Raw genomic sequence first — 71,784 nt, 5'->3', positions numbered from 1 at the left:
CCTTTGGTTCGTACCCTTATTTATTAAGTCCAGGGTGCTTTAATCTGCTGAGTGTAGAAAAATGTCTTGTCTTATGCCATCATGTCATCTCTGACCCATAGTGACTCCATGGACACATCTCTCCCAGAATGCTCCTCTTCCATCTACAATCATTCTGGTAGTTTATCCATAGGGTTTTCAGGGTAGAAATATGGAAGTGGTTTACCATTGTCTTTTTCCGCATAATAAACTTGAGTCTCTGCTCTCGACTCTCTCCCATGCTGCTGCTGCCCAGCACAGGTGAGTTTTGACTTGTAGCACATTGCCTTCTACTCAGTCAATCAATCAATCGTATTTATTGAGCGCTTACTGTGTGCAGAGCATGGAATGGGTATGCCTCTCCCTCCTGTAGCCAAAACTGGTAGAGACCTTGAAACTCTCCAGACACAAACCTGGGGGGGTACTGAACATTTGTTGTGTGCAGGGTACTGGCCTGAATGTCTACATCTACTGTGTGCAATGCACTGGATTCAGCAACTCCTGTGTCTACCAATATGTCTAGCAACTCTGTTATATTGTACTCTTCCAAGTGCTTAGTACAGCATTCTCCACACACTAAACACTCTAGAAATGCAATAATACTAACAAATAATAATAATAATAATAATAACAATTTTGATATTTATTAAGTGCTTACTATGTGCCAGGCACTATACTAAGAGCTGGGGTATCTGGATTCAAGCAAATTGGGTTTGACACAGTCCCTGTCTTACAACGAGCTTACAGTCTCAATCCCCATTTTACAGATTAGGTCACTGAGGTCAAGAGAAATAAAGTAACTTACCCAGGATCACACAGCAGACATGTGGCAGAGCCAAGATTAGAAACCATAACCTCCATACTCCCAGGTCCGTACTCTACTCACCATGCCATACTGCTTCTTATACCATTGACGGATGAACACTGTGTGCGAAGTGCTGTATTGGTAGACACTGTGTGCATAACAATAGGAGTAAATACGAGTTGGAGATGCAGTGTTCAGGAACCGAGGAGGGAGTTTATCAATACCCACTCTCTCCTCGACCCCCTCCAGTCTGGCTTCTATCCCCTACGTTCCACGGAAACTGCCCTCTCAAAGGTCACCAATGACCTCCTGCTTGCCAAATCCAACGGTTTATACTCTATCCTAATCGTCCTCGACCTCTCAGCTGCCTTAGACACTGTGGACCATCCCCTTCTCCTCAACACGCTATTCAACCTTGGCTTCACAGACTCCGTCCTCTCCTGGTTCTCCTCTTATCTCTCCGGTCATTCATCCAGTCATCCGGTCTCCGGTTTCTTTTGCAGGCTCCTCCTCCCCCTCCCATCCCCTTACTGTGGGGGTTGGGGGTTCCCCAAGGTTCAGTTCTGGGTCCCCTTCTGTTCTCGATCTACACTCACTCCCTTGGTGAACTCAGTTGCTCCCACGGCTTCAACTATCATTTCTACGCTGATGACACCCAGATCTACATCTCTGCCCCTGCTCTCTCCCCCTCCATCCAGGCTCACGTCTCCTCCTGCCTTCAGGATATCTCCATCTGGATGTCTGCCCGCCACCTAAAAATCAACATGTCCAAGACTGAACTCCTTGTCTTCCCTCCCAAACCCTGCCCTCTCCCTGACTTTCCCATCACTGTTGATGGCACTACCATCCTTCCCGTCTCACAAGCCCACAAACTTGGTGTCATCCTAGACTCCGCTCTCTCATTCCCCCCTCACATCCAAGCCATCACCAAAACCTGCCGGTCTCAGCTCCGCAACATTGCCAAGATCCGCCCTTTCCTCTCCATCCAAACTACTACTCTGCTCGTTCAAGCTCTCATCCTATCCCATCTGGACTACTGCATCATCCTCCTCTCTGATCTCCCATCCTCATGTCTCTCCCCACTTCAATCCATACTTCACTCTGCTGCCCGGATTGTCTTTGTCCAGAAATGCTCTGGGCATGTTACTCCCCTCCTCAAAAATCTCCAGTGGCTACCAATCAATCTATGCATCAGGCAGAAACTCCTCACCTTCGTCTTCAAGGCTCTCCATCATCTTGCCCCCTCCTACCTCACCTCCCTTCTCTCCTTCTACAACCCAGCCCACACCCTCCGCTCCTCTGCTGCTAATCTCCTCACTGTACCTCATTCTCACCTGTCCTGCTGTCGACCCCCCACCCACATCATCCCCCTGGCCTGGAATGCCCTCCCTCCCAACATCCACCAAGCTGGATCTCTTCCTCCCTTCAAGGCCCTACTGAGAGCTCACCTCCTCCAGGAGGCCTTCCCAGACTGAGCCCACTCCTTCCTCTCCTCCTCGTCCCCCTCCCCATTCCCCTTGTTTTGCCTCCTTCCCTTCCCCACAGCACCTGTATATATGTATATATGTTTGTACATATTTACTCTATTTATTTTACTTGTACATATCTATTCTATTTATTTTATTTTGTTAATATGTTTGGTTTTGTTCTCTGTCTCCCCATTCTAGACTGTGAGCCCACTGTTGGGTAGGGACTGTCTCTATATGTTGCCAACTTGTGCTTCCCAAGTGCTTAGTACAGTGCTCTGCACACTGTACGCATGCAATAAATATGATTGATTGATTCAGCTTGGGCACAGGAGACCCAGGAGCAGCAGTGGGCAAGTCACTGAACCACTGGGTTATTTGTGGCTATGGCAGACGAGGAACTTACATCTGTCCCTGCTTGCCCAGGTTCTCAGGAAGAAGCCTGCTCTGCTCAGCTGTTCTACCATGTCATCTCTCAGCAACAACTCATTCACTCAGCCATCCGAATTCCACCTCATGTGCCTCCCTGGGGCCCGGAGCCATCAGCTCGGGCTATCCGTGGTCCTGGCCCTGCTCTTAATCATGGCCCTGGGGGCTAACGCTTTGCTCCTGCTGACCATCCGGCTGGTGGAGTCTCTGCACCAGCCCATGTACTACCTCCTCAGCCTCCTCTCTCTCCTGGACCTTGTTCTCTGCCTCACTGTCATCCCCAAGGTCTTGGCCATCTTCTGGTTGGGCTGGTGGTCCATCAGCTTTGCAGGCTGCTTCTTGCAAATGCTCACTCTAAACACCTTCCTGACCATGGAGTCCTCTACTTTCTTGGTCATGGCCTATGACCGCTATGTGGCCATCTGCCACCCGCTGCGGTACCCATCCATTGTCACTGACCGCTTTGTGGCTAAGGCAGCCATCTTCATTGTGGCTCGCAACTTCCTGCTCCTGACACCTGTCCCCATCCTCTCTGCCCGGCTAAACTACTGTGGAAACACCACGATCAGGAACTGTTTGTGTGGCAACCTGTCTGTGTCGCAGCTCTCCTGTGGAAATATTACCCTGAATAAACTCTACCAGTTTGTGGTGGCCTGGACCCTGCTGGGCTCAGACCTGGTCCTCATCATCCTCTCCTACACTTTCATCCTGCATGCTGTGCTGCATCTGAAGGCTGAGGGCACAGCGGCCAAGGCCCTGAGCACCTGTGGGTCCCATCTCATCCTCATCCTCTTCTTCAGCACCATCCTGCTGGTTCTGGTCCTAACTAATGTGGTCAAGGAGAGAGTCCATGCCGACATCCCCGTCCTCCTCAATGTCCTGCACTACATCATTCCTGCTGCCCTGAACCCCATTGTCTATGGGGTGAGGACTAAGGAGATCAAGGAGGGGATCCACAGCGTCTTAAGGAAAGTGAGGGGCTGAAGGAGGAATGGCTATGACTGAACAGCCTTGGGACCAGGGAACACCTTCCTCAAAGCAAATACAGTAACCCAAACAGGCTTTGTGGGAGGTCAGGATATTAGAATCAGGTCCAGATCATCCATATTCTCTTAGCACCTGAGCACCACTCCTACCACCACTATGCTTACTAGTGGGGAGGTGATAGCTGTCCCTATAATTCAAGGATTGGTTTGTGTAATCACTTGAGATCATCCAGGTCTTGCAATCTACCACTACCGAGGGGTTAGAGAAAAGCAGCTGCAGTGTATCTTTGACACCCCACACCACCAGAGAGACAGCCATGCTGCCTACCTGGGAACTGACACAGCCTCTCCTCAGCTCCACTGAAGCTACTCAATCTCATCCTGCCTTCCACCATCAGAAAAGAGAGGAACACCAACAGAAGGGCACAAAATCTTAGAGAGACCTGGGACTGCTGAAGTGGTCCTTGTGGCTAAGGGTGTGTCTTGAACTCTGGTCCCCGATGAGCCTGAAATTCTGCTCCTCTAGTCACTGCAGCCTACTGACTATGTTTTTATTTTGTGTATTTGTCTGTGTTTAATGTTCTATCATTCTTGAACTATCTGCCTCCAAACCCTTCTCCGTACTTTTAGTCTTAGATTGTGAGCCCAAGGGATAGGGACCTGTGGATTCTATCCCAGGGTTTAATACAGTGCTCTGCACACAATCCAATCTTAATGAATACTGTTACTACTTCAGACTTCTACAAAATGTGATTCTCCCTTCTTCCTGAAGGACCCATTCTCCAGAGTTCCTTCTAAAGCAAACTAACTGCCCCTCCTTGAATCCTGAGCAGTGAGCTAGTTTACAAGACCTGGACATCTGACTTGATTACACAAACTAACCCTTGAATTACAGGGAAAGACATCACGTCCCTACTAGTAGGCATAGTGGATAAAGCAAGAGTCTGGGAGTCAGAAGGTCATGGGTACTTATTCCAGCTCTTCCATCTGTCTGCTGGGTGACCCTGGGAAAGTCACTTCACTTCTCTGTGGCTCAGGTGCTTCATGTGGGACAGGGATACAGTCCCAACTTGATTTTCGTGTAATCACCCCAGTGTTTAGTACAGTGTCTGGCACACAGTAAGCACTTTCCAAATATCACAGTTATTATCATTGTTAAGCTCTCGGGCCCTGAGACCCATCACTCCCCTGGCTTCCCTCCCTCCTACTGCTCTCAGCAGATCCCAGATGGGCTCCCTGGAATCAGGTCTGAGGCTGGCCCTTTTCAGAGGCTTTCATCATCATCATCATCATAATAATAATAATAATAATAATAATAATAATAATAATAAATGCAATAATAATAGTATTTTGAAATGCTTACCATGGGTCAGGCAATCTACTAAGTGCTAAAGGGGATACATGAAAATTGGGTTTCATTCATTCATTCATTCAATTGTATTTATTGAGCACTTACTCTGTGGATAGCACTGTTCTAAGCACTTGGAAAGTACAATGCAGCAAAAAAGAGAGACGATGGCTGCCTACAATGGGCTTACAGTCTTTTGGGGGGGGAAGACAGTTATCAAAACAGGCATCAATATAAATAAATAGAATTATAGATATATACATATATACATAAGTGCTGTGGGGCAGAGATTGGGGGTAGAGCGAAGGGAGCAAGTCAAGGTGATGTGGAAGGGAGTGGGAGCAGAGGAAAAGGGAGCTTAGTCTGGGAAGGCCTCTTGGAGGAGGTACACCTTCAATAAAGCTTTGATGGGGGGAAGAGGGTTTGACACAGTCCGTGTCCCATGTGGAGCTCTGTCCCGAGGTGACCCTTGGGTACCGGCCATCTCAAGGTCAAAAGGTATCTCGTGACCACCTGAGCCAGCAGGCGGAACTCGGAAGTGAGGGTGGGATACCGCCCCCACGACCAAATCTGCTAGATTGACAGCCCAACCTGGGAATACAGAAGGTGTCCCTCGCCCCCGTGCCAATCAAATTAGGTATGGAGGAGGCGGGGAGGGCAGAGATTAGATAGACTGAGGCCGGAAGCTGGAATGGCCTAGGGGCACAGGCAATAAATACCTGTCGCCTCTGGCCTTCGGGGTCAGAACACCAGGACACGCAGCAGCAGGAGCAGCCGCTGCAGCAGCAGCAGCAGCCCACGTGTCTCTCCCTGCCCATAAGGCCAGATGCCTGCTCTACAACCAGAACCAACACACTGAGGCAAGGGCCATGGGATGGGTGAGTGTCTCGTGGGTGGGACCCAGGTATCCCACTGCTGATGGGAATTATGAGTGGATTCCTCCCATGTAGGGAGAGCACATTGTGAGAGCTAGCCACCCACCACGTGCGCGAATAATGTAATGAATTCTTCCCATGTGGGAAAGTAAGTGGATTCTTCCCAAGTGGGAAGTTAATATGCAAACCCATTTAGAGTTAGCTTATCTCTCCGGCACTACCCCCTCCCCCGCCAGCCCCCCCCAACCCCCCCTTCTCCTTCCCCTATAGAAGCTCAGCAAAACACCTGTTTTGCAGAATTTCTGGGTGCAGCCTCCCTCCTGTACCCCACCATCCATGTTTCAGGAGATTAGGGGTCAGCTTCAGTCACAGTGAAAGGTTGGAGTGGCCCTGAATGACTCAGAAGGCAGAGCTGCATGGCTAATAAAGGCTATAGCCACTAGCCTCAGGGGCTCCTCCATCCAAGCCCGGGGGTCTAAAAAGCCAATGAAAAGCAGCTGTAGCTTCGTGGATAGAGCTTGGGCCTGGGAGTCAGAAGGACCTAGGTTTTAGCCCCAGCTCTGCCACCTATCTGCTGTGTGACCTTGGGCAAGGACACAAGTCACTTCACTTCTCTGGGCCTCATTTACCTCATCTGTAAAATGGGGATTAAGAATGTGAGCCCCATGTGGGACAGGGACTGTATCCAACGTGATTAACTTGTATTTAATCAATCAATCAATCAATCAATTGTATTTTTGAGTGCTTACTGTGTGCAGAGCACTGTACTAAGCACTTGGGAAGTACAAGTTGGTAACATATAGAGACAGTCCCTACCCAACAGTGGGCTCAAATGAATATATGGGGATTACATGAAGGAGCAGGATAATTCATTCATTCAGTCGTATTTATTGAGTGCTTACTGTGTGCAGAGCACTGTACTAAGCATTTGGGAAGTACAAGTTGGCAACATGTAGAGACGGTCCTTACCCAACAGCGGGCTCACAGTCTAGAAGGGGGAGACAGACAACAAAACAAAACATATGAACAAAATAAAATAGATAGAATATGTAAATATGTACAAGTAAAATAAATAGAGTAATAAATCTGTACAAACCTATATACAGGTGCCGTGGGGAGGGGAAGAAGGTAGGGTGGGGGGGTGGAGAGAAGGAGAGGAAAAAGGGGGCTCAGTCTGGGAAGGCCTCCTGAAGGAGGTGAGCTCTCAGTAGGGCTTTGAAGGGAGGAAGAGAACTAGCTTGGCAGATGTGCGGAAGGAGGGCATTCCAGGCCAGGGGGAGAACGTGGGCCAGGGGTCGATGGTGGGACAGGTGAGAACGAGGCACAGTGAGGAGGTTGGCATCAGAGGAATGGAGGGTGTGGGCTGGGCTGGAGAAGGAGAGAAGGGAGGTGAGATAGGAGGGGGCGGGGTGATGGAGAGCCTTGAAGCTGAGAGTGAGGAGTTTTTGCTTGATGCGTAAGTTGACTGGTAGCCACTGGAGTTTTTTGAGGAGGGGAGTAACATGCCCAGAGCGTTTCTGCACAAAGATGATCCGGACAGCCATATGAAATATAGACTGAAGTTGGGAGAGACAGGAGGATGGGAGATCAGAGAGGATGCTGATGCAGTAATCCAGTCGGGATAGGATGAGAGATTGAACCAGCAGGGTAGCAGTTTGGATGGAGAGGAAAGGGCGGATCTTGGCGATGTTGCAGAGGTGAGACCGGCAGTTTCTGGTGATGGATTGGATGTGAGGGGTGAACGAGAGAGTGGAGTGGAGGATGACACCAAGGTTGCGGGCTTGTGAGACGGGAGGGATGGTAGTGCTGTCAACAGTGATGGGAAAGTCAGGGAGAGGGCAGCGTTTGGGAGGGAAGACAAGGAGTTCAGTCTTGGACATGTTGAATTTTAGATGGCGGGGAGACATCCAGATGGAGATGTCCTGAAGGCAGGAAGAGATGTGAGCCTGGAGAGAGGGAGAGAGAGCAGGGGCAGAGATGTAGATTTGGGTGTCATCAGCATAGAGATGATAGTTGTAGCCATGGGAGTGAATAGGTTTACCAAGGGAGTGGGTATAGGTAGAGAACAGAAAGGGAATGGAGTGAGGCTGGCTGTTCATGGCAGTAATACAAAGGCAGGTATCAGCAGCCACAGAATAATAAATAAAACTCAAAAGGATGATGGAATCAGGGCAGTTACAAGCACAATGGAGAAAAGATAATAGAGTTACAACAAAGAATAGATAATCCTGTGACCACAAGGAAACACCAATATTGGCAATATTGAAAGAGGAGGAAAATGTTCCCCCTTTACTTCATGGGACTATCATCCTAAGGAAGTCATACTAGCTGACCCCACCATGACTCTTTAGCAAGGACTTTGCTGCTTCCTGACCAGGGGACAACCCAATTTATGCAGACACACTTCAGGAACTCCCCAGACCACCAGGCTGATATCAGAAGCATGTAAGCCCACCTTCAGGCAAGAACTGGGGAGGAGCAAAGAAGTGTTGGAGGGTATAAAAGGGGTCCAGGGGACAATTATCTTTCCTCTGTGGGTCAGAGTCCATTGATTCCTAGATCAGTATAAAGGCAAGAGAGTTAACTACATTGCTGTGGACCTCTTGACATGCCGTTTCTTTGGATTGGTAACCATATCAAAATGATGAAGAGGTTCTTTCCCTTTTTGGTGGGTGAGGGGTGGGCGGTTTTCATAAAGGAACCCTTGTACATTGTACATTTTGGAGAGGTGGGGTGGTTGTTGACAACTGATCTTTTTTCTTTCCATCATTCCTATTATTTATGTAAATTTTTTACATCTGCCTCCCCAGTAGATTGTAAGTTCTTTGTGGACAAGAAATGCATGTTTCACTTCTGTTATACATTCCCATACACTTAGTGCAGTGCAGTGCATTGTCCCGAGGTGACCCTTGGGTACCGGCCATCTCAAGGTCAAAAGCTATCTCGTGACCACCTGAGCCAGCAGGCGGAACTTGGAAGTGAGGGTGGGATACCGCCCCCACGACCAAATCTGCTAGATTGACAGCCCAACCTGGGAATACAGAAGGTGTCCCTCGCCCCCGTGCCAATCAAATTAGGTATGGAGGAGGCGGGGAGGGCAGAGATTGGATAGACTGAGGCCGGAAGCTGGAATGGCCTAGGGGCACAGGCAATAAATACCTATCGCCTCTGACCTTCGGGGTCAGAACACCAGGACACGCAACAGCAGGAGCAGCCGCTGCAGCAGGAGCAGCAGCCCACGTGTCTCTCCCTGCCCAGAAGGCCAGATGCCCGCTCTACAACCAGAACCAACACACTGAGGCAAGGGCCGCAGGATGGGTGAGTGTCTCGTGGGTGGGACCCAGGTATCCCGCTGCTGATGGGAATTATGAGTGGATTCCTCCCATGTAGGGAGAGCATATTGTGAGAGCTAGCCACCCACCACGTGCGCGAATAATGTAATGAATTCTTCCCATGTGGGAAAGTAAGTGGATTCTTCCCAAGTGGGAAGTGCACGTGGGTGAGAGTTAACCAACTCATCCACGTGCGATTAACGGATGATTGTGTTCCTCCCATGTAGGGAAGCTCTAATATTGCTAATTGATTATATTCCTCCCGAAAGGGAAGCTCAATCCATTGCGCCTAAACAACTACATAAATTAAATTCACCTCGCGGAATAAATTTTATATAAAACCTAGGCTTTCCGTCCCCGGCCTCTCTCTCTCTCGCCTCGCCGATCACTGAACGAACCCGTCCCCGGATGACGGGTGACAGAAATGGCGACGAGGGTGGGATCGGCGATAGGCGACAGAGAGCCGAGAGGGCTTTTTGAATTCCTCGCGGATCAGGGATGGAAAACCCCAAGATGGGACAGCCGCTGGGTGGGGAGCACTGGGAGGACCCGGCCAATTTGGTGAGGGAATTTTGTGATTGTCGGGAGGCTACCCAAATCAGGAAAAGGAAAGGAAAGACTGCCCTCCTCGGTCTCCTAGCAATGGTGCTGCAGCGCTGCAGGCCGCCTCCCAGGACCGCCGGCGGTGGCGGCAGGAGAGTGCCGCCCTAGAGGCAAAACTAAAGGAAAGTGAGATGAAGTGCCTCTTACTGCAGACAGTGGCCGAGGTAAAAATGCAGCAGGCGATCCTTTTAGAACAGAAATTGGCACCCCGGGTGGTTAAGGAGTTAAAAGCACAGAGGAAACTTCCCGTAACTGAGCAGGAGATCAAGTGGGTCATGTACTCAGAGCTGGGTGGGAAGAAGTCCTCTGGGGAGGAGAAGGGGGGTCTCGATCCTCTACCACAACTGGAACTAGCCTCTTCCCCTTGGGATTGGGAGGTGCCCCCGCAGAACCCTGAGGGGCAGCCCAAGCCCCTCTATCCTATTATCAAGGAAAAGCAGAATCCTGAGGGAAAGGTCACCACCCAAACTACTCACTTCACAGCCACTGAACTCAGGCAGCTCTCTAAGGAGTTTTCCCGGGACCCTGGGGAGCCGATGATAGGCTGGTTGGCCAGGGTATGGAAGGGAGCGGCAGCCCAGCTGGATCTCAGCCCAAATGAAAGCAGCCGCTTCGATTTGGGCCCAGGGGTGGATGTGACCCACACTCACACTCAAGGTCGTACCCTCTGGACCCTCGCGGTACACTGGGCTCGGACAGTCCCCCGAAGTGAACAGGAAAGGGCCAGAACCCTCCGCTGGACCGACCCAGCTACATTAAACCAGCATCTCCTGGTGCTTGGAATTGAATAACTCCTGGATGAGAGGGAGAAAACTCAGGAACCAAGCCCCTGGTCCCTCCCCGCCCAAGAGGGCCTACTTCGTGCAATAGTAATGGGTGCACCCCCAGGGCCGGAGTGCGGACTGGCACACCGTTTGAGGGATAGGGCTACCGGGGTACAAACTTGGAGCACTTTGGCCAACGTGGTCAACAGTGACTGGTCCCTATTCCAGTCCCCTAAGATGCCAATTACCCGGCATGTAGCAGCCATGATTAGGAAAGGCTGGGGTTCAGGAGGGCAAAGCCCGTTCCAACGAATAGTAAAAGGGATACCTGCCGACCCCCACAGCGGGTCGGCTCAGGAAGGTTGGGCCCAGGAGAACAGGTGATCATATGGAGGGAGTTAAGGGAGCGGGGATTTCCTATGGACGAGCTGGATGGGCTGCCCACAAGGTAGAAAGGAAGGTAGGCCAACGGCCCCAACCACCACGTAGCGGGGAAATTAGAAGGGGGATCCGGCGGGCCAGGCCGTTGGACGGCAGTCGCGGCCCTCTCGCAACCCGGGTGCCCCCCCCCCCCCCCACCCTCCGCCCCCCCGTCATATGACCGTCCCAGTAAATGATCATCGGAAAGTCTTACCGGTAGACACCAGGGCCCGGGTATCTATGATGAGGAAGGATTCTTGGCAAGGAGGCCAACCATCAATTATAGGAAATAATTCCATAATTGGGGTTACTGGGAAACGGGGGACCCTTCCCGTCACCCGAGCACCCAGCTACTCAAGAAATTTGCAAGCTAAAGCATGGGGGTAGGAAACTTAACCACTTTGCCTTCAGGGCGAGAGCTATCAGTTGGGAGATCAAAAGGGAATTCCTTTGAGGGAAGGCACCTCCCTCTAGCAAAGGGTTGCCTCCCTCCTAGTGAATGGCTGCCTTCCTCAGTCTAAGGCACTTCCCCATAGAAACTACAATGGCGGTCATTAGGAATGAATTGGGAGTGAACTTGCCATTGTTCTCCCAGCCTAGGAACAACTGGAGGAGTGGTGATTTAATCATTATATCTGAAATGCCACTGCCTTCAATTTCTCTAACTTAGTAAACGGTAAAAGCAGATCAAATACAAAAGTCATCTTGATATATTTGAAATGATAAATGAATCTGACTGGGCAAACCTGTGCAGCTAATCTCAATGAGGGCTGCCCACTAACTTTGGTAGAGGCTTGGAGATCCTCCAAGACCTAGACCCTTCTCTTTTGCAGACATCACGCCTGGGAGAGGGGGAATGAAGACACATCACCCTGTGAAACTGCTTGGCCTGCTCGTCACTTAATGTGTTAAATATTTGAACACACAAAGTCCAGATTTAATTGCTGCATATTACAAATTATATGTATTAGAACTGGGGTTTGTTCGTCTTTGCTTGTTAAATTGGTTCAGATGGTCTTTAATATAAAATCTACATTTTTCAGGGTTGACAATGCAAGTGCTGCATGCTGTCTCTGCTATAGCCTAGCTAATGGGCAAAAAGCAGCTGTATGTTATTCGGTATCATACATATGTACAGATCTGGATGTCTACTTTGTCTTTGCGATTGTTTCCTTTTAAGGGACTGAAAAGGTTTAGTCATCATATCCCAAGGATTTGGAAAGCAACAGAAGAATAATTGGGAAATTTGTTAAAATTGTTAGTAGTTTTTAAGAATGAGTTAAGAATAATTGTTTAATGTTATTAGGAAAAAGCTACTATTTCAAACTTTATCAATCATATCTGGCTATATGATGCTCCTGGGTACTTCTCTGCCTCACAATTCTATGGTCAGGATTGCCTGACTTCCAGACAGGCCCAGCAAAGGAATCATCACTGAACTGCCTCCCAGAGAGCCTGTCTTCAGTCTTAGCCATGGTGTGACATCATCAGGGAAGGGAACCTATTTCTACCAGGCGAACTGTTCCTGTTTCAACAAGACTGGTGCTTCTCGCCTCCTCATTCCAGTGACTCTGAACAACTGGACACGATGATCTCTGGCAGCGTACCATGCAGCTAATGAAGAGTCCCCACCACCAGAGGAGTTTTGTACTGGTTCTATGGACTCTTTAGACTTGAGGAGGGAAGCTCACTATCCCAGGGGTTGCTGCTACTTTTGCTCCTGGTGGTGGGCTTAGTGGGAGGATGGTGGTTACTAAGTTGCTGTTGCTTGGCCCTTTTCACACAGGTGTGACAAACACACAGTCACCCCCAGCTCTTGCCTCTGTGCGCTATCTTAAGACCATTGTGCTAGTAAGGGAAGGGGTTGTTATCTCTCCCAGTGTCACACTGCTCTATCTGTGGATAGCGGCCACTTCAACCATCCCTGGCCCCTTTCCTCAGTGCAGTGCCTCAAAACCATGGTGGGCCACCGACCACCTTCCATACCTCCATACCTCCTACTTGCACGCCTTGAAGGCGGGGTACCGCCTTTTGTTGCCCCTGGCCATGGGATAGGAAACGTCCTCTGCCCCAACCCATGGATCTGCTTTTCTGGTTTCCTGGGGCAAGCCAGGGAGGTTATCAGCCCATGCGGTCAGGGGAGGGACAACGCCAGAAGGCACGGCTTCCAGTGCAACCCCACCACCATGCGACCTGAAGGGGATGCCTGAAGAGGTGGGGTCAGGTGGGCACGGATGGCGAGGGCCAAGGGGTGGTATGTCCCGAGGTGACCCTCGGGTACCGGCCATCTCAAGGTCAAAAGCTATCTCGTGACCACCTGAGCCAGCAGGCGGAACTCAGAAGTGAGGGTGGGATACCGCCCCCACGACCAAATCTGCTAGATTGACAGCCCAACCTGGGAATACAGAAGGTGTCCCTCGCCCCCGTGCCAATCAAATTAGGTATGGAGGAGGGGGGGAGGGCAGAGATTGGATAGACTGAGGCTGGAAGCTGGAATGGCCTAGGGGCACAGGCAATAAATACCTGTCGCCTCTGACCTTCGGGGTCAGAACACCAGGACACACAACAGCAGCAGCAGCCGCTGCAGCAGCAGCAGCAGCCCACGTGTCTCTCCCTGCCCAGAAGGCCAGATGCCCGCTCTACAACCAGAACCAACACACTGAGGCAAGGGCCGTGGGATGGGTGAGTGTCTCGTGGGTGGGACCCAGGTATCCCACTGCTGATGGGAATTATGAGTGGATTCCTCCCATGTAGGGAGAGCATATTGTGAGAGCTAGCCACCCACCACGTGCGCGGGTAATGTAATGAATTCTTCCCATGTGGGAAAGTAAGTAGATTCTTCCCGAGTGGGAAGTGCACGTGGGTGAGAGTTAGCCAACTCACCCACGTGCGATTAACGGATGATTGTGTTCCTCCCGTGTAGGGAAGCTCTAATATTGCCAATTGATTATATTCCTCCCAAAAGGGAAGCTCAATCCATTGCGCCTAAACAACTACATAAATTCAATTCACCTCGCGGAATAAATTTCATATAAGACTTAGGCTTTCTGTCCCCGGCCTCTCTCTCTCTCTCGCCTCGCTGATCACTGAATGAACCCGTCCCCGGACGACGGGTGACAGTGCTCAATAAATACGATTGAATGAATGAATGAATTTTGGAAGAACAAATGATTCAACTTAGATTAGCATATTTTGGACACATAATCAGGAGGACTGATTCTCTGAAGACACTAATGCTAGGAAAAGTCCAGGGAAAATGTGGAAGAGGCAGAAGATAGCAGAAGAATAATTAGAGAGCTTGTGGATTATGGCAGAAGACAGGACGTTCTGCAGAAATTATATCCATGGAGTTGCTATGAATTGAAAATGACTTGACGGCACATAATGAACCCAGACTGAGGCCCCTTTTTATCAATCGTATTTATTGAGCGCTTACTGGGCTACATTTCCTTTTTTCAATGCCACTTGCATTATTTTTATGGTATCTGTTAGGTATTTGCTATGTATTAAGCACTGTTCTAAGCACTGAGGTAGGTACAAAGTAATCAAGTCAGCCACAGTCATTGTCCCGGGTGAAACTCAGTCTAAGTAGGAAGGAGAGAAGGCATTTAATTCCCATTCTACACCTGAGGAAATTGAGGTACAGAGAAGTGAAGCAATTTGCCCAAGGTCATATAGCAGGCAACTGATGGGGCTGGGATTAGAATCCAGCTCCTCTGGCTCCCAGGTCCATGCTCTTTCCATTAGACCACATTGCTACTGAAGCTCCTGATTCTGGAAATCTCTCAGAGTCTGCACATCAACTTTTTTGTGACTTTTCCCCAGATATTCCAAGGACAGACTCTCATCTGCTGGGTCACCAAGGTTTACCTCTCTCCAAATAAGCCAATCTTCTTGTAAGTCTGCTTCTCTCTGAATAGGCCAACCTACTTGTGCCTCATCTTGTCTCTCTCACCATCTACCTCTTGCTCACTCCGTATTTTCTTCCTGGAACTCCTGCCTCCTTCACATCCAGCAGACCACTGCTCTCCTAGCTTCTAAGCTTTTCTGAAAATACATTTCCTCCAGGAGACCTTCCCTGATTTATCTCTCATTTTCCCATCCAGTTCTACCCCCGATGGCCACTCTTTCACTTTCACATCCCCCACGCATTTTGTTGCTCACCACTTTGATGATGATGATGATGATGATAATGGCATTTATTAAGCACTTACTATGTGCAAAGCACTGTTCTAAGCACTGAAGAGGATACAGGGTGATCAGGTTGTCCCACGTGGGGCTCGCAGTCTTCATCCCCATTTTACAGATGAGGTAACCGAGGCCCAGAGAAGTTAAATGACTTGCCCAAAGTCACACAGCTGACAAGTGGCAGAGCCAGGATTTGAACCCATGACCTCTGACTCCAAAGCCCATGCTCTTTTCCACTGAGCCCACGTTGCCCCATAGCGCTTTGTACATATTATTATACTTCACTGTTTCCTCCTTCCTCAGTTTTATTTTCATTCATTCATTCAATTCATTCAATTGTATTTTTTGAGCACTTACTGTGTGCAGAGCACTGTACTAAGTGCTTGGGAAGTACAAGTTGGCAACACATAGTCCCTACCCGACAACAGGCTCACAGTCTAGAAGGGGGAGACAGACAACAAAACAAAACATGTGGACAGGTGGAGTTCACAACCTCCGTCCCCATTTTACAGTTGAGGGAACTGAGGCACAAAGAACTCAAGTGACTTGCCCAAGGTCACAGAGCAGACAAGTGGCAGAACCTGCATTAGGACCCACATCCTCTTGATTCCTTAAGCCCGGGGTCTTGCCACTAGGCCCTGCTGTTTCCCACTGTGATGGCCACCCCAGAAGCCCTGTCTGTGGTGGTGGTGGGGGGGGGGCGGGGGGTGGAGAGGGCAGTGAAGGAAGGATAGGATTGCCCACTGTTAGTCCTTCTCTACTGCATTCCCCTAAGTGCCCGGTACAGTGGACCACCCCCAGGACGGACTCCAGACTGAGCTCCGAGCACTGGGGGCAGAGCGGAGCCTACTCACCATGGGGTCCAGCGGGGGGCTCAATGGGGGCTGGGCGGGCAGAGGGTGGATTGGCTGGGAGCCGGTGGGGCAGGGGTGGGGGTGAAGGCTGCTGCTGCTGCTGGGGCAACTGCTGGAAATGCTGCTGTCACGCTCGCATCTCCGCATACTTGAGCTGCTCCATGTGGAAGGCCTGCCTGTCCGCCAGCAGCTGCTGCTACTGGTACTATTTTATCTGCCTTCCCTGCTGGACTGGAAAGAGCTCAGGCTGTGGGCAAGTCACTTGATTTATCTTTGCCTTTCTCATTTCGAAAATGAGAATTAGATTCCTATTATACCTCCCATTTTAGACTGAGAACCCCATGTGAAACAGATGCTGTATCTGGCCTGATTCTCTCACATCTACCCCAGCACTTAGTATGGTGCTTGTCTTACAGTAAGCCCTAAACAAATGCCACAAGTATTTATTATTTGTAATATTGTGTGTACTCACTCTATTGTACTCTCTCACGTGCTTAGTACAGTGTTCTCCCCCTCCCTCCAGGCTCGCATCTCCTCTTACCTTCAGGACATCTCCATCTGGATGTCCGCCTGCCACCTAAAGCTCAACATGTCGAAGACTGAGCTCCTTGTCTTCCCTCCCAAACCTTGTCCTCTCCCTGACTTTCCCATCTCTGTTGACGGCACTACCATCCTTCCCGTCTCACAAGCCCGCAACCTTGGTGTCATCCTCGACTCCGCTCTCTCATTCACCCCTCACATCCAAGCCGTCACCAAAACCTGCCGGTCTCAGCTCCGCAACATTGCCAAGATCCGCCCTTTCCTCTCCATCCAAACTGCTACCCTGCTCATTCAAGCTCTCATCCTATCCCGTCTGGACTACTGCACCAGCCTTCTCTCTGATCTCCCATCCTCGTGTCTCTCTCCACTTCAATCCATACTTCATGCTGCTGCCCAGATTATCTTTGTCCAGAAACGCTCTGGGCATATTACTCCCCTCCTCAAAAATCTCCAGTGGCTACCAATCAATCTGCGCATCAGGCAGAAACTCCACACCCTGGGCTTCAAGGCTCTCCATCACCTCGCCCCCTCCTACCTCACCTCCCTTCTCTCCTTCTACTGCCCAGCCCGCAACCTCCACTCCTCCACCGCTAATCTCCTCACTGTACCTCGTTCTCACCTGTCCCGCCGTCGACCCCCGGCCCACGTCATCCCCCGGGCCTGGAATGCCCTCCCTCTGCCCCTCCGCCAAGCTAGCTCTCTTCCTCCATTCAAGGCCCTGCTGAAAGCTCACCTCCTCCAGGAGGCCTTCCCAGACTGAGCCCCTTCCTTCCTCTCCCCCTCGTCCCCCTCTCCATCCCCCCATCTTACCTCCTTCCCTTCCCCACAGCACCTGTATATATGTATATATGGTTGTACATATTTATTACTCTATTTATTTATTTATTTATTTTACTTGTACATTTCTATTCTATTTATTTTATTTTGTTGGTATGTTTGGTTCTGTTCTCTGTCTCCCCCTTTTAGACTGTGAGCCCACTGTTGGGTAGGGACTGTCTCTATGTGTTGCCAATTTGTACTTCCCAAGCGCTTAGTACAGTGCTCTGCACATAGTAAGTGCTCAATAAATGCGATTGATTGATTGATTGATTGATTGTTCAGCACAGAACAATCAATCAATCAATCAATCGTATTTATTGAGCACTTACTGTGTGCATAGCACTGTACTAAGCACTTGGGAAGTACAAGTTGGCAACACATAGAGACGGTCCCTACCCAACAGTGGGCTCACAGTCTAGAAGGGGGAGACAGAGAACAAAACAAAACATATTAACAAAATAAAATAAATAGGATATGTACAAGTAAAATAAATAAATAGAGTATTAAATACATGCAAATATATACATATATACAGGTGCTGTGGGGAAGGGAAGGAGGTAAGGCGGGGCGATGTAGAGGGGGATGAGGGGGAGAGGAAGGAGGGGGCTCAGTCTGGGAAGTCCTCCTGGAGGAAGTGAGCTCTCAGTAGGGCCTTGAAGGGAGGAAGAGAGCTAGCTTGGCGGATGTGCAGAGGGAGGGCATTCCAGGCCAGGGGGAAGACGTGGGCTGGGGGTTGACGGCGAGACAGGTGAGAACAAGGCACAGTGAGGAGATTAATAGCAGAGGAGCAGAGGGTGTGGGCAGGGCTGTAGAAGGAGAGAAAGGAGGTGAGGTAGGAGGGGGCGAGGTGATGGAGAGCCTTGAAGCCCAGGGTGAGGAGTTTCTGCCTGATGTGTAGGTTGATTGTTAGCCACTGGAGATTTTTGAGGAGGGGAGTAATATGCCCAGAGCGTTTCTGGACAAAGACAATCCGGGCAGCGGCGTGAAGTATGGATTGAAGCAGGGAGAGACAAGAGGATGGGAGATCTGAGAGGAGGCTGATACAGTAGTCCAGACAGGATAGGATGAGAGCTTGAACAAGCAGGGTAGCAGTTTGGATGGAGAGGAAAGGGCGGATCTTGGCAATGTTGCAGATCTGAGACTGGCAGGTTTTGGTGACGTCTTGGATGTGAGGGGTGAACGAAAGAGCGGACTCGAGGATGTCACCAAGGTTGTGGGCTTGTGAGACAGGAAGGATGGTAGTGCCATTACTACTGCTTGACTGAATTGGGACTTGTTCCTAAGACAAGGGATTTTTACATTATTCAAGAAGTCAAGGCTCTTTCAAACTTTACAATAAATCTAAGTGTTATCTCTAGAACTTTCATTGTGCATAAATTTCTCCTCAAATAGTCACCCCAGTGATCTTAAATTATCCCAGAAAATTTGCCTGGTCTAGAGGTTTCTTCTTCCAGATGATTCTCCTGATCAAGTCCCTACACTCCAAGGGTGAGTCAACCTAACACCCAACCCTAATTAAGTCTGAAATAGTCCCTGCCCTGCATGGGGCTCACACTCCTAAGTGGGGCGGGGGATGGGAGGACAGGTCTTGAATCCTTACTTTAAGTTGAAGAAACTGAGGCACAGAGAAGTGATACTGATACTGCATCAGCCTTCTCTCTGATCTCCCATCCTCGTGTCTCTCCCCACTTCAATCCATACTTCATGCTGCTGCCCGGATTATCTTTGTCCAGAAACACTCTGGGCATATTACTCCCCTCCTCAAAAATCTCCAGTGGCTACCAATCAATCTGCGCATCAGGCAGATACTCCTCACCCTGGGCTTCAAGGCTGTCCATCACCTTGCCCCCTCCTACCTCACCTCCCTTCTCTCCTTCTATAGCCCAGCCTGCACCCTCCGCTCCTCTGCCACTAATCTCCTCACCTGACCTCGTTTTCGCCTGTCCCACCATCGGCCCCCGGCCCACGTCATCCCCCGGGCCTGGAATGCCCTCCCTCTGCCCATCCGCCAAGCTAGCTCTCTTCCTCCCTTCAAGGCCTTACTGAGATCTCACCTCCTCCAGGAGGCCTTCCCAGACTGATCCCCTTCCCTCCTCTCCCTCTCGTCCCCCTCTCCATCCCCCCCATCTTATCTCCTTCCCTTCCCCACAGCACCTGCATATATGTATATATGTTTGTACTTATTTATTACTCTATTTATTTATTTATTTATTTTACTTGTACACATCTATTCTATTTATTTTATTTTGTTAGTATGTTTGGTTTTGTTCTCTGTCTCCCCCTTTTAGACTGTGAGCCCACTGTTGGGCAGGGACTGTCTCTATAAGTTGGCAATTTGTACTTCCCAAGCACTTAGTACAGTGCTCTGCACACAGTAAGCGCTCAATAAATATGATTGATGATGATGATGATGATGATTTGCCCAAGGTGACACAACAAGCAATTGGTAGAGGAATTGGCAGAGCTGAGATTAGAACCCAAGTCCTCTGACTCCCAGGCCCGTGCTCTTTCTGCTAGGCCTTGCTGCTTCTCAGAGTGTCAAATCTGATTATCTGATATCCACAACACTTGGTATAGTGGTTGGCATATAGTAAGCACTTATGAAATATCATTATCACCATCATCATCATTGTTATTCTGATTTATCCTGTTATTTTAATCAATCAATCGTATTTATTGAGCGCTTACTGTGTGCAGAGCACTGTACTAAGCGCTTGGGAAGTACAAGTTGGCAACATATAGAGACAGTCCCTACCCAACAGTGGGCTCACAGTTAACCTGGCCTATCATTCAATTAATTGATTGCATCATTCTACTGCCTAACTGATCATATTAGGGAAACTAGGCATTGAGGTTAAAGGGTTCTATGGCCAATACTGGGTTACTCAAATAGTATATATGCGGAATACTTGAAGGAGTAGGAGAATGGAGTGAGGTAGGCAGGTCTTGGCAGTAATAAACAAAGGCAGGTATCAGGAGCCCCAAAATGGTAAATAAAACTTGAAAGGATGATGGAATCAGGGCAGTTACAAGCACAATGGAGAAAGGATAATAGTTACAACAAAGAATAGATAATCCTGTGACCACCAGGAAAACCCGATATTGGCAATATTAAAGGGGGATATTTTCCCCCTTTTCTTCTGGGGACAATCTTTCTAAGAAAGTCATATGAGCTGACTCCACCATGACCCTTTATCAAGGACTGTGCTGCTTCCTTACCAGGGGATAACCTAAAATATGCAGAAACACCTCAGGAACTCCCCAGACCACCAGACTAATGTTTGAAGTGAGGAAACCCACCTTCAGGGCAGAACTGGGGAGGGACAAAGGAGTGTTGGAGGGTGTGAAAGGGGCCCAGGGGACAATTACCTTTGTTCTGTAGATCAGAGTCCATTGATCCCTTGACCAGTATAAAGGCGATCCAGTTAACTACATTGTTGTGGACCTCTTGACATGCCATTTCATTGGACTGGTAATTATATGAGAAAAATGAGAAGGTTCTTTCCCTATTTTCCATCTCTCCCTACTTCAATCCATACTTCATGCTGCTGCTCAGATTATCTTTGTCCAGAAACTCTGAGCATGTTATTCCCCTCCTCAAAAATCTCCAGTGGCTACCAATCAACCTACACATCAGGCAGAAACTCCTCACCCTCAGCTTCAAGGCTGTCCATCACCTCGCCCCCACCTATCTCACCTCCCTTCTCTCCTTCTGCAGCCCAGCCCACACCCTCCGCTCCTCTGCCCCTAATCTCCTCACTGTACCTCGTTCTCGCCTGTCCCGCAGTCGACCCCCGGCCCACGTCATCCCCCTGGCCTGGAATGCCCTCCCTCCGCACATCCGCCAAGCTAGCTCTCTTCCTCCCTTCAAGGCCCTACTGAGAGCTCACCTCCTCCAGGAGGCCTTCCCAGACTGAGCCCCCTCCTTCCTCTACCCCCCTTCCCCCCTCTCCATCCTTCCCACCTTACCTCCTTCCCTTCCCCACAGCACCTGTATATATGCATATATGTTTGTACGTATTTATTACTCTATTTATTTATTTATTTTACTTGTATGTAGTCTATTTTATTTTGTTAATATGTTTTGTTTTGTTCTTTGTCTCCCCCTTCTAGACTGTGATCCCACTGTTGGGTAGGGAACTTCTCTATATGTTGCCAACTTGTACTTCCCAAGCGCTTAGTACAGTGCTCTGCACAAAGTAAGTGCTCAATAAATACAATTGAATGAATGAATGAGGGGTGGTTGTTTCTTACAGAAGTCCCTGTACATTGTGCATTTGGGAGGGGTGGCATTGTTGTTGATAACAGAGCCTTCTTCTTTCCATCATTCCCTATATTTGTGTAAATTTTGTACATCTGTTTCCCCAGTAGATTGTACTCTCTTTGTAGACAAGAAATGCATGTTTTACTTCTGTTGTACATTCCCCTGCACTTAGTGCAGTGCAATGCATGCAATAAGAATTTAATAAATACCATTACTACAGCTACTATTGCTACTGCTACTACTACTATTACTACTACAACTAGCTATTTTTGGAGCTAACCCCAAGATAATGGCCTTCCCTTATAAAGACCTTCCCCAGCTAAGAGAAGCAGTGTGGCTTAGTGGCAAGAGAATGGGCTTAGGTTCAGAGGGCGTTCAGAAGGTGTGGGCTCTAATCCCAGCTCCACCACTTGTCTGCTGTGTGACCTTGGGCAATCACTTAGCTTCTCTAGACCTCAGTTACCTCACCTGTAAAATGGGGTTTAAGACTGTGAGCCCCATGTGGGACAGCATGATTACCTTGTATGTACCCCAGTGCTTAGAACAGTGCTTGACACATAGTAAGTGCTTAACAAATACCATTAGTATTATTATTAGGCCTTCATTTCCTCTTCTCCCACTCCCTTCTGCATCACCCTGGCCCTTAGTAGTTGTGAGGCACTTAGTATGTGTCAAAGACTGTTCTATGCTCCTTTATTCATCCCTCCCTCAGCCCCACAGCACTTATATGTACATCTGTGATTTAAATTACGTACTTGGATTAATGTCTGTCTTCCCCTGTAGACTGTAAGCTCATTCATTCAATCATATTAATTGATCACTTACTGTGTGCAGAACACTGTACTAAACACTTGGGGAGAGTACAATACCTTCCCCCTTCTAGACTGTGAGCCTGTTGTTGGGTAGGGACCATCTCTATATGTTGCTGACTTGTACTTCCCAAGGGCTTGGTATGTGCTCTGCACATAGTAAATGCTCAATGAATATGATTGAACGAATGAATGAATACAAGAATAAACAGACATATTCCCTGCCCACAACAAGCTTACAGTCTAGAGGTGGGGAGACAGATATCAATACAAACAAATAAATTACAGATATATACATAAGTGCTGCGGGGCTGGGAGTGGGGAAGGGAAAAGGGAGCAAATCAGTGCAATGAAGAAGGGAGAAGATGAGGAAAAGTGCGGCTTAGTCTGGGAAGGCCTCTTGGAAGAGATGTTCCTTCAATAATGTTTCAATATAACAGACACATTACAATTACACAGTGAGCGCTCAATAGATACAAGTGATTGATAAGGTCTACACTTATATCAAGGATCCACTAAAGTGCTTAGTACAGTGTTCTGCACACAGTAAGCATTCAATAAATACGATTGAATGAGTAAAGGAAAATTATTTGCTATTTTACAGACTCCAAATCATTGTCTGTTTCGAAAAAGGAGGTAGGAGAAAATGGCAGATACCTGCAATAATGAAGCACTACATGGGCTGTTCAGGAAGCCGAACCAACTCCAGAGTGGGAATTTGGTGCAGGATCAGGATTAGAGAAAGGATGAAATGGAGGAAGATGAGAAGCTTCTGTCCTTGACTAGGCAGAATTGAGAGAAAAGGCCTCCTCTGAAAATGGATGGACAGAGAAAACTATGTTGTACTCCCAGCTGTGAAAAATGAGTTGAGGATGGAGCCTTGAGTAGAGAAATATTGCTTTTTGTACCTGGATTTTCTATTATGCTCCTTTTGGCTGTGGCTGATCTTGCTTAGAATTTGTGCAATTGATATTTTCTCAGTGCTCACTGCTGATTAATCCTTTTAGCTAATTTTCAAGCATACCTTTAGTTTGTGGAAAATACTTTATTTAATAATAAAGGAGATATCTATATGTCATGCTTTTGGTATCTATGTCCTTCTTTAGGGTAGGGGACAGAAACTTGGTAAGGCTGCAGACTTTTCTACCACAGTGCTGGGTTAGACAGCTGAATCCTAATTGATTTCATGAATGGTTTTAGGGTAAGTTTTCAAATTGGTCAGTAGTGACAGTAATAGACTTTCAATTTGGGGATCATCTTGGCAGGAAATAACTAATCAAATAAGGTGAAAGGTTTGTAGTGGTGAGTTACCACTTTGGATGTGTTCAGCGTGAGGAAATTCTATGGCACAGACTCAGGACTAAGAAAATGCTAACATCACAAATTTGATATGAGATGGCTGATCTACCACCTTCCTTCATGGGGGCTTTGCCAACATAGATTTTTTTCCAGACACCTCAGTTCCACAGAAAGTACTTTACTATGAGCAGTGCCTTCATTAAATACAAAAAATTAGCTACCAGGTGCCAGTCCCTAATTATATTATTAGCTTCCATTTATTAATAATATGGGAACCAGCAGGGAATGATCAGATGGACTTTCTTCCGGTTGTTCTGATCAGAATGACTGTTTCTTTGTGAAAACGCTGGTTACACGTTCACGGATCTGCTTGGTCCTCACCCCATAGATGATGGGGTTGAGGGCAGGTGGGATGACCACGTACAGTTTGGCCAGGAGGATGTGGATGTAGCCGGGGATTTTGTTGTGTCCAGAGCGGTGGGTGAGGAAGGAGAAGAGGGCTGGGATGAAGAAGGTCAGGATGACACAGACATGGGAGCCACAGGTGCTCAAGGCTCTGAGCTGGGCATTTCGGGAGGGGAGTCTGAAGACAGTGTACAGAATCCTGATGTAGGAGACGGCAATCAGCAGTATGTCCAAAAAAATAAGACAGATGATACATAAACCATAAATAATGTCAAGTTTGATACTTGCACATGCCAACCGGGCAATGCCCATGTGCTCACAATAGGTGTGGGGAATGATTTGGTGGCCACAGTAGGGTAACCTCAATACAAAAAACACCATCGGAATCACCAGAGAGAAATTCCTCAGGACAGCTAACCCTAGGATAACCCTAATGAATTTATTGGTGAGGATGGTGCAGTAGTGGAGAGGCTTACAGATGGCTACGTAGCGGTCATAGCCCATGACAACGAGCACCGTGCTCTCCATGCCAGTGAACATATGGATGGAGAACATCTGGGTGAGGCAGCCCCCAAAACCGATCTCCCGTAGGCGGAGCCAAAAGATGCCCAACATCTTGGGGATGGTGGCCGAGGACAAGCCCAGATCGACAGTGGCCAGCATGGTCAGGAAGTAGAACATGGGCTGGTGGAGGCTCTGCTCAGTTTTGATCATGAACAGGATGGTGCAGTTTCCCACGAGAGCGATCAGGTACACGGCACAGAAGGGGAAGCCCAGCCAGTTGTGTGCAGCTTCCAGCCCTGGTACCCCCAGCAGGAGGAAGGAGAAAGGGTGGGACTGGGTGTTGTTGTGATTGCTGTTGTCCATTGGGATTATGGGAAGAGGCCCCATCCTCCTTATTTCATATACCATGAGTTCTGGAGAGATCTAAAGAAAATACATTATTGCTTGCCTATCCAAGTAGAATCCATTTGCTTTTCCCAGGAATATTTTTCTTAGTTTCCCTTTAGGAAAGATGCTACATCAATTCAGAAACAAATCCTTCATAGAACTATAACAATAATGATGCTTGACTGAGAGTGGACCAGATAACATCATCTTTGTGGAATCTCCACTGTGTCACTCGATCATGATCCTTGCAGTGGTCCTGGGCCTGCAGATCAAATAGGATTTTCCAGTCAAGCAATCACTGGTATTAATTGAGCACTTACTGAGTGCAGAACACTGTACTAAACGCTTGGGAGAGTATGAAGTCCAAAGTCTAAGCTCAGAGTGCAGTCACTGAAAGAAATGATCTTCTCTCTGTCCCCCTTCTGGAACCCAGATTCCCTCCAGGATTGGACCAAGCCCTGGACAAAGCAGTGTGACTTAGTGGAAAGTGCACAGGCTTGGAAGTCAGAGGTCATGGGTTCTAATCCTGGCTCCACCACTTCTTAGCTGTGTGACTTTGGGCAAGTCACTTCACTTCTCTGTGCTTCAGTTACCTCATCTGTCAAATGGTGATTAGTACAGTGAACTCCACGTGAGACAATCTAATTACCTTGTATCTATCCCAGCATTTAGGACAGTGCTTGGCACATTCATTTATTCATTCATTCAATCATATTTATTGATTGCCTACTGTGTGCAGAGCACTGAACTAAGTGCTTGGGAAGTACAAATTGGCAACATATAGAGACAGTCCCTACCAACAGCGGGCTCACAGTCTAGAAGGGGGAGACAGACAATAAAACAAAACAAGCAGACAGGTGTCAATACCATCAGAATAAATAGAATTATAACTATATACACATCACTAATAAAATAGAGTAATAAATATGTACAAATACACTCAAGTGCTGTGCGGAGTGGGAGGAGGAGGAGAGGAAAAGTGGGGGCTCTGTCTGGGAAGGCCTCTTGGAGGAGGTGAGCTCTCAGTAGTGCTTTGAAGGGAGGAAGAGAGTTAGTTTGGCAGATGTATGGAGGGAGGGCATTCCAGGACAGAGGTAGGATGTGGGCCAGGGGTTGACAGTGAGACAAACAAGAATGAGGCACAGTGAGGAGGTTAGTGTCAGAGGAGCTGATTGTGCAGGCTGGGCTGTAGAACGAGAGAAGGGAGGTGAGGTAGGAAAGGGCGCGGGGATGTAGAGCTTTGAAGCCGAGAGTGAGGAGTTTTTGCTTGATTCGAAGGTTGATAGGCAACCAATGGAGATTTTTGAGGAGGGGAGTGACATGCCCAGAGCGTTTCTGTAGAAAGATAATCCGGACAGCAGAGTGAAGTATAGACTGAAGTGGAGAGAGAGAGGAGGATAGGAGATCAGAAAGGAGGTTGATGCAGTAATCCAGTTGGTATTGGACGAGAGATTGAACCAGCAGGGTAGCAGTTTGAATGGAGAGGAGAGGGCTGATCTTGGTGATGTTGTGGAGGTGAGACCAGCAGGTTTTGGTGATGGATTGGATGTGTGGGGTGAATGAGAGAGCAGAGTCAAGGATGACACCATTGTTGAGGGCTTGTGAGATGGGAAGGATGGTAGTGCCATCTATTGTTGATAGAGCACTGTACTAAGCACTTGGTAGATACAATAGAGGTTTGTAGAAATGATTCTTGTCCTCAAGGAGTTTACGATCTAGCAAGGGAGACACTCATCAGATTAAATTACCCGCAGGGGAATAATAATAATAATAATAGTATTTATTAAGCATTTACTATGTGCCAAGCACAGTTCTAAGTGCTGGAGTAGATACAAGAAGCAGAGTATAAGGATATTTGCCTAAACTGTGCGTGGTTTGGATGACTGTCAAAGTTCTTAGAAGGTAATAATAATAATAATAATAATAATAGTATTTGTTAAGCACTTACTATGTACCAAGCACTGTTTTAAGTGCTGGGATAGATACAAAGTAATCATGTTGTCCCACGTGGGGCTCACAGTCTTAATCCTCATTTTACAGATGAAATAACTAAAGCCCAGAGAAGTTAAGTGACTTGCCCAAAATCACACAGCTGACAAGTGGTGGAGCCGAGATTAGAACCCATGACTTCTGGCTTCCAAGCCCATGCTCTTTCCACTAAGCTATGCTGTTTCTCAAGGTACAGACCCAAAGCCTCGGTGATGTAGAAGGAGCAATGCAGAAAGGAGGGAGAATAGGGTGGGGAGATGAGAGGTTAATTCAGGAAGGCTTCCTGAAGGAGATACAGTTTTAAGAGAGATTTGAATATGGGAAGAGTGGCAGTCAGTCAAATACAAATCTTTTACCTCAGAACTTAGTACAGTGCCTGGCACATAGTAAGAGCATAACAAATACCATTTAAAAAATTAGCATATCATGTACTTACTATCTGGCCTTCAATAGGGCTTCAGAACACAATACAGATCAACAGACTTGACCTCTGTAGGATGAGAAATTCAGGGGACATATAGGAAGCAACATCAAAAAGACCTATATCTGCTATATTTATGGATCTTCCAAATGCATTTAACGTTATCTGCATCACTGAAGTCACTTATACGTAGCTAGACGGAGGTAAACTTATCAATAAAATTGTGAAATACATCAACTGGTATTAGGCAATGTTCAGAGCAGCATAGTTTCACCAACAGGTCATGGATGATAGCAGGTCACCTAAGTAACTCTTTAATGATGAACTGTAATGTGTCCATGGAAACAGGGTGGATTCAACAAGTATTTTGAAGATGAAGAATTATTAGTCTCAAACTCTAGAAGAAGCATAGTGTAGAGAAGCAGTTGGATGTAGTGGTGAGAGCACAGGCCTTGGAGTCAGAAGGTCATGGGTTCTAATCTCAGCTCTACCACTTGTCTTCTGTGCTATCTTGGGCAAGTCACTTCCCTTCCCTGGGCCTCGGTTACCTCAACTGTAAAATGGGGATTGAGACTGTGAGCCCCATGTGGGACAGGGACCGTGTCCAATCCAATTGGCTTGTACCCACCCCAGCACTTAGTACAGTGCCTGGCACAAAGATAGTGTATAACAAATACCATTATTATTATTAATAATAAACTTTGTGACATAGAGGTGGGAGATGACAGCTAGAGAATCTGAGGCCATCAGGTTTGGGGTCGTTCTCAATAAATAAAGGCTTGGGGAAGATCAGGATACAAAAAGGTAGATTAGAAATGTTTGACAGGTGCTGCCATTGGTAAAGAGAAGAATAGATAAATTGGATAGGAACTTACTACCAGTTCCATCATTTTCCAAGAAAGCATAATACTGCTTTTCTCTCCCAATGTCTCTTTATTAATGTATTTAACTGTTTATCCATCTATCATCTATATCTTTTTCTTTCTCCATCCTTTCCCCTATTTCTCTTTCTCTCTTAGTACATAAGCCCCATTAAAATATTATTCAAGATACTATTCTACGCTGAGCAGCATGGCTCAGTGGAAAGAGGCCGGGCTTGGGAGTCAGAGTTCATGGGTTCAAATCCTGTCAGCTGTGTGACTTTGGGGAAGTCACTTAACTTCTCTATGTCTCAGTTCCCTCATCTGTAAAATTGGGATTACCACTGTGAGCCCCACGTGGGACAACCTGATCACCTTGTAACCCCCCCAGAGCTTAGAACAGTGCTTTGCACATAGTAAGTGCTTAACAAATACCATCATCATTATTATTATTATTCTCCATAGCCAAATCAAAGGGCCAGAGATAGATGCGGTTGAAGCCCACAGGCCTGGTATAAAAGCTGTTGGGCAGTGCCCTGCACAAAGTAGATATTGATTACAAAAATGTCAATGACCAGCCTGCTGCCTATACAACAGCTGGAGCTTTGAGAATTGGAAGAGGTCAGATCTTTGATTCAAGTGTTTCCCTTTCTTCCTTTCTAATCTTGTCTCTTTTCCTCCCTAGATTCACTTGGATCCCAGAACATTGGAAACCCCAGTTACCAGGAGCACACTCACTACGCCCAAGATTTATGCCCCTTTTTCGAACTGATGCCTAAGCTCTCAGACTGAGCCATCCCACATACCCTGCTATCTCTATCCCTGAATGAATTCCCAGGCATCCCCCTTGCACTTAGATTTTCACCCTTTATTTATCCCACCCACAGACCCACAACACTTTTGTACATATCCATAATTTATTTATATTAAATAAATAATATTTATTTAGACTTCTATACTATAAGCTCCTTGTGGTCAGGGAACATGTCTACCAACTCTGCTATAACATACTGCCCCAAGTGCTTAGTAGATGCTCTGCACACAGAAACTGCTCAATAAATACAACTGATTGACTAATGAATGACAGACCCAGGAGTGTGACTACGAGGACCTTATTCACCAAGTGTGCATCACCACCAGTCAAAAACGTTGAGTATCTCTCCTCACAAGGGCTGGGAATCAGATCTAAATCATTGTAAAGGACCAGAATGATTGATGGTTGAAGAGGCAGTAATTCTTTGGGAGTCTGGATTGCCCTATGTAAGAGCATCCACATTACCTATATGCCCCTGTAACCGGAGCACACATGACCTCACACTGACATATTGACATTTTCTCTTCTGAGACACCTGGAGAAGACTCTCTGTGCTGCCTTGGAGGGTCGCACCATCCCCCATCCATCACAAAGGCTGAGCTGGAGATACCCCACCCTTGCCCCCCTGCACCCTCTCCTCATCGCTCTTCTTGGAGCTGTAGCCCAATGTTTCCTTTGTATGGCCAGGATGGAGTGTTGTGATGCTTGGCACCAGCAGAACTTCCTGCTTTCTTCTACCCTCAGCCAGTGTCTGTCTCTGCAGTTCACCCTTCTTGTTCCCTGCCCAGCCCAAGCAGACTCACGTGTCTCTGCTGCCACACCAGTAATCCTCTGGAAGGGATGAGGCTCTCCAGCCAAGGAACATCAGCCTGAATCTAATGCCTCTATGGCCCAGAGAAGGGAGGAATGTTTATTGCACCTGAGTCCCTTGGGGCCTGCCTCCCCTCAAGGCTCCCTGGAACCTGCAATAGCTGGGCAGAAGAGTCCCTGCATCCCTAACACCAATCCTCTGAATCTGTGAGCCATCTCTAAGTGGGATTGACCTCTTCTGACCTTTTCCCTTTCAACCTGCCTCCCCTGGATCCCTATGAGGAGAGCCTGGCTGTTCCCATAGACCCTGGTAAAAACTAAATCTTGACTCTTTGGCTGCTGGTGACCCCCAATCACCCTGCTCCTTCTGGGTTTATCTCTTTATCTCCTGGGTGCTTTGGTTCCTCATCCCTTTGCAGTTTAACCCTTTATATGGGTGGTCTTCTGAGTAACACACTGGCCTTCTGCGTCCTGGTTTTGTCTCCCATTAAGCCAGGCCCAATGCTGGGAAGGAAGAATACCAGAATATCAGATGCTTGTATCGTTCTGTGTAAGTATCACAGCATGTTGCATCTTTCCTGATGTTTCTGTTTCTAGTCCTTTCTCCCCATACTTGGACTGCGAGCCTCCTGGAAAACAGGGACCATTTCTAATTCCCACTTGTGTGTTCTTACCCACTGCTTAGTAAAGTACTTAGTAATCACTACTAGTAAGACAACTTCTACTACTACTACTACTACTACTACTACTACTACTACATCCAGTGGCCCTCCTGAGTGAGAGGGAATTGAATGCAAGTCAGATACTGATAACTAATTCCCACCACCCTCCATCCATTTACTTGTTTTAATGTGTCTATATCTATAATTCTATTTATTTATACTAACACCTGTTTACTCATTTTGATGTCTGTCTCTCACTTCTAGACTGTAAGCCTGGTCTGGGCAGGGATTGTCTCCCTTTACTGCAGAATTGTACTATCCAAGCTGTTTAGTACAGTGCTCTGCACACAGTAAGTGCTCAATTAATACAATTGAATGAATGAGTGAACCTAAGGACTTAGGCTATCAGGTTATTTATTTCACTTATGTATTCATGTTTTGCTTCCTTCTGTGTTTGCCAACTTAGAACTCCCCTCTCAGGGTTGCACCTGGAGAGTTTCCAGTACTCTACCAGTCTCGGCTATGGGAGAGACAGTCAAGTAAAGGCCTAACCATTCCACTGCTAGCTTGGGCAGTGGCTAGCAAGTGGAAGGCAATCTGCTACTAGTCAAAACTCACCCATGCTGGGCAGCAGCGGCATGGGAGAGAGTAAAGGCTGGAGACTCAAGGCTGGAGACTCGAGTTTACTGTGTGGAAGGCAGCAATGGTAAACCACTTACATATTTTTACCAAGAAAACTCTATGGATACATTACCGGAACAATTGCAGATGGAGAGCGGTGCATTGTGGGAAAGATGTGTCCTTGGTATCGCTAAGGGTCGGAAATGACTCGATGGCATAAGACAAGACAATTTAGAATTATATTTCCCTCTTGTTTCCACTACATGATATGATATCAGTGTCTGTCTGTCTCCCATAGTTGATTGTGAGCTCCGCAGAGACGGGGACCATACATTCTAGTTTCATTGTATGCTCCCAAATACGTGATATGTACACAGAAGATCCATCAGTCAACTCTGATGATAGTGGTGATAATGATGAGAGAGAAGGGGCGTGGCTTATTGGAAAAAGCTTGGGCCTGGGAGTCAGAGCTAATCCTGGCTCCATACTGTTATCAATATCATTATTATTATTGTTATCTTTTTTAAGTACTTACTGTGTGTAAAATACCATTCTAAGTGCTTGGTAGGTGCAAGTTAAGTTGGACAAGGTACGTGTCCCATATGGGGCTCAAAGTCTAAGTAGGAGAGAGAACGAATATTGAATCACCATTTTTTAGAGTTGAGGAAACTAAGGCAAAGAGACATTAAGTGACTTGCCCAAAGTCACACAGCAAGCCATTGATAGAGCTGGTTATTAGAAACCAGGTTGTCTGCCTCCTGCATGACTTCTGGCAAGTCACTCCCCTTCTTGCTTCAGTTTCCTCATCTGAAAAATGGATAATCAGTACCAGTTCTCCATCTCTTAAAATTGTGAGCCCCATGTGGGATAGATTCTGTGTTCAACTTGATTATCTTAGAACAGTTCTTGGCACAAACTAATCACTTAACAAAAAACCCCCATCAGTCTCAGTAAGAAATCAGAGCCCACTGGAGCAGGGGGTTTGGTGAACTCAATTCTTTCCTCAGAGCCCAAGAAAGCAATGGCAAAGTAACTTCCCAGGTAAGAAGGGGAGAAAAACCATTCCGTGATTCCAGTTCTCCACCCAGCTGTCCTCCCTGCCAGGGACAAAGCTGCCCATGATGTTGGTAGGATCCATTCTGATCTCTTCTGGATTTCTTGAATTCTAACCTGCTTTCTCAGTGTTTTAATTTGTATTCTAACTGCCCCTACCAGAACAGATAGAGCAGTTCTAGTTCTTTCCAAAAAGAGCTCCAGAGATTGACTTCACTTGATGTCCAGCTGCTAGAAGGACAAACCAAACCAAACCAAACCAAACCAGCTAGACATAATAATAATAACTGTGGTGTTTGTTAAACATTTGCTATGTGCCAGGCTCTGTACAATGCTCTGGGGTGGGATACAGTCCCTATCCCATGTGGGGCTCACAGTCTCAATCCCCATTTTACAGATGAGGTAACTGAGGTCCAGAGAAGTGAAGTGACTTGCCCAAGGGCACACAGAAGACAAGTGGGAGAGCCAGGATTAGAAACTATAAACTATACAATCTTCTGACTCCCAGGCCTGTGCTTTATACATTAAGCCATGCCGCAGGTCTGCTTCACACTTTGGCAGGTGCCAAAATGGTGCCCATTGACTGTGGGCACCTCGGCTCATGGGCAGAGAGTGGCCACATGGAAGCTGCTCATTCCCCTTGACCTTCTTGGTTGTTCTTCCCCACCTTGAGTTTTTCATACCTAAACCAGTAAACATAATGACACACTGTATTTCTGATGGTATTCCTTTCATTCGTTCAATCGTATTTATATTTTCAACGCCTAGTTTAGGGCTCGAGGGGAGAGGAAGAGAGGGCCCTCTCCCAGGAGGGCAGGGCTGAGAACACTTGAATCAATTTCAGGAATGCAGGAAGGGTTAACACTGCCTGTATTGGGGGACAAGGAATTGCAGGGGCTCTTATACAACCAAATGTTTCCACCCTCATATAGTCCATTCCTCTGCCTCTAGATCGTCCCTCAGCAAGGACCGAAGATCTGTCCTTTCTCTAAAGACTTTGTGGAAAAGAGATTCTAATGAGTAATTATCCAAGCTACTAGCTTTGTAATTTACTCCCCTGTGCAGGTTCTCGGTTCTGATGTCTCAGGGCTGAATGTCAGGGAGCAATGACTGCTTATGATGAAGTCCTCGGTTCTGGTGTCTCAGGGACTTCATCATAAGCAGTCATTCATGCCCATGTTTATCTATCTCTGCATTAAGAATATTCATGGTTAGGAATTTCTTTCTTACATCTAATCTATCTCACCACTGACCAATTTCCCACATTCTCCTTTTGGCCTGGAACACCTTCCTCCTCGATCTACAGCAGACCACCACTCTCCCTATCTTCAAAACCTTATTAAGGTCACATTTTTTTCAAGTGGCCTTCCCCAATTAAGGCCTCTTTTCCTGGCCTCCTTTTCTCTTCAGCACTTGATGTTCAGTCCAGCCTCAGCCCCAGAGTACTTAACCAAATATGGGTAATTTTATTTCTATTAATATATCTCTCCCTTTCTAGACTACAAAGTCATTGTGGGCACTTATTGAAAGCCTATTGTTGGGAAAGCTCTGTACTGAGAATGTATTGTGTGCAGAGCAGTGCTTTGAGTGCTACTGTGTGTACAAGTCCCTGCCGGATGACCATTCAGTCAGTGGAATTTATTGAACATGCAGGAAAAGCAAAGCATTGTTCTTAACCATTTTGGAGAGTATGACAGAAGCAAGAAACACATTCCCGACTTCAAGAAGCTTACAGTGCAGTGACCTAGACAGACAGACAAAAGGCATTTACAAATAGTGGAATCAGGAGGAAGAACAGAGACCGAATAGGGAATAGTACTAATATATCAGGATGAGATGGCTGAATAAAAAATAATATACAATTATCAGTAGTGAGGTTCCAAACTATGATGTGGATACCTATAATATAACATACATCAGATACTTTTTTATGTATCTAAAAAAGCAGCAAAAATATTTTCCTACAGCTCTACAGTTGGTTTAAGTGGTAGGTAAATACACAGAAAATGGCAGAGATACTGGGAAGCAGCATTGCCTAGTGGAAAAATCACAGGAATGGATATCGGGAGACCTGGGTTCTAAACCTAGGTTTGCCATTTGCCTTGAGCTTCTTGACTTGACTTCTCTGTCCCTTAGTTTTCTCATCTGTAAAATGGGGATAAAATGATTATCTCTTCTCCTACCTTAGACCGGGAGTCCCAGGAGAGACAAGGACTGTGTCTGATCAGATGATATTGTAACTACCACAGGGCTTGGCCTGTAGTAAGCACATAACAAATGTCATAATAATAATGAATATGTTTAGCATCTTAGAAGCATATGGAGCTGGTAAAACTGAATGGAAATAGCCCAAGACTGGGTGTCCGGAGACCCAAGTTTGAGTCCCATCTTTGCCTGGCCAACTGTGTGACCTTGTAAAAGTTATTTAACCTCTCTGGACCTCAGGTTCTAGCATGGCATAGTGGCTAGAGCATGGGCCTGGGAGTCAGAAGGCCATGGGTTCTAATCCCAGCTTTGCCACATGCCTGCTGTGTGACCTTGGGCAAGTCCTTAACTTCTCTGGGCCTCAGTTACCTCATCTGTAAAATGGGGATTAAGACTGTGAGCCCCACGAGGGAAAACCTGATTATCTTGTATCTACCCCAGTGCTTAGAACAGTGCTTGGCACATAGTAAGCACTTAATAAATACCATTATTATTATTATATAATGTGAGGTGTGGAAGTGTTATGCCTGTATGGGATAGAGACTGGGTCCTGTTTCATAAACTTGTATTTACCTCAGGGCTTACAAATGGTAAGCACTTAGTACATGCCATAGTAAGCAGATAATAAAATAACCTCAAAACTAGATCCAAAGGGCATAGAGTCAATTCTGGTCACAAGTGAATGCTTCTGCTCCCACATTTTATGCCAGTGTCCGACGGTGTCAGTTTTTAAACTGTCTGAGCTCAGCCTGCCCAAATTGACAGAATATTGCTCTCTGTTTCATGTGTACTCCTAACTCTAAGTAGTTTCTCCCTACTACCTGCATCTTGGGCACAAACGTCCCAGCCACCTTCACTCACTGAAAAAAAAAAGAAAAGACTGACCACACTGCCTGATATCTATTCAATCCTTATCTCAGAGGCAGCCCCTGAACCGGAATTGGTGCCACACCTGGTGCTTCTATCCAGACCTTCGGAGCTGGCAAGATGGCTAATGACTTTTCTTTCCAAACCCTGGACAGTATTTAGTACAGTAAGTATAGAACAGTAAGGGCTCAGTAAGAGCTCGATAAATGCTTTCGATTGATGAACTAATTACCTAGCCATATGTCTAGGAGTAATCTCAGTTCCGAGACTCAATCCTTACTATATGTTAATTGATAATATTGACAAATACACTTTAGTATTGATAAATTCAAGAAACAGCCAACAGGATGATTTTACAACTCAAATCCAAATATTAAAAAAAAAGCATTTACCCAAAAGATAAATGCATATTCTTCCTGGTATAACCCAAGGAGCTCTGGACTATACATCAAACATCACTGTAAGCCTCCTCATTTCTTGGCTTCCTCTTCTGAAGAAGTCCCTTCCCCTCAAGAAAGTAATGTGGCCTAGTGGAGAACGAGAATCTAATCTCATCTCTGACACTTGCTGCGTGAGATTGTGCAAGTCGCTTACTTTCCCTGTCCCCCAGTTTCCTCTTCTGAATAAAGGGATTTCAACACTTATTCCTCCTCCTATTTAGACTTCAAGTAACTCGTTGAGCAGGGACTGTGTCCAACCTACTTATCTTGTTTCTACACCAGTGCTTAGTGAAATGCCTCATACCCAGTAAGCACATAAATGCTATTATTATTATTTTTGTTATTCTTATTGTTATTACTATTATCATTATAATAATAAGGGACTGTAAACTCATTGTGGTCAGAGAATGTGTCTGCTTATTGTTATACTGCACTCTCCCAAGCTCTTAATACAATGTTCTGCACATGGTAAGCACTCAATAAATACGACTGAAGGAATGATTGACCACTTAGTCCCATCACAAATCCCCAAGGTCACCCTCATCACCTCCCTCCACCCGGTCTTTCTGGTTCCACCAGTCAACTGAGGGCTCATGGAGGATGCATTACATCTAGACTTTCTACTATTTGGCAGCACCCATGGATATCTGCTGGCCATCTGCTGCCCTTCCCCAACTCCCTTCTTGTCCATGCAAATCAGTTTTTCCAGAGCAGAAGGGAGAAATGATGAAGTCTTAACCTGAACTCAGGCTGGAACTCGGCTGTGTGAAGGGCCCAAAAGCCAAGTGTCAGAATGAGATTTGAGAGCATCAGACTGGGGGTTTTTACAGAATGTCTCTGTGACCCTTCTTTGGGTGGGGTCTGCAGCCAGCAGAGCCTCAGATGATTGAACCTCCTCCTCCCGCAGACTCAGAGTCTCCAAAGGGGAGAGGGACAAAGACTGCATTCCCAGAACTGAGGTCCTTCAGAACTTTTGATCCAATTTGAGGAGAAAAACGTAAAGTGTGGAAAAGTTTAACACTGTCTCTGAGGTTGAATTTGAGGCTAAAGGGGCTCTTCATAATGAACTCCTCACCATTCATTCATTCAATTTATTCAATCATATTTTCTGAGAGCTTACTATGGGCAGAGCAGCCATCTGAGGGAAGATTCCTCACATCACAGAATTCAGCCTCTTGCCTCCTAGAAAGCCTGTGTGCAGCCCAGGTGAAAGTGTGGTGTGTCTCTTTTAAGATTTCCATTCAGCAACTATCCCAGTATTTATCAAGCAGAGGGTTAACAATCCTTACTGTCAGAATGTTTTCTTCCATCTAGCCTAAATCTTCCTTTCTGCAGTTTATTTGTTCTGTTTTTAGTAGAGATAAAGTCACTCACTCATTTCCATAAAATAACAAGGGTGGCTTAATGCTTGACCTTATCTTCTGAATATTCCCTGCCCACTAAGCCTTTTCTAATAAGTCCCCCTCATCTTCATTCTCCTTGTCCTTCTCCTCCTGGTCCTCATCCTCATCCTTGTCCACCTCCTCCTCCTTATTCTCCTCCTCACCCTCATTGTCCTTGCCCTCCTTCTTGTACTCCTCATCCTCCTCATCCTCATCCTCTTCCTCCCTCTCCTCCTCATCCTCCTCGTCCTTGTCCTTGTCCTCCTCCTTCTCTTTTCCTCTGCCTTCCCTTTACCATTTTCATTTGCATGTTAATAATGAGAATTAATTTAGTACCAACTGGATAGTGAGCACTGTAAAAATCACTTGGAAAGGTACAATAAAATGAAAAAACGTTTCCCTCTTTGAGAAGTTTCTGGCGCAAAAGAGAATGCAAACAAACACACACTATATACATGCAGAGAGATCAGGATGAAAGCTAATGTCTTTTATTCATTTTGTCACATAATAACAATGGCATTTATTAAGTGCCTACTATGTGCAAAGCACTGTTCTAAGTGCTGGGGAAGTAACAAAGTGATCAGGTTGTCCCACATGGGGCTCACAATCTTAATCCCCATTATACAGATGAGGTAACTTAGGCACAGAGAAGTTAAGTGACATGCCCAAAGTCACACAACTGACAACTGGCGGAGTTGGGATTTGAACCCATGACCCCTGACTCCAAAGCCCGTGCTCTTTCCACTGAGACATGCTGCTTGTCTTGTTTATTTGTGTTAATTGTCACATGTCACATGTTTATGTCACATGTTTATTCATTTATGCTATTGTTTTTTCATTTAGGAAGGTTAGTTTGGGAGAAGCAAAGATAAGGGGCTGGGATTCAGAGAGGGCATAGAGGAGAGATGTAAGGATGTAAGATGTAAGGATAAAGCTGGTGGAGATCCATGAGTCTAATGCTCAAGAGTTTCTCTTTGTTTTTGTGAAATTCAGATATGCAGAGAGAAGTGGGTGATCAATGGAGATTTTGAGGAAGGAAATGATAAATTTTGAACTGCGCTTTAGGAAGCTTGATAGTGTAAATGGAGTGTAAGGTAGGGAAGAGGAGAGGCTGGTGATGAGAAGACCAGTAAGGAAGCTGATGTAGTCCCTCAGGAGATAACAAGGGGTTGGACCACAGTGGTGGCTCTAAAGATGGAGAAAAGGAATGGGTCTGGGGAAGTCCTCTTTCCCTCTTTTCATTATCTCAATGCATCTCCTAGAAGCAGCATGACCTATTAGAAAGACCGCGGATCTGGGAGTCAGAGAATCAGGGTTCTGATCCTGGCTCTACCTCATGCCTGATGAGTAACCTTGAACAAGTCTCTCCACTTAACCTTGCCTCAGTTTTCCTATCTGTAAAATGGGGATCAATACCTGTCTCCACTCCATTAAATTAGGAGCCCTATGGGGAATAGGAAATGTGTCCAACCTGATTATCTTGTACCCACGCAAGCACTTAGTACAATTCTTGGCACATAGTAAAAGCTTAACTACCCCCCACCCCCCAACCACCTTCCTTATTATTAAGAAATAACAGCACACTCGGGAAGGGGTTGTGGGAGTCAGAAGGAGCTGGGTTCTAATCCCAGGTCAGCCACTTGTCTACTGTGTGACCTCGAGCAAGTCATGTGACTTCTCTGTGCCTCAGTTTCCTCATTTGTAAAATAGAGATTAAGACTGTGAGCCCTTTGTGGGACAGGGAATATGTCCAACCCTATTGTCTTGTATCTCCCTCAGTGCTTAGAACAGGGCCTGGCACATCATCACTGCTTAACAAATGCCACAATAATGAGGTATCAGAGACCTTCAACCTGTGGTAAGTGAGCTCACAAATTGCTTGTCAAGCATCACATTAGGTTAGCTAGGTTAGACTGGACACACGATCCAAAGGTAGGATAACGTGCTGTCCTTCCCAAGACCCCGAAGGAGTTGCCGAAAAAGGTATGTGAACTGTTTTAGGGGGTCTTGGCCAAAGATTTTTCGCTTACTATCACTTTGCTTTGGAGGAGATATGTGACCTAAGGAATCTGACTTTTTGAAGCCCTGGGCAGTCAGCAGCTGCTCCTGGGTGCAGAGCAATAGACCAGGCATCTGGAAAACAGGTAAAGTAAAACCTAATCTCTGCCCTCAAGGACTTTACAGTCAAATGAGGAAAACAATAGACATTTTGTTGAGAGTAAGAAAATTGACATAGATGAGAGCGACAGTCACAAATAGATTCATTCAACACGGCAGTAGACGAAAGCTAAGGGAGTTGTTGGGATGACATCACCAGGAAGGTGAAGGCACTTTTAAGGGAATGCCTCCTGTAGTGGAGGAGGTGGTTTTATGGAACAACTTTGAAGAGAAGCAGCGTGGTTTTTTTTAAATGGCATTTATTAAGTGCTTACTATGTACAAAGCACTGTTCTAAGCGCTGGGGAGGTTACAAGGTGATCAGGTTGTCCCACGGGGGGGCTCAGTCTTCATCCCCATTTTACAGATGAGGAAACTGAGGCCCAGAGAAGTTAAGTGACTTGCCCAAAGTCACACAGCTGACAATTGGCAGAGCTGGAGTTTGAACCCATGACCTCTGACTCCAAAGCCCGGGCTCTTTTCCACTGAGCCACGCTGCTTCTCTTCACTGTTTCTCTTCTTCTTCGCTGCTTCTCTTCGCTCATGCTGCTTATGCCATATGGTACAGGGACTGTGTCCAGTCTCCTATCATTGTATTTTCCCCAGAGCTTCGCACATCATAAGTGCTTAGTAAATGGATGGTGATCACATAACAAACAGCCTCTAAACTAGGTCCGAAGGCCTCATCACAAAAGAATGGCCCCCTCCTTCCTCCTAAGCCAGTATCTGACAGTCTTAGGATTTTAAACTGTCACACAGCCTGCTGAAAACCAGAAGAGTATGACTCTCTGTTCCACTTGGGCTCTTAACTCCAAATGGTTTCTCCTGAATCTCCCAGGCCTGGGCCTAAACTCACGGGCCACTTTAGGTCTTCCAGAAACAAAAGAAAAGAAACTGAAAGCCCTGTCTCATTTCTATTCAACCCCTACCCCAGTTTCAGCCGCTGAACCAGCATCGGTGCCACAGCTGGTGCTGCTATCCAGACTTTCAGAGTCAGCAAGATAGACAGTGACTTTTTCTGTAGGACCCTAAACAGTGCTTAGTACCATGCTCTGCACACAGTAAGTGCTCATAAATACCACTGATTGATTGACTAGCTGTATGTCTAGGAGTAATCTCCAGTTCAAGGGAATCAATAATTAGTATTTGCCAATAGTATTAAAAATGCTCTTTACCATTGATACATGTAGAGAAATGCCAACAGGATGATATACAAATTAAATCCAAATCTTAGAGTACATACTTTACAAAAAAAAATTATGCAGAAGTTAGATGTGCATTTGCCACTGTTGATTTCTTCATTCTTTGGCTTCCTCTGTTGAAGAAGACCCTTCCCCTTCGAGAAGCACTGTGGCTGAATTGGGAGTGAAGATATGGATTCCAATCCCATCTCTGACACTTCCTATGGAAGCCTGGGCAAGCCACTTACCTTCTCTATTCCTCAGTTTCTTCATAGGTAGAAAAGGAATTCAACACCTATTCTCCCTCCTTTTTAGTCTGTAAGCAATTCACTGGGCAGGGACAGGGTGACCTTGGTAGAATGGCCGACACAAAGTAAGCATGTAAAATGTTATTATTACTATGATTCTTATTATTATCTTATCTTTATTATTATTATTCCCCACTCCAATTGGGTCAAGGTCAGTTCTGGTCTCTTAAGGGTTAATATCCCCTTTTCCCACCCAACAGCCTGACCACCACTTCACGGATCTGCTTGGTCTTCACCCCGTAGATGATGGGGTTCACTGTGGGGGGCAGCAGCAGGTACACATTGGCAATGATGATGTGTACATGATGGGGAATGGTGTGGCCCCCAAAGCGGTGGGTGAAGATGGTAAAGAAGGCCGGGACGTAGCTGACGACGATGGCAGAGATGTGAGCAGTGCAGGTGCTAAATGCTTTGTACTGAGCTTCTGCTGAAGACAGGCTCATCACGGCCCTGAGGATCGCGGTATAGGATGCAGAAATACAGAAGATGTCAAATCCCCCGATTAGAATGGCAACCGTCAGCCCATAGATTGTGTTGATTTTGATGTTACCACAGGATATCTTGGCTACAGACATGTGGTCACAGTAGGTGTGGGGAATGACATGGCTCTGGCAGAAGGGGAGTCTCTTGGTCAGAAAAGTGAAGGGAATGACCAGTACGGCCCCCCTGAGGAAAGTGACCAGCCCAGCCTTGACGATGACGGGGTTGGTCAAGATGGTGGAGTATCTCAGAGGGTAGCAGATGGCCACATAGCGATCCAGGGCCATGAGCATGAGGACCTCGGATTCCATCACCGTGAAGGTGTGGACAAAGAACATCTGGATGAGGCAGGTGCTGAAGTCGATCTCCCTTAAATTGAACCAGAAGAGAAAGAGCATTCTAGGCACCGTGCAGCTGCAAAGGACCAGGTCTGTGGAAGACAGCACGGACAGAAAGAAGTACATGGGCTGGTGCAGTGCTTCCTCACGACAGATGAGGTACATAAGGCCACAGTTCCCCACCATGGCGATGACATACATGGAGCAGAAAGGGAGGGAGAGCCAGGCATGAAGGGCCTCCAGACCTGGGATGCCATTCAGGGTGAATGGTGTTGGGGTGAAGCTGGAGCTGTTGGGATATAACATGCCCACCACATCTGCATCACCCTTGTTGCTCTGAGGAGGGTGGGAGGAGGAAAGAGGAAGCATTAACAGTCCCAGATCTCCCGGCTGCCAATTAGTCTGGACTGGATCAGTTGCCCACACCACCTGGAGCTCAGAAGAAACTTGACTCATTCCAGTCCAGGCATTGAAGGCGTCCCTCAGTCTTGGTATACAGAAAACAGGATTACTGCTTGCGCTGATCCAGGAAATTGATCTCTTACCACTTCTGAGCAAAGGTTCTAGAATTTTTGGAATTCTAGAAGGAATGATGGGCCTCACTGTTCCATCCAAATTCCCCTTGGTCACCCGCACCCACTCTTTCCTTGGTTCTGTCAGTCAGCTGAGCACTCTTGGAGGAAAGCATGAATTACGCTCCTTACCCTAGACGTTTTGGTGGTTGGTGAAAACTCTTAAAGCGACAGTGCCAAATCTCATTTGGCAGCACCTAAAACTATCTGTTGGACTTCTGGACCCTTCTGATGCAGTTTCAACGAGAAAATGTAACTCCATCCCCAACTCTGCTCTTCCATGGAGACCTCTTTCATGCCCTGGTAGGTACTGTGAATTTCTTCGGGCCTATTCCTGCACCTTTGGTTCTCAGGGCTGTACCATCCCTCCCCAACTCCAGACAGATGCCCCTTGTTGGGTTCCCAGTTCATACATCTTGGCCGATGTCCCTGCCTCCCTCAACCCCTCTTCCTGGATCTTCCTCTCACAACGAGATGTCCTGTTGTCTTTACAGCAAACATATCATGTTCATGGCATCTGAGGTTACCCAGAAGAGTAGTTAGAAATGATGAAGTCTTACCCCAAACTCTGGCTGGAACCTGGCTGTGTGAAGAACTCGGAAGGCAAGTGGCAGAATGAGATTCGGGAGCATCAGGCTATGGGTTGGATGAGGGTGTGGATTGGACATGGTGTTTCTGTGGCCTTTCCCCAGGGGTTCTCCAGCCCGCATGGCCTCAGATTTTTGTACTTCCTTCTCTCACTGGCTCAAAGGCTCCAAGCGCAGAGGGACAAGGATTGTATTCCCAGAGCTAAGGCTCTTCAGAGCCTTTGAGCCACTCTGAGAAGAAAAACATTAAGTGGAGAAAAGTTTACCAATGTCCCTATGGTTGAGTCTGAGCCTACTGGGGCTCTTCATAATGAACTCCTAGCCATCTGATGGAAGGTTCCTGACATCACAGAGTCTAGCCCCCTGCCTCCTGGAGTGGCTGTGTTCACCCCAGTTGAAAGCATGGCATTCAGCAACTATCCAAGTATTTATCAAACTCAGTGTTAACAATCCTCACTGTCAGTACGTTTGCTTTTGTCTAGTCTAAATCATCCTTTCTTCCATTTGCTTTTTCTGTTTTCAGTGGTGATAAAGTCAGTCACTCACTTCCATAAATAATAAGGTTAGTGTAATGCTAGACTCTGTCTTCTGTATATTCCCTACCAGCACAGCTTTTTCTAATAAGGACTCCTCCTTCTCCTTCTCTTCCCTCTCCTCTATTTCCTTTTTCTCCTCCTCATCCTCCTTGTCATTCATTCATTCATTCAATCATATTTATTGAGCGCTTACTGTGTGCAGAGCACTGTAGTAAGTGCTTGGGAAGTACAAGTTGGCAACATATAGAGACGGTCCGTACCCAACAGCGGGCTCACAGTCTAGAAGGGGGAGACAAAACAAAATATATTAACAAAATAAAATGTAATAAATATGTACAAGTAAAATAAATTGAGTAATAAATATGTACAAACATATATATATATATACATATACAGGTGCTGTGGGGAGGTGAAGGAGGTAAGGCAGGGGAGAAGGGGAGGGGGAGGAGGGGGAGAGGAAAGAGGGGGATCAGTCTGGGAAGGCCTCCCGGAGGAGGTGAGCTCTCAGTAGGTCTTTGAAGGGAGGAAGAGAGCTAGCTTGGCAGATGTGTGGAGGGAGGGCATTCAATCAATCAATCAATCAATCAGTCGTATTTATTGAGCGCTTACTATGTGCAGAGCACTGTACTAAGCGCTTGGGAAGTACAAATTGGCAACACATAGAGACAGTCCCTACCCAACAGTGGGCTCAAAGTCTAAAAGGGGGAGACAGAGAACAGAACCAAACATACCAACAAAATAAAATAAATAGGATAGAAATGTACAAGCAAAATAAATAAATAAATAAATAAACAGAGTAATAAATATGTACAACCATATATACATATATACAGGTGCTGTGGGGAAGGGAAGGAGGTAAGATGGGGGGATGGAGGGGGGACGAGGGGGAGAGGAGGGAAGGGGCTCAGTCTGGGAAGGCCTCCTGGAGGAGGTGAGCTCTCAGCAGGGCCTTGAAGGGAGGAAGAGAGCTAGCTTGGCGGAGGGGCAGAGGGAGGGCATTCCAGGCCCGGGGGATGATGTGGGCAGGGGGTCGACGGCGGGACAGGCGAGAACGAGGTACAGTGAGGAGATTAGCGGTGGAGGAGCGGAGGTTGCGGGCTGGGCAGTAGAAGGAGAGAAGGGAGGTGAGGTAGGAGGGGGCGAGGTGATGGAGAGCCTTGAAGCCCAGGGTGAGGAGTTTCTGCCTGATGCGCAGATTGATTGGTAGCCACTGGAGATTTTTGAGGAGGGGAGTAATATGCCCCGAGCGTTTCTGGACAAAGATAATCCGGGCAGCGGCATGAAGTATGGATTGAAGTGGAGAGAGACACGAGGATGGGAGATCAGAGAGAAGGCTGGTACAGTAGTCCAGACGGGATAGGATGAGAGCTTGAATGAGCAGGGTAGCAGTTTGGATGGAGAGGAAAGGGTGGATCTTGGCAATGTTGCGGAGCTGAGACTGGCAGGTTTTGGTGACGGCTTGGATGTGAGGGGTGAATGAGAGAGCGGAGTCGAGGATGACACCAAGGTTGCGGGCTTGTGAGACGGGAAGGATGGTAGTGCCGTCAACAGAGATGGGGAAGTCAGGGAGAGGACAAGGTTTGGGAGGGAAGACAAGGAGCTCCAGGCCAGGGGGAGGGCGTGGGCCAGGGTCGATGGCAGGACAGGTGAGAACATGGCACAGTGAGGAGATTTCCTGTAGAAGAAAAGAAGGGAGGTGAGGTAGGAAGGGGAGAGGTGATGGACAGCCTTGAAGCCAAGAGTGAGGAGTTTTTGCCTGATGCGTAGGTTGATTGGTACCTTGCCCTCTTCCTTGTCCTCATCCTCTTCCTCCTGCTCCTTCTCATCCTCCTCATCCCAGAACAGGAACAAAACTAATATATTTTATTAATTTTGTCACAGGCTATTATTTATTCAATTATGCCGTTATTTTTTCAGGTAAGAAGTGTAGCTAGGGACAAGCAAAGATAAGGAGCTGGGATTCAGAAGGGGTGGAGGGGAGAGATAGAAAGATACAGCTGGTGGAGATCCATGAATCTAATATTCAGAAGTTTCCCTTTGATTCTGTAAAATTCAGATTTTCAGGCAGAAGTGAGTGATGGCTGGAGATTTTGCAGAAGGAAGTGATCAGTTCTGAACTGTAGTTTAAGGAGCTTGATATGGTAAATGGAGTGTAAGGTAAGGAAGGGGATAGATTGGAGATGAGGATGCCGGTAAGGACGCTGATGGATTAGTCTGGCAAGAGATGGTGAGTGCTTGGACCATGGTGGTGGCTCTAAAGATGGAAGGAGAGGAAGGTGTGGACCTGGGCAACGTTGTGAAGGTCCTCTTTCCCCTCTTCATTTGTCTCTGTGCACCTCCTAGAAGCAGCATAACCTATCAGAAAGAGCTCAGATCTGGTAGTCAAAGACCTTGGTTCTAAATCCAGCTCTCCTTGCCTCAGTTTTCCTATCTGTAACAGGGGGATCAATACCTGTTCTCCATCCCGCTAAAATTATGTGCCCCTTGTAGGATGGGGACTGTGTCCAACGTGATTATCTTGTACCTACCCAAGCACTTAGTACACCTCTTAGCACATAGCAATAATTTAACAAAACAAGCACATTCACCAATATTAAGAAATCAAAGCCCAGTGGGGTAAGGGGTGTGGTGAAGTCATTGTTTTGTTGAGAGCCCACGAGGGTCTTAGCAAAGAAACTTCCGAAGCAAGAAGAACCATTCCCAGATTCCAGCTCTCCACCCAGCTGTCCTCCCAGCCAAGATAAAGCTGCCCAGGGAGACTGCAAGACACATTCTGATCTCTTTAGATTTGTTGGATTTTAACCTGTTTTCTCAGTATTTTCATTTCTATTTTAACTGTCGCCAACCAGAACAGTTACAGCAGTGCTGGTTTTCAGAGTAGACCCCCACCACTTCAACTGATGGCTAGTTGTTTGGAGGAAAAACCCAAAACAAATGAAGCCAGCAAGGCATGAACAGCTCTCCTTTGCACGTTGGCAGGCGATTGTCCTGTTTGTCAAACGAGAATCTTTTTTCTGCGGGCACCTGGATTCTTAGGCAGAGAGTGACCACATGGAAACTCCTCATCTCCTTGACCTTTTTGGTTGTTCTTCTCTGGACCATCCACAGCTCTAGTTCTTCATTCTTAAGCTTATAACCATAACAACACACTGTATTTCTGGTGGGATTGCTTAGTTAACAAGTCCCCAACTTGTGTTTGCATTTTCAACTCCTTCTAGTTTATGGCTCAAGGGGAGAGGGAGAAAGGGCCTTATTCCAGGAGGGCAGGGCCTGAGAATGCTTTAGATCAATTTCAGCAATGCAAAAAGGTTTAACATTCATTAATTCATTCATTCAATCATATTTACTGAGTGTTTACTGTGTGCAGAGCACTGTACTAAGCGATTGGAAAGTACAATTCAGCAATGAAGAGAAACAATCCCTGCCCACAATGGGCTTACAGTCTAGAAAGGGGGAGACAGACATCAAAAGAAGTAAACAGGCATCAAGAGCATCCATAGAAATAAACAGAATTATATATATATATATATATAGTATATATATATATACAATATATATATAATATGTATAATATATATATAAAGACAAGTAAACAGTCATTAATATAAAATACATAGAATTATAGATATATGCATATTTACACATGTACTGTGGGGTGGGGGGTAGAGGGCTAGAGCAAAGGGAGTGAGCTGGGGCAACGGGGAGGGGAGGGGGAGCTGAGGAAAAGGGGGCTTAGTATGGGAAGGCCTCTTAGAGGAGGTGAGCCTTCAATAGGGTATGAAGCAGGGAATTGTAGTCGTTTGGAGGATTTGAGAATAATAATAATAATGATGGCATTTATTAAGCACTTACTATGTGCAAAGCACTGTGCTAAGCACTGGGGAGTTTACAAGGTGATCAGGTTGTCCCACGGGGGGCTCACAGTCTTAATCTCCATTTTACAGATGAGGTAACTGAGGCCCAGGGAAGTTAAGTGACTTGCCCAAAGTCACACAGCTGACAATTGGCAGAACTGGAATTTGAACCCATGACCTCAGAGAAGTAACATGGCTCAGTGAATACAGCACAGGCTTTGGAGTCAGAGCACCTATGTACATCTTATTATACTTTATACTATATTGTTTCCTCCTAACTCAGATTCATTTTATCTGCCTTCCCTGCTGGACTGGAGGGAGCTCAGGCTGTGGGCAAGTTACTTGACTTTTCTATGCCTGTTTTCTTATTTGTAATATATATATGTATATATATTGCATATATAATATATATATATATATATATATATATATGCAATATATGCAGACACACCTCAAGAACTCCCCAGACCACCAGGATCAATCAAGCAATCAATCAATCAATCAATCGTATTTATTGAGCACTTGCTCTGTGCAGAGCACTGTACTAAGCACTTGGGAAGTACAAGTTGGCAACATATAGAGACAGTCCCTACCCAACAGTGGGCTCACAGTCTAGAAGGGGGAGACAGACAACAAAACCAAACATATTCACAAAATAAAATAAATAGAATAGGTATGTACAAGTAAAACAAATAAATGGAGTAGTAAATATGTACAAACATATACACATATATACAGGTGCTGTGGGAAAGGGAAGGAGGTAAGGTGGTGGGAATGGAGATGGGGAGGAGGGGGAGAGGAAGGAGGGGGCTCAGTCTGGGAAGGCCTCCTGGAGGAGGTGAGCTCTCAGTAGGGCCTTGAAGGGAGGAAGAGAGCCAGCCTGGTGGATGTGTGTAGGGAGGGCATTCCAGGCCAGGGGGATGACGTGGGCCGGGGGTCGATGGTGGGACAGGCAAGAACGAGGCACGGTGAGGAGATTAGTGGCAGAGGAGCGGAGGGTGTGGGCTGGGCTGTAGAAGGAGAGAAGGGAGGTGAGGTAGGAGGGACCGAGGTGATGGAGAGCCTTGAAACCGAGGTTGAGAAGTTTCTGCCTGATGCGTAGGTTGATTGGTAGCCACTGGAGATTTTTGAGGAGGGGAGTAACATTCTCAGAGTGCTTCTGGACAAAGACAATCCGGGCAGCGGCGTCAAGTATGGATTGAAGCGGGGAGAGACAAGAGGATAGGAGATCGGAGAGGAGGCTGATACAGTAGTCCAGTTGGGATAGGATGAGAGCTTGAACAAGCAGGGTAACGGTTTGGATGGAGAGGAAAGGTCGGATCTTGGCGATGTTGCAGAGCTGAGACCAGCAGGTTTTGGTGACAGCTTGGATGTGAGGGGTGAATGAGAGAGCGGAGTCGAGGATGACACCACGGTTGCGGGCTTATGAGGTGGGAAGGATGGTAGTGCCGTCAACAGTGATGGGAAAGTCAGGGAGAGGGCAGGGTTTGGGAGGGAAGACAAGGAGTTCAGTCTTGGACATGTTGAGTTTTAGGTGGCGGGCAGACATCCAGATGGAGATGTCCTGAAGGCAGGAGGAGATGCGAGCCTGGAGGAAGGGGGAGAGAGCAGGGGCAGAGATGTAGATTTGGGTGTCATCAGCGTAGAGATGATAGTTGAAGCCGTGGGAGTGAATGAGGTCACCAAGGGAGTGAGTGTAGATCGAGAACAGAAGGGGTCCAAGAACTGAACCTTGAGGAACCCCCACAGTAAGGGGATGGGAGGGGGAGGAGGAGCCTGCAAAAGAGACTGAGAATGAACGACCTGAGTGATAAGAGGAAAACCAGGAGAGGACGGAGTCTGTGAAGCCAAGGTTGGATAGCATGTTGAGGAGAAGGGGGTGGTCCACAGTGTCGAAGGCAGCTGAGAGGTCGAGGAGGATTAGGATAGAGTATGAGCCGTTGGATTTGGCAATCAGGAGGTCATTAGTTACCTTTGAGAGGGCAGTTTCCATGGAACGTAGGGGACAGAAGCCAGACTGGAGGGGGTCGGGGAGAGAGTTGGTGTTGAGGAATTCGAGGCAGCGTGTGTATACGACCATTCAGGATGATGTCAGAAGTGAGAATGTTCACCTTCAGGGCAGAACTGGGGAAGGACAAAGGAGTGGTGGAGGGTATAAAAGGGGCTCAGGGGACAATTTGCTTTGTAGATCAGAGCCCTTTGATCCCTACACCAATATAAAGGAGAGCCAGTAACTACACTGTTGTGGACCTCTTGACATGCCGTTTCATTGGATTGGTAATTGTACCAGAATGATGAGAAGGTTCTTTTCCCTTTTGTGGGGAGGGGTGGGTGTTTTTCTTACAGGAACCCCTGTACATTGTACATTTTGGAGGGGTGGGGTGGCTGTTGACCACAGATCCTTTTTCTTTCCATCATTCCCATTATTTGTATAAGTTTTGTATATCTGTCTCCGCAGTAGATTGTAAGCTCTTTGTGGACAAGAAATGCACGTTTTACTTCTGTTGTACATTCCCATGCACTTAGTGCAGTGCAGTGTATGCAATGGGAATTAAATAAATACCATTACTATGGCTACTACTGCTACTGCTACTACTACTATTACTACTGCAACTAACTATTTTTGGAGCTAACCCCAAGAGAACAGCCTTCCTTTATGAAGACCTTCCCCAACTAAGAGAAGCAGCATGACTTAGTGGCAAGAACATGGGCTTGGGTTCAGAGGATGTTCATAAGAAGTGGGTTATAATTCCTGCTTCGCCACTTGTCAGCTGTGTGAGGGGCAACCACTTAGCTTCTCTGGGCCTCAGTTACCTCATCTGTAAAATAGGGTCTAAGACTGTGAGCCCCATGTGGGACAACCTGATTACCTTGTATCTACTCCAGCGCCTAGAACAATGCTGGGAACATAGTAAGCACTTAACAAATACCATTAGCATTATTATTAGGCCTTCATTTCCTCTTCTCCCACTCCCTTATGAATCACCCTGACCCTTGGTAGTTGTTAGGTACTTAGTATGTGTCAAACACTGTTTTATGATTATGGTGATGATGGTATTTGTACGTCTTTATTCATCCCTCCCTTAGCCCCACAGCACTTATGTGTACATCTGTAATTTAAATTACTTAATTAATGTCTGTCTTCCCCTGTAGACTGTAAGCTCATTCATTCATTCGATCATATTAATTGAGCACTTACTGTGTGCAGAACACTGCATTAAACGCTTGAGAGGGTACAATACAAGAATAAATGGAAATATTACCTGCCCACAACAAGCTTACAGTCTAGAGGTGGGAAGACAGGTATCAAAATAAATAAATAAATTATAGATATCTACATAAGTGCTGTGGGGCTTGGAGGGGGCAAGAGCAAAGGGAGCAAGTCAAGGCAATGTAGAAGGGAGAAGGAGATGAGGAAAAGTGGGGCTTAGTCTGTGAAGGCCTCTTGGAAGACATGTGCCCTCAATAATGTTTTGAAAGTGGGGAAAGTAATTGTCTGTTAGATTTGAGGAGGGAGGGTGTTCCAGGCCGGGTGTTTCAGTAGGTCATGGACAAAGGGTCGGCAGTGAGATAGGTGAGATTGAGGTACAGTGAAAAGGTTGACATTAGAGGAACCAAGTGGGTGGGCTGGGTTGGGCAGGAAATGTGTTACCAACTTTATGTTGTACTCTCTCATGTGCTTTACACAGTGTTTAGTCAGTCAGGCAGTCATTCAATCACATTTATTGAGTGCTTACTATGTGCAGAGCATGTTACTAAGTGCTTGGGAGGGTACAATATAGCAATAATATAATAGATATTATAATATATAACAGATACACTATAATATAACAAACACATCACAGTGTGCGCTACACACAGTGAGAGCTCAATAGATACAAATGATTGCTAAGGTCCACGCTTATAAAAAGGATCCACTAAAGGAAAGTGATTTGCTGTTTTACAACTTCCAAATCATTGTCTGTTTCAATAAAGGAACTAGGAGAAAATGGCAGATACCTGCAGTGGTGGAGCACCACCCGGGCTGGTCAGGAAGCCAAACCAATGCCAGAGTGGGAATTGGGTGCAGGGTCAGGTTTAGAGAAAGGATGGAATAGAGGCAGATGAGAAGCTTCTGTCCTTGACAAGGTAGAACTGAGAGAAAAGGCCTCCTCTGAAAATGGATGGGCAGAGAAAACTGTGTTGAACCCCCAGCTTTGAAAAATGAGTTGAGAATGGAGCCTTGAATAGAGAAATATTGCTTTTTGTACTTGGATTTTCTGTTATGCTCCTTTTGGCTGTGGCTGATCTTACCTAGAATTTGTACTATATAGATTTTTTCAGTGCTCACTGTTGATTAATCCTTTTAGCTATTTTTCAAGCCTACTTTTAGTTTATGGAAAATACTTTAACAAAAAAAGAGATATATATGTGTCTTGTGTTCTAGGTGTCTATATCCTTCTTTAGGGCAGGGGGAGGAAACCTGGTAAGGCTGCTGACTTTTTTTACCACAGCACTGTGTTAAACAGCTGAATCCTAATTGATTCCATGACCTGCTTTAGGGTAAGTTTTCAAATTGCTCATTAGTGACAATAAATGACTTTCAATTTGGGGATAGTCTTAACAGGAAATACACCATAAGCTAGGGTGTAAGTTTGGGAGTGGTGAGTTACCAAAACTTGGACATGTTCAGTGTGAGGAAATTCTAAGGCACAAACTCAGGACTAAGAAAATGCTACCATCGCAAATTTGATATGAGGTGGCTACTCTATCACCTTCCTTCATGTGGGTTTTGCCAACATAAGTTTTTTCATACATCTCTACTCCACAGAGACTTCTTCACTATTAGCTGTGCCTTCACTGAATACAAAAATTAGCTGCCTGATGACTGTCCCTAATTATATTAGTAGCTTCTATTTTCATTGTAGGAATGATTGGGGATGATTAGATGGACTTTCTTCAGGTTGTTCTGATCAGAATGATTGTTTCTTTGTGAAAATGCTGGATACACATTCACGGATCTGTTTGGTCCTCACCCCATAGATGATGGGGTTGAGACTGGGTGGGACAACCACATACAGGTTGGCCAGGAGGATGTGGACATAGCCAGGGATTCTGTTGTGTCCAAAGCGGTGGGTGAGGAAGGAGAAGAGGGCCGGGGTGAAGAAGGCCAGGATGACACAGCTGTGGGAGATGCAAGTGTTTATGGCTTTGAGCCGTGCATCCTGGGAGGGGAGTCTGAAGACAGTGTAGAGAATCCTGATGTAGGAGATGGCAATCAGCAGTATGTCCAAAAGAACAAGGGAAATGACACATAAACCATAAATGATGTTAAGTTTGATACTTGCACATGCCAACCGGGCAATGCCCATATGCTCACAATAGGTGTGGGGGATGATTCGGTGTCCACAGTAGGGCAACCTCAAGAGCAACAATGTCATTGGAATCATCAGAGAGACATTCCTCAGGACAGCTAACCCTAGGAATACCCTAATGGATTTATTGGTGAGAATGGTGTAGTAGCGGAGAGGCTTGCAGATGGCCACGTAGCGGTCGTAGCCCATGGCCACAAGCACTGTGCTCTCCATGCCGGTGAACATGTGGATGAAGAACATCTGGGTGAGGCAGCCCTCAAAGCTGATCTCCTGCAGGTGGAGCCAGAAGATGCCCAACATCTTGGGGATGGTGGCTGAGGACAAGCCCAGATCGACAGTGGCCAGCATGGCCAGGAAGTAGAACATGGGCTGATGGAGGCTCCGCTCATTCTTGATCACAAACAGGATGCTGCAGTTTCCCACGAGAGCGATCAGGTACATGGCGCGGAAGGGGAAGCCCAGCCAGTTGTGTGCAGCTTCCAGGCCTGGCACCCCCAGCAAGAGGAAGGAGGAGGGGTGAAATGGAGTGCCATTGTGATTTCTGTTGTCCATGGACATAACTGGAAGAGACTCCATTCTCCTTGTTTCATTTAATGTGGGTTCTGGAGAAAACTAAAGAAAATACATTATTGCTCTGCTATCTGAGTGGAACCCCTTTGTTTTTCCCAGTAATCTTTGTCTTGGTTTCTCTTTAGGAAAGACACTACCTCAGTCAAGAAACAAATCCCTCATAGAACCTTAACAATAGTGATGCTTATCTTGACCGAGAATGGTTCAGATAAGCACTGTCTTTTTGGTATCCCCACCGAGTCACTCCATCATGATCCTTGCAGTGGCCTTGGGCCTACAGACCACATAGAGGTTTCCAATCGATCAATCAACCGATTAATCAACAGTCAGTCAATCACCAGTCATCTTAATTGAGCACGTATTGAGTGTAGAACACTGTGTTAAATGCTTGGGAGAGTACAAAGTCCAAGATCAGGCTCAGAGTGCAGTTACTGAAAGAAATAATCCCCTCCCTTTCCCTCTTCTGGAACCCAGACTCTGTCCAGAATTGAAGAGTCCTGCCTGATGACTGTCCCTAATTATATTAATAATTTCTATTTTCATTGTGGGAACCAGTGGGGATGATCAGATGGACTTTCTTCAGGTTGTTCTGATCAGAATGATTGTTTCTTTGTGGAAATGCTGGATACACATTCACAGATCTGCTTGGTCCGCACCCCGTAGATGATGGGGTTGAGATTGGGTGGGACAACCATGTACAGGTTGGCCAGGAGGATGTGGACGTAGCCGGGGATTGAAGAGAGTCCTGAACACCCTCAAGTTATGTCTGGCTAATAACTCTGGCCCTTAGGACGGAGGGAAGAAATGAAATCAGCCATGCATTGGAATTGTGTTTCCCTACAGCTCTGCTGCCAACAGGTTTTTCTGTCCCTTGCCCCGACACAGTGGCCCTGTACTATCACTGCTTCTATCCCCACGGTGGAAAGCTTTGTAAAGATGTCCGGCAGTAGATTTAGGATGAATCACACATGTGCATCCTCAAAATATTTCCCAGAGTGTCAGAGTGTCCCAGAGTGGGATGTCCAGAGGAGTGGGACATTAAAGTAGAATCCCAGATTTAAACAACTTCACATTACATAACAGCAATAATAATAATAATAATTGTGTGTGGCTTAGTGGATAGACCAAAGGCCTGGGAGTCAGGACCTAGGATTAGAACTCATGTCCACCATATGTCTGCTGTGTGACCTTGGGCAAGTCACTCAGCTTCTCTGGGCCTCAGTTACCTCATCAGTAAAATGGGTATAAAGAGTGTGAACCCCATGTGACACAGGGACTTTGTCCAACCTGATTTATTTGTATCTACCCCAGCATTTAGAATAACGCTTAGTACATAGTAAGTGCTTAGCAAGTACCATAACTTTTATTATTATCATCATTGTACAAAATGCTGGACTGGATACAAGCAAATCGAGTTGAACAGAGTCCCTGCCCCACATGGGGCTCATAGTCTAAATCCCCATTTTACTGATGAGGTAATTTAGAGCCAGAGAAGTTAAATGACTTGCCCATGATCCCAAAGCAGACAAGTGGCAGTGGTGGAATTAGAACCCAGATCCTTCTGACTCCTAGGCCCATGCTTTATCCAGTAGGCAACACTGCTTCTCAGTGTGACCCAGAGTGTCACCAAGTGGGATGGCCAGAGGAGTAGGACATGACAAGAGAATCTCAGGTTTAAGCACCAATGTATATGAGGATCAGGCTGCTCCAGCTAGGAAATTTATTGGAGAGACATTCAGAAACACCAGCGCATTGTCAGGGAGTGAGATGGCTGCCAACCTTACCCCAAGAGAGGAACAAATGACAGTTTGCCATATTTTGGAAAAATGGTCTTAATTTGGCTGAAGGTTGTGACAAGACATTCTGCCAAGTCTTACTACACTACTGAGGGATACTTTGGTGTGACCCAAAATTGATAAGGTATATGTTGTGGTAAATAACTCCGTATTCTGTACACGCTACACATTTTTTATTTTCCAGAGAAATCAGTCATTCAAATCAATGCTATTACTGTGTGCAGAGCACTGTACTAAGTACTTGGCAGAGTGCGATATAACATAGTTGGTATACATGATTTCTTCCCTCAAGGAATTTACAATCTAGAAAGAGAGACAATCATCAAATTACCATAGGGAAAGCAGCAGAGTATAAGGATATTTGCCCAAGTTGTGTGGAGGTAGGGTTACTATCAAAGTTCTTAGAAGGTACAGACCCAAGGGCCTAGATGAATCAGAAGGGGCAGAAGGGAGGGAGAGTAAGTAGGGCAGGGAAATGAGAGGTTAATCCATGAAGGCTCAATGCAGAAAGGAGATAGAATAGGGTGGGAAGACATAAGATTAATCTTGGAAGGCTTCCTGAAGGATTTGAAGATGGGAATAGTGAAGATCTGTCAAATATGAAGGGGGAGGTGTTCCAGGTCAGGGATCATTCATTCAAACATATTTATTGAGCGCTTACTGTGTGCAGAGCACTGTACTAAGCACTTGGGAAGTACAAGTTAGCAATATATAGAGACAGTCCCTACCCAACAATGGGCTCACAGTCTAGAAGTGCTTAGTACAGTGCTCTGCACATAGTAAGCGCTCAATAAATACGATTGATGATGATAGAAGTGGTGAGAGAGATGAGGTGGAGGCACAGGTTGGTGTTAGGAGATCAATGTGGATGGGTTTGGTTGTGGTGGAAGAGGAGAGAGGTGAGATAAGAGAGGGAGAGCTGACTGAGTTTCTTCAAGTTGATGGTGAGGAGGGAGAGCAATGACATTATATAGAGTTCTACTTTTGCTGGACATAGAGGTAGGTGGAGAGATTCAATTAGCTAGCCAGATGGAACCCCAGGCCTTATTTCACACTGCTGTATTCCAAAAGAGATTCTCCCTGTGGACAAGATGTGCCCTGTATTGGGAAGCAGGAATTTATAACAGTTAACAAAGAAATTTAACCTTGGTACACAAGTTGCATTTTTACGGATTGTTTATATGTGAACTGCCTAATTTTTCTACACCCAATATGGATTTTACATGCCATCTATTGTTACAAATTGTGACTATGTCTATGCTGCTCTCACAGGGGGCTTTGGGCACAAACTGGTGAAATTTATTTTGGGTGCGGAAAATGCAATCATAAAATTGTGGTATTTGTTAAATGCTTACTATGTGCCAAGAACTGTACTAAGCACTGGGGTAATCAGGTAATCAAGTAATCAGGTTGGACACAGTCCCTGTCCCACATGGGGCTCAAAGTGTAAATAGAAGGGAGAACAAGAATTTAATTCCCAGTTTCCTGATGAGGAAACAGAGGCACAGAGAAATTAAGAACCTAGTTTCTCTGCCTCCCAAGCGATGTTGTTTTCACTAGGCCACACTGCTTCTCCATGTAGTTACTCCTCTACCCTGTTTATGAATTTCATTTCATTGTGGTTTTGAACTTCTTTTTTTCCAGTAATCTTTTAAAGAGGTTCTGAACACACTTTCACCATCAAAGATAAGGTACTTTATAGAAGAGAGAAAAACCCAAATGTGAAGGCATGGTCTAGCACCAACTTAAAGTCTTGAAAAAATAATAAACATAAATCAGATGATGTTTCTTCATTAATCGTCCTGCAAAGTGGGAACTTAATGTTTAGACATCCATATGAGCTTTCTTGAAACAGTAGGAATGTCACAGGTCTCCAAGACTGGAACCATAATCACCTTCTTCAAGAAGAAAGGTGAGAGAGCTGATAGGCATTTCTTGGGTATCTCACCATTCTGTGCAGGGTTCCAGGTAAACTCATTCTGGATCTAGGCCTAGTAGAGAAGCAGCGTGGCCTAGGGGATAGAGCATGGACCTAGGAGTCCGAAGGACCTGGGTTCTAGTACAGGCTCTGCCACTTGTCTACTGCGTGACCTTGGGCAAGTCACTTCACTTCTCTGTACCTGTTACCTCATCTATGAAATGGAGATTAAGACTGTGAGCCCCATTTGGGACTTTGGACTGTGTCCAACCTGATTAGCTTGCACCTACCCCAGTAAGCCCTTAACAGATATCATTAAAAAATTGCATATCATGGATTTACTACCTGAATTGCAATGGGGCTTCAGAACAAAACACAGCTCAGCAGACATTATCTTTGAACTATGAGAAATTCAGGGGGTGCACAGGGAAGAACACCGAGAAGACCTCTATTAGCTATAATTCTTGATCTTCTGTAATGCGTTTAACATCATCTGCATCACTGGAGTCTGGCAACAACTCTGCAAATTTGGCTGCCCAGAAAAGTTCCTCAGATCATAAGGAGGCAGCATGGCCTAGTGGAAAGAGCATGGGCCTGAGAGTCAGAGGACCTGGGTTCTAATCCCAGCTTCACCTCTCGTCTGTGGCATGAACTGGGGCAAATTACTTACCTTCTCTAGTTACCTCTTCTGTTAAATGGGGATTAAGACTGTGAGCCCCAACACTTAGTACAGTGCTTGCCACATAGTAAGTGCTTAACAACCACCATTACAAAAAAGATCCATAAGCTGAGTCCATAACAGCATGCTAGTCATGGCACAACTATCCTGTAATCATTAGACTAGAGTAGGGAGGTATGGATGGTTCAGACCTGTTCAGTTTATCCATGCTGCAATGTTGGAGGGTGCAACAAGGGATCTGGAAACTGTTAACAGAATATACTTCTGATCCTTTGGGAAATGCTTCCCACTCAACAGGCCGCAAGCATAGTAGGAAGTTTATGAGCTGCTGGACGCTGGATGCACACACAAGAGTTTTTTATGGTATTTTTTAAATGCTTATGGTGTGCCAAGCACTGTACTAAGCACCAGGGTAGATACAAGCTAATCAGATTGGACACAGTCCATGTCCCTGAGGGGGTTCCAGTTTACATTTTACTGATGAGGTAACTGGGGCAAAGAGAAGTGAAATGCCTTACCCTAGGTCTCACAGCAGACAAGTGGTAGAGCCGGAATTAGAACTCAGGCCCTTCTGACACCCAGGTCCATGCTCTATCCACTAAGCTGTTAACCAGCTCAGCCTCACAATCATTAATCCATTCTGTTATTTCAGTATCACTGTATTTATCCACTTGGGCTTATTTTTTCCCCGTTTCAATTTTTGGGAATTCCTCCATATATGTTTGCTTCTCTTTACCAGGAATCACATTTGAAAAAAGTGTGAGATATGGTACTTTTCATAGAGGATTCACAGTTTGACCTGTTGGTTAGAGCACAGGAATGGGAGTCAGGGAACCTGGGTTCTAATCCTGGATCCACCACTTGCCTCCTGGGTGACCTTGGGCAAATTACTTAAATTCTCTGGGGGTCCGTTTATTCAAGTGAGTAAAATGGAGGTTAAATACCTGTTTTCCTTCCTCCTTTGACTTTGAGCTTCATGTGGGACATGGACAGTGTCTGATCTGATTGTACTGTATGTACCCCAGGGCTTAGCACAGTATTCAGAACAAAGTAATCACTTGACAATTGTCACAAATATTATTATCATTATTAGGTACTCAAAAACTGCTGTTGATCTGAATGATAATGATCTCTATGAACCAGTCTGAATCTGAGAAATCCTCATCTCTTATGCCGTTGAGTCATTTCTGACCGATAACGACACCATGAACACATCTCTCCCACAACACCCCACTCTCTATCTGCATTTCTTCTGGTACTGAATCCATTAAGTTTTCTTGTTAAAAATGTGAAAGTCCTTTACCATTGCCTTCTTCCATGCAGTAAACTTGAGTCTCCGCCCTCGACTCCCTCCCATGCTGCTGCTGCCCAGCATGGCTGAATTTTGACTTGTAGCAGATTGCTTTCCATTCGCTAGCCACTGCCCAAGCTAGGAATGGAATGGGTAGCCCTCTGCTTGACTGTCCCTCCCGTATCCGAGACTGACAGAGTCCTGGAAATGCTCCAGGTACTGAGAGGGGACACTTGGGGTTCCCAAATGGGGGACACTGAGAGGGGAGAGATCCTACACAAAGCCAAAATTCTTCACTGCATATTCAAACTATAATATTGTTATTTTATTCTGTTACTTTGGGAGATACCTACCTAACATGCATAGGTAAACAAAGAAGGATAAAATTATATTTAGAAATCTGGAATGCCCTAGCAATCTCCAAAAACAGGACCTCAGGCTTCATTATTAAGTTTTTAAAGTTATGGTGTTGCTCTCTCTCATAAAGAAATCTTATGATGGCTTACTCCACATGACTTCTTAAGGAGGGTGATCATTTGTGAACCACATTCAACATCAGATGGTAGAGGCAGTGTGGTCTGGTAGAAAGAGCACAAGACTGAGAATTAGGAGATGAGAATTCAATTCCCAGTTCTACCACTGGCCTGATCTGTGGGCTTGGAAAAGTCACTTAAGCGCACCAGAACCGTTTCCTCCCATATAAAATGGGGAGGGGATATTTTGAATCTCATGTGCCCAATTAACTAACCTCGCATCTACCTCAGAGCTCAGTACTTAGTAGGGCACTTAATAAATTACAGCATTATAAAGACAGACTTGCCAATGAAATTGTGGAATACAGACATGTAGCATTAGGCAATGTTCATAGCAGCATAGCTTCCCTGGCAGGTCATGGAAAATAACAGGTCACCTAAGCAACTCCTTAATGATGAACTGAAATGTGTACATGAAAGCAGGGTGGACTCAACAAGAATTTTCAAGATGAAGAATTACTAGTCTCAAACAATGTGACATAGAAGTGGGAGATGACAGCCAGAGAAGCTGAGGCCATCAAGAGAGAGGTTGTTCTCAATGAATGAAAGCTTGGGGAAGGTTTAGCATACCAAGAGGTAGATTAGAAAACACTGAGAGGTGCTGCAGGTAGTGAAGAGAAGAATAGATAGAATGGAAAGGATCTTACTGGTAATTCCATGAACTTCCAAAAAAAGCATAAAACAGTTTTCTCTTTCTCTCTCTCTCTCTCTCTCTCTCTCTCTCTCTCTCTCTCTCTCTCTCTATCTATCTATCTATCTATTTCTCCCCTCCATCCCCTATTTCTCTTTCTCTCTTAGTAAATAAGCTCCATTAAAATATTCTTCAAGAATATTTCATTTTTCTCCATAGCCCAATAAAAGAAGCAGCATGGCTTAGTGGAAAGAGCATGGGCTTGGGAGTCAGAAGTCATAGGTTCTAATCCCAGCTCCACCACTTGTCACCTGGGTGACTTTCAGCAAGTCACTTCACTTCTCTGTGCCTCAGTTACCTCATTTGTAAAATGGGGATTAAGACTGTGAGCCCCATGTGGGACGATTTGATTACCTTGTATGCACTCCAGTACTTAGAACAGTGCTTGGCACATAGGAAACACTTAACCAAATACCATTATTATTCTTAAGTGCTTAGTACAGTGCTCTGCACATGGTAAGCTCTCAATAAGTATGATTGAATGAATGAATGAATGACCAGAGAGAGATGCTGTTCAAGCAAACAGGTCTTGTATAAAAGCAGAGCATTACATAAAGTAGACATTAATTATAAAAATAATAATAATGGCATTTATTAAGCACTTACTATGTGCAAAGCACTGTTCTAAGTGCTGGGAGGTTACAAGGTGATCAGGTTGTCCCACGGTGGGCTCACAGTCTTAATCCCCACTTTACAGATAAGGTAACTGAGGCCCAGAGAAGTTGTGACTTGCCCAAAGTCACGCAGCTGACAATTGGCAGAGCAGGGGTTTGAACCCATGACCTCTGACTCCAAAGCCCGTGCTCTTTCCACTGAGCCAAGCTGACCAGACTGCTGACTTTACAACAGCTGGAGCTTTGAGTATTGGGAGAGGTCATTTATTTGTTCCCCTAAAATCAGCTGGATCTCAGACCATTTGAAACCCCAGGTTCCAGGAGCACACTGATTACACCCAAGATATATACCCCTTTCTGTACTGATGTCCAAGTTCTCAGACTGAGCCATCCCACCTGCTCTGCTACTTCTGCCCTGAATGAATTTCCCCATGTTGCCCTTGCACTTGGATTTACACGCTTTATTTATCCCAACCTCAGACCCACAGCACTTATGTGTGTATCTATAATTCATTTGTTTATAAGAATCCCTGACTTCCCCTTTAGACTGCAAGCTCCAAGGATCGTGTCCACCAACTAACTCTGTTATATCATGCTCTCCCAAATGCTTAGTACAATGTTCAATAAATACCACTGACTGATGAATGATAAAGACCCAGGGGTGTGGCTATGAGGACCTTGTTCTCCCTTCATGGGGTGGAGTGAAATAGAACCTAAATCAGTGTGGACACCAGGTTGATGGATGACCGAAGAGGCAGAAGCTCCTTGGAACTCTCCCAAGGAGCCTGAATTGCCCCGTGTAAGAATATCCCCATTGCCAAGATATCCCAAAGCCCTGAATACACCTGATCTCAGGCTGACACCTTGGCATGCTCTCCTCTGAGATGCCTGGACAAGATTCTCTGTGCTGCCTTTTAGGGTCCCACCATCCCAGGGCTGAGCTGGAGATACCCCACCCCTGCCCCCTCTGTACCCTTTCCTCATTGCTTCACTGCCCTTTTGGAGTTGTAGCCCAGTGTCTCCTTTTTACTTCCAGGATGGGGTGTTGTAGTGCTTGGCACCAGCAGGACGCCCTACTCCCTTCTTCCCTCAGCCAGTGTCTGCTAAACCCCAGTTGGGTTGGGGTTCACCTACCTCACCCTTCTTCTCCTTAGCCCAGCCCAAGCAGACTCACGCATCTCTGCTGTGGCCCCAGCAATCCTCTGTTGGGGATGAGGCTGCCAAGCCATGGGGCATCGGCTTGCATCTGATGCCTGTATGGCCCAGAGAAGGAAGGGATGTTTATTGCACCTGAGGCCCTTGGGAGCTGTCTCCCTTCGAGGCTTCCTGGAGCCTGGAGCTCCCTGGTGAGCCATTTCTAGGCTAGGTTGACCTACTCTAACCTTTTTTCTTGCAATCTTCCTCCTCTGGATCCCTACAAGGAGAGCCTGACTGCTCCTAGAGATCCTTGAGAAGCCTGCTTCTTGACTCTCTGGTTGCTGGCAACTACCGGTCACACTGCCCTTCCTGGGTTAATCCCTTATCTCCTGGGTGATTTGATTCCTTATCCCTTTCTGGTTTAACTCATTATGTGGCTGGTCTTCTGAGTAATGCACTGACGCTCTGGGTCCTGGCCTTGTCTCCCATTAAGCCAGGCCCAACAGATGGGAAGGGAGAATACCCTGGGGGGATGTAGGTACTTGATAATAATAATAAAATAATTATGGCATTTATTAAGCGCTTACTGTGTGCAGATCACTGTTCTAAGTGCTGGGGAGGTTGCAAGGCAATCAGGTTGTCCCACAGGGGTCCCACAGTCTAAATCCCCATTTTACAGATGAAGTAACTGAGGCACAGAGAAGTTAAGTGCCTTGCTCACAGTCACACAGCTGACAATTGGTAGAGCCAGGATTTGAACCCATGACCTTTGACTCCAAAGCCTATGCTCTTTCCACTGAGCCACACTGCTTTCCATCTTTCCTGATGTGTCTGTTTCCAGTCCCTTCTCCCCACTCTTGGACTGTGAGCCCCCTGAGGGACAGAGACCATGTCTAACTCATTTATTCATTCATTCATTCATTATTTATTAAGTTCTTTCTGTGTGCAGATCACTGTACTAAGCTCTTGGAAAGTACAATTCAGCTACAGATAGAGAAAATTCCAACTTAACAATGGGCTCACAGTCTAGAAATAGGGAGACAGACAACAAAACAAGTAGACAGGCATCAATAGCTTCAAAATAAATAAATAGAATTATAGATATATGCGCACATCAATAATAAAATAAATATAATAATAAATATGTAAATATATACACAAGTGGTGTGGGGCAGGGACAGGGGTTGAGCAGATGGAGGGCATAGGGGTGATGGGTAGGGGAGGAGAAGGAGAGGAAAAAGGGGGTTCAATCTGGGAAGGCCTCCTGGAGGAGATGAGCTTTCAGTAAGGCTTTGAAGAGGGGGGAAGTGACTAGTTTGGCAGATGTGAAGAGGGAGGGCATTCCAGGCCAGAGGCAGGATGTGGGCCAGGAGTCAACGGTGGAGCAGGTGAGAATGATGCACTGTGACGAGGTTAGCGGCAGAGGAGCGGAGTGTGCAGATTGGGCTGCAGAAGGAGAGAAGGGAAGTGAGGCAGGAGGGGCAAGGTGGTGGAGAGCTTTGAAGCGAATAGTGAGGAGTTTTTCTTGATACAAAGGTTGATAGGCAACCACTGGAGATTTTTGATGAGGGGGTGGTGACATGCCCAGAGTTTTTCTGTAGAAAGATCATCCGGACAGCAGAGTGAAGTATAGACTGAAGTGGGGAGAGACAGGAGTTTGGGAGATCATAAAGTATGCTGATGCAGTAATCCAGTCGAGATATGATAAGTGATTGAACTCCCACATGTAGAAGCAGCGTGGCTTAATGGAAAGAGCACGGGCTTGGGAGCCAGAGATCATGGGTTCTAAACCCAGCTCCACCACTTATCAGCTGTGTGACTTTGGGCAAGTCATTTCATTTCTCTGTGCCTCAGTTACCTCATCCATAAAATGGAGATTAAGTCCATGAGCCCCATATGGAACAACCTGATTACCATGTATTTACCCCAGTGCTTAGAACGGCGCTTGGCACATAGTAAGTGCCTAACAAATACCATCATTGTCATCAATCTGTGTATTCTTACCCAGTGCTCAGTAGAGTACTTAGTAAATACTACTGGAACAACTGCTACGATGAGATGTAAGAAGGCCGGGCCGGTGGCCAGTAGCAAAACCCGATATTTGATTAACCAAGGCCAATGTCCACTGCCTGTGTGGGACATGATCCTGTCCAATCAGAGAAAGGATTTTCGATACATTCTTCAAGTCAGCTGCCAGCTTGCCTAGGCTTACATGGCACTGATGGACAGACTTGTGGGGACTCCGGAGGGAGAGGAGTTGTGCAGTGCAACAGAAGACCTCAGTGCTCTCTTGGGCCAAGTGGAAATCTGGAAATGGGTGACTCAAATGGAAATTCAAGCATCTTTTAGGAAGACAGTGTTTGGGGGATAAGTACTAAGCAAGGAAAGTCATTTGTACTTTCATTTATCTTTGTCCAGAAACGCTCTGGGCATATCACTCCCCTCCTCAAAAATCTCCAGTGGCTACCAATCAATCTGCGCATCAGGCAGAAACTCCTCACCCTGGGCTTCAAGGCTGTCCATCACCTCACCCCCTCCTGCCTCACCTCCCTTCTCTCCTTCTACAGCCCAGTCCGCACCCTCCGCTCCTCCACCGCTGATCTCCTCACCGTACCTCGCTCTCGCCTGTCCCGCCATCGACCCCCGGCCCACGTCATCCCCCGGGCCTGGAATGCCCTCCCTCTGCCCATCCGCCAAGATAGCTCTCTTCCTCCCTTCAAGGCCCTACTGAGAGCTCACCTCCTCCAGGAGGCCTTCCCCTTCTTTCCTCTCCCCCTCGTCCCCCTCTCCATCCCCCAGTCTTACCTCCTTCCCTTCCCCACAGCACCTGTATATATGTATATATGTTTGTACATATTTATTACTCTATTTATTTATTTATTTATTTTATTTGTACATATCTATTCTATTTATTTTATTTTGTTAGTATGTTTGGTTTTGTTCTCTGTCTCCCCCTTTTAGACTGTGAGCCCACTGTTGGGTAGGGACTGTCTCTATATGTTGTCAATTTGTACTTCCCAAGCGCTTAGTACAGTGCTCTGCACATAGTAAGCGCTCAATAAATACGATTGATTGATTGATTGATTGATTTGTAGGGGCACAGAGAGCAAAATAAATTGTGGGCAGATCCAGTAAGGGCAGAGAGAAAGTACAGAAGAGTGAGGGGTTCCAATCCAGTTTTGATAGCCCTAAAGTGGCTGAGCATAGTTAGGGATGCCCAAAGCCCCTGAAGAAGAGTACTTGGAGATATTTTTCATTTTGAGGGGAGGGTTACTGAATTTCCTCCCCAACATTTTCCTGATTCTGCTTTCAATTAATCCACCAGTCAATGGTATTTATTGAGTACTTTCTGTGCGCAGAGCACTATATTAGGTTCTTGGGAAAGTACACTACAAGAGAGTCAGTAGGCACATTCCCTGCCCACAGGTAATTTACAGTCTCATTACCAACGTGCATCATCATCATCATCATCATCATCATCATCATCATTATCACGATATTTTTTGAGTGCTTCCGATGCGCCAAACACTATACTAAGCCCTGGGGTAGATACATACATACACAGCATTAGCTGTTCATTCATTCATTCATTCAATCATATTTATTAAGGACTTACTGTGTGCAGAGCTCTGTACTTAGCACTTGGAAGAGAACAATATAACAGTAAACAGAAATATTCCCTGTCCACAATGAGCCTTCAGTCTAGCTGGGGAGAAAGACATTAATATAAATGAATATGTACATGAGTGCTGTGGGGCTGGGATGGGGGATGAATAAAGGGAGAAAGTTAGGGTGATGCAGAAGGGAGTGGGAGAAGGTGAAGTGGGGCATTTTGTTTTGTTTTGTTTTGTTGTCCATCTCCCCCTTCTAGACTGTGAGCCCGCTGTTGAGTAGGGACCCTCTCTATATGTTGCCAGCTTGTACTTCCCAAGTGCTTAGTACAGTGCTCTGCACACAGTTAGCACTCAATAAATACAATTGAATTAATTAATTAATTAATTAATTAATTAATTAATTAATTAATGAGCCACAAAATAGTAATCAGGGATCAGGATCAGGGCAGTTACAAATACAATGGACAAAGGATAATAGAGCGACAACAAGGAATAGAAAACTTGATATTGGCAATATTGAAGGGTGAGGAAAACTTTCCTGCTTTTCTTCCCTGCACATTCATCCCAGGAAAGTCATACTAGCTGACCCCACTGTGACCCTTTTGCAAGGACTGTGCAGCTTCTAACCAGGGGACACCCCAAAATATGCAGATGCACCACAGGAACGCTCCAGACCATGCAGGCTGAAGTCAGAAGTGAGGAAGCCCACTTTAGATTGGAACCAGGGAGGGGTATGGAATGTTGGAGGGTTTAAATAGGGTCCAGGGGACAATGACCTTTGCTCTTAGGTAAGAGTCCATTGATCCCTGAGCCAGTGTAAAAGAAAACCAATTCATTATATGGTTGTGGGCCTCTTGATGTGTTTTCCCATTGGACTGGTATTTATACTAAGGTGATGGAGGGTTCTGTGGCTCAGAGGAAAGAGCACGGGCTTAGGAGTCAGAGGTCAAGTGTTCTAATCCCTACTCCGCCACTTGTCTGCTGTGTGACTTTGGGCAAGTCACTTCACTTCTCTGGGCCTCAGTTACCTCATCTGTAAAATGAGGATGAAGACTGTGAGCCCCAGGTGGAAGAACCTCATTACCTTGTATTCCCCCCAGCATTTAGAACAGTGCTTGGCACATAGTAAGCGCTTAACAAATGCCATTATTATTATTATTATTATTATTATTATTGTTCTGTCCCCTTTTTAGGGGAAGGGTGGTGGGCATTTCTCTCATGGGAAACCTTGTACACTCTTGATGGAAGGTGGTTGTTGACAACAAATTCATCTTCTTTCTATAATTCTCATTCTTTGGGTAAATCTTGTACATCTGTCTCCCCATTAGATTGTAAGCTCTTTGTGGGCAGGAAACACATGTTTTACTTCTGCTGTACATTCCCATGAGCATAGTACAGTGCATTGTACTCAATAGGCACTCAATAAATACCATTACTATTACTGTTACTGCTACTACTACTATTGCTACTACTGCTGTCACTAACCTCAAGAAAAGGGTCATCCCTTATAGAGGCCTTCTCCGATTAGGCCTTCAATCCTCTTCTCCCATTCCCTTCTGCATCACCCTTGCCCTTGGATTTTCTCCCTTTATTCATCCCTCCCTCCACCCCTTAGAACTTATGTACATAGCTGTTATTTAATGTATTTATTTAGATTAATGCCTGTCTCCCCCTCTAGACTGCAAGTTTGTTGTGTGTAGAAAATGTGACTACCAACTCTATTATGTTGTACTCTCCCATGTGCTTCACACAGTGCTCCTCACACAGTAAGTGGTCAGTGAATACTATTGATTGATAAGGCCTATGTTCACATCAAGGATCCATTAAAGGAAAGTTACTTGCTGTTTCACAGGCTCCAAATCATTGTCTACTTTCAAAAAGGAGCAAGAAAATGGCAGACACCCTCAAGGGTGGAGCACCACCCGGGCTGGACAGGAAGCTGAACCAATGCCAGAGTGGGAATTAGGTCCAGGATCAGGATTAGAGAAAGGATGAGATGGAGGCAGATGAGAATCTTCTGCTCTTGACTGGGCAGAGCTGAGAGAAAAGGCCTCCTTTGAAAATGGATGGGCAGTGAAAACTGTGTTGGATTCAAAGACTGTAAAAACTGAGTTGAATTTAGAGCTTTGGGTAGAGAAATATTGCTTTCCGTACCTGGATTTTATTTTATGCTCCTTTTGGCTGTTGCTCTTCTTGCTTAGAATTTATACAATTTAAATTTTCTCAGTGCTCACTGTTGATTTTCTCAATGCCCATTTAGCTAATTTCAAGCCTATCTTTAGTTTAGGGAAAGTCCTTTATTGAATAAAAAAGAGATATCTATGTGTCTAGTATTTTGGTAGCTATGTCCTTCTTTAGGGCAGGGGACAGAAATTTAGTAAGGTTGCTGGCTTTTCTACCACAGTGTTGGGTTAGTCAGCTGAATTGTAATTGATTCCACGACTGGTTCTAGGGTAAGTTTTCAAGTTGCTCAGCTCAGTAGTGACAGTAAATGCCTTTTAATTTGGGGATCATCTTGGCAGGAAATAACTAATAAAATAGGGTGAAAGGTTTGGAGTGGTGGGTTACCAAAACTTTGGATGTGTTCAGTGTGAGGAAATTGTATGGCACAGACTCAGGACTAAGAAGATGCTATCATCGGAAATTTGATAGGAGATGACTGGTCCACCACTTCCTTCATGAGGGATTTGCCAACATAGGTTTTTTTAAGACACCTCCGTTCCACAGAAAGTACTTCGCTATTAGCAGTGCCTTCATCAAATACAAAAAATTAGCTACCTGGTGCCAGTCTCTAATTATATTATTAGCTTATATTTGCGTTATGGGAACCAGCAGGGAAAGATCAGATGGGCTGTCTTCCAGTTGTTCTGATCAGAATGACTGTTTCTTTGTGAAAATGCTGGATACATGCTCACGGATCTGCTTGGTCCTCACCCCATAGATGATGGGGTTGAGTGCAGGTGGGATGACCACATACAGGTTGGCCAGGAGGATGTGAACATAGCCGGGGATTTTGTTGTGTCCAAAGCGGTGGGTGAGGACGGAGAAGAGGGACGGGATGAAGAAGGTCAGGATGACACAGATGTGGGAGATGCAAGTGTTTATGGCTTTGAGTCGTGCATCCTGGGAGGGGAGTCTGAAGACAGTGTAGAGAATCCTGATGTAGGAGATGGCGATCAGCAGTAGGTCCAAAAGAATAAGGCAGATGACACATAAACCGTAAATGATGTCAAGTTTGATACTTGCACATGCCAACCGGGCAATTCCCATGTGCTCACAATAGGTGTGGGGGATGATTCGATGCCCACAATAGGGCAGTCTCAGGAGAAAAAACACAAACGGAATCATCAGAGAGAAATTTCTCAGGACAGCTAACCCTAGGATAACCCTAATGGATTTATTGGTGAGGATGGTGCAGTACCGAAGGGGCTTACAGATGGCAACGTAGCGGTCATAGCCCATGGCCACGAGCACTGTGCTCTCCATGCCAGCGAACATGTGGATAGAGACCATCTGGGTGAGGCAGCCTCCAAAGCCGATCTCCCGCAGGTGGAGCCAGAAGATTCCCAGCATCTTGGGGATGGTGGCTGTGGACAAGACCAGGTCGACGGTGGCCAGCATGGCCAGGAAGTAGAACATGGGCTGGTGGAGGCTCTGCTCGATCTTGATCACAAACAGGATGGTGCAGTTCCCCATGAGCGCGATCAGGTACACAGCACAGAAGGGGAAGCCCATCCAGAAGTGTGCAGCTTCCAGCCCCGGCACCCCCAGCAGGAGAAAGGAGGAGGGGTGGGACTCGGTGTTGTTGTGATTTCTGTTGTCCATGGGGATTACTGGAAGAGACCCCAACCTTCTTATTTCACTTATCACGGGTTCTGAAGAGACCTAAAGAAAATGCATTACTGCTTGCCTATCCAAGAAGAATCCATTTGCTTTTCCCAGTAATATTTTTCTTGGTTTCTCTTTAGTAAAGATGCTACCTCAATCCAGAAAGAAATCCTTCTTAGAACTATAACAATAATGATGCTTGACTGAGCGTGGGCCAAATAACATCATCTTTGTGGAATCCCCACTGCGTCACTCCATCATGATCCTTGCAGCGGTCCTGGGCCTGCAGATCAAATAGGATTTTCCAATCAAACAATCAATGAGTCAGTCAGTCAGTCAATCATCAGTGGTATTAACTGAGAACTTACTGAGTGCAGAACACTGTACTAAACGCTTGGGAAAGTCCAAAGTCCAAGCTCAGAATGCAGTCACTGAAAGAAATGATCGCCTCTTTGTCCCCCTTCTGGAATCCACATTCTCTCCAGAATTTAAAGTGCACGGGCTTGGGAGTCAGAGATTATGGGTTCTAATCCTAGCTCTGCCACTTCTTAGCTGTGTGACTTTAGGCAAGTCACTTCACTTCTCTGTACCTCAGTTACCTCATCTGTAAAATGGGTATTAGAACAGTGAGCCATGTGAGACAATCTGATTACCTTATATCTATCTCATCACTTAGGATAGTGCTTGGCACATAATAAGTTATTAATAAATGCCATTATTATTATTGCTATTATCATTGTTATTATTATCATTACCTGGCTAATCCCAGGAAAGAGGGAAGAACTGAAATCAGCCATGCATCAGAATTGCATTTCCCCAAAGCTCTGTTGCCAACAGGTTTTTCTGTCCCAAGCCTCGGCACGGCAGCCCTTAATTATCACTGGTCTGTCCCCGAAGTGGTAAGCCATGTAAAGATGTCTGGAATTATTACTATTATTATTATTATTATGGCATTTGTTAAGTGTTTACTATGTGCCGGAGACTGTACTATGTGCTGGGAAGAATAGAAACATATCAGGTTGGACACAGTCCCTGTCCCACTTGGGGCTCACAGTCTCAATCCTCATTTTATATATGAGCAAACTGAGGCACAGAGAAGTGAAGTCACTTGCCCAAGGTCACACAGCAGACAAGTGGGAGATGCAGGATTAGAACCCATGACCTTCTGACTCCTAGGCTTGCACTCTATCCACTACGCCATCCTGCTTCTCTATAATATAATATAGTAGAATCAGGATAAATCACAAATGAAGCAGCATGGTTCAGTGGAAAGAGCACAGGCTTTGGAGTCAGAGGTTATGGGTTCAAATCTTGGCTCCAACAATTGTCAGCAGTGTGACCTTGGGCAAGTCACTTAACTTCTCTGTGCCTCAGTTACCTCATCTGTAAAATGGGGAGCCCCCCGTGGGACAACCCTATCACCTTGTAACCTCCCCAGCACCTAGAACAGTTCTTTGCACATAGTAAGCACTTAATAAATGCCATTATTATTATTATACGTGCAGCCTTACAATATATCCCAGAGTATCACCAAGTTGGATGCCCAGAGGAGTAGGACGTGATAGGAGAATCCCAGATTTTAGCATCAATTAATACTAGGACTTGGATGCTCCAGCTAGAAAATTTATCAGGGAGACATCCATAAGTGCCAGCACATTGTCGGGGAGTGAGATGGCTGCCAACCTTATCCCAAGAGAGGAAACAATAGAGAGTATGCCTTATTATGGAATAATAGTCTTAATTTGGCTGAAGGTTATAACAGGATGCCTTGCTAAGTCCTACTACACTGTTGAGGGATTCTTTGGTGAGACACGAAATTGATAGGCTTTTGCATGTAAATAACTCGATGTTCTGTACACACTACATATTTTTTATTCTCCAGAGAAATCAATCAGTCAAATCAATGGTATTCATTGAACACGTACTGTGGACAGAGCACCGTACTAAGCACTTGGTAGATACAATAGAGTTTGTAGAAATTATTCCTGTCCTCAAGGAGTTTACAAACTAGCAAGAGAGACAATCATCAAAGTAATAATAACAATTATGGTACTTGTTAATTGCTTACTATGTGCCAAGCACTGTTCTAAGCACTGGAGTAGACACAAGAAGCAGAGTGTAAGGATATTTGCCTAAATTGTGTGAGGTTGGGGTGACTATCAAAGTTCTTAGAAGGTAATAATAAGAGGAAGAATGGTAATTGTTAGGTGCTTACTATGCGCCAAGCACTGTTCTAAGCACTGGGGTATATCCAAAGTAATCAGGTTATCCTACGTGGGGCTCACAATCTTAATCCTCATTTTACAGATGAGGCAGCTGATGCCCAGAGAAGTTAAGTGACTTCCCCTCCCCACAGCCCCTGTACATATGTTTGTACAGATTTATTACTCTATTTATTTTACTGGTACAGATTTACTATTCTATTTATTTTGTTAATGATGTGCATTTGGCTTTAATTCTATTTGTTCTGAAGACTTGACACCTGTCTACCTGTTTTGATTTGTTGTC

General features: G+C 45.9%; 5 protein-coding genes across 5 annotated transcripts in view; 1 reads left to right on the top strand and 4 right to left on the bottom strand.

The window, feature by feature from the left end:
* The first annotated feature begins 2,754 nt into the window (after positions 1 to 2,754).
* Positions 2,755 to 3,702, top strand: LOC119943055 (olfactory receptor 56A4-like). The gene has a single exon (XM_038763984.1). The coding sequence runs from the start codon at positions 2,755 to 2,757 to the stop codon at positions 3,700 to 3,702; it is 948 nt and encodes a 315-aa protein (XP_038619912.1).
* Positions 3,703 to 24,137: 20,435 nt separating this feature from the next.
* On the bottom strand, positions 24,138 to 25,091 carry LOC119943039 (olfactory receptor 52E8-like). The gene has a single exon (XM_038763983.1). The coding sequence runs from the start codon at positions 25,089 to 25,091 to the stop codon at positions 24,138 to 24,140; it is 954 nt and encodes a 317-aa protein (XP_038619911.1).
* Positions 25,092 to 41,025: 15,934 nt separating this feature from the next.
* LOC119919793 (olfactory receptor 52N2-like) lies at positions 41,026 to 42,008 on the bottom strand. Its single transcript, XM_038740495.1, has one exon. It carries the CDS (start codon positions 42,006 to 42,008, stop codon positions 41,058 to 41,060), a length of 951 nt encoding a protein of 316 aa, XP_038596423.1. The 3' UTR covers positions 41,026 to 41,057.
* A 10,195-nt stretch (positions 42,009 to 52,203) lies between these two features.
* On the bottom strand, positions 52,204 to 53,163 carry LOC119950045 (olfactory receptor 52E8-like). Its single transcript, XM_038771968.1, has one exon. It carries the CDS (start codon positions 53,161 to 53,163, stop codon positions 52,204 to 52,206), a length of 960 nt encoding a protein of 319 aa, XP_038627896.1.
* A 15,156-nt stretch (positions 53,164 to 68,319) lies between these two features.
* The window catches only part of LOC119950248 (olfactory receptor 52E8-like), a 7,756-nt gene continuing 4,291 nt past the window's right edge, over positions 68,320 to 71,784 (bottom strand). Inside the window, exon 2 of the mRNA XM_038772449.1 lies at positions 68,320 to 69,262. Within this exon, the coding sequence (XP_038628377.1) occupies positions 68,320 to 69,262 (943 nt within the window). The remainder of the gene's footprint in view (positions 69,263 to 71,784) is intronic.

The sequence above is a fragment of the Tachyglossus aculeatus genome, chromosome 2, assembly GCF_015852505.1.
Source record: "Tachyglossus aculeatus isolate mTacAcu1 chromosome 2, mTacAcu1.pri, whole genome shotgun sequence".
NCBI classification, from domain to species: domain Eukaryota; kingdom Metazoa; phylum Chordata; class Mammalia; order Monotremata; family Tachyglossidae; genus Tachyglossus; species Tachyglossus aculeatus.
Note: the sequence above shows the minus strand (reverse complement) of the source record. Positions and strands in the feature narration are given on the sequence as shown.

Coding starts and splice junctions, on each gene's coding strand:
- LOC119943055 (XM_038763984.1), top strand. CDS start 2,755: ATGTCATCTCTCAGCAACAACTCATTCACTCAGCCATCCGAATTCCAC.
- LOC119943039 (XM_038763983.1), bottom strand. CDS start 25,091: ATGGACAACAGCAATCACAACAACACCCAGTCCCACCCTTTCTCCTTC.
- LOC119919793 (XM_038740495.1), bottom strand. CDS start 42,008: ATGTTATATCCCAACAGCTCCAGCTTCACCCCAACACCATTCACCCTG.
- LOC119950045 (XM_038771968.1), bottom strand. CDS start 53,163: ATGTCCATGGACAACAGAAATCACAATGGCACTCCATTTCACCCCTCC.